At 31.7% G+C, this 72089-nt stretch overlaps 2 protein-coding genes across 3 annotated transcripts; one reads left to right on the top strand and one right to left on the bottom strand.

The window, feature by feature from the left end:
• Window positions 1-14479: 14479 nt before the first annotated feature.
• LOC136990850 (uncharacterized) lies at window positions 14480-15945 on the bottom strand. Its single transcript, XM_067289306.1, has 2 exons — window positions 15727-15945; window positions 14480-15648 (listed from the first exon to the last, which is right to left on the bottom strand). The coding sequence occupies exons 1-2, from the start codon at window positions 15775-15777 to the stop codon at window positions 14656-14658; spliced, it is 1044 nt and encodes a 347-aa protein (XP_067145407.1). The 5' UTR covers window positions 15778-15945; the 3' UTR covers window positions 14480-14655.
• A 5088-nt stretch (window positions 15946-21033) lies between these two features.
• Hgsnat (Heparan-alpha-glucosaminide N-acetyltransferase) lies at window positions 21034-68473 on the top strand. Of its 2 annotated transcripts, none has more exons than XM_067262025.1 (17): window positions 21034-21185; window positions 43941-44137; window positions 51136-51251; window positions 51320-51432; window positions 56231-56300; window positions 56376-56424; window positions 56495-56589; window positions 56660-56767; window positions 57350-57498; window positions 57568-57683; window positions 57752-57873; window positions 57941-58073; window positions 59445-59543; window positions 59605-59679; window positions 59748-59818; window positions 67394-67506; window positions 67579-68473. In XM_067262025.1, the coding sequence occupies exons 1-17, from the start codon at window positions 21143-21145 to the stop codon at window positions 67752-67754; spliced, it is 1845 nt and encodes a 614-aa protein (XP_067118126.1). In that variant the 5' UTR covers window positions 21034-21142; the 3' UTR covers window positions 67755-68473. The 2 variants fall into 2 exon arrangements, with proteins under 2 accessions (XP_067118126.1, XP_067118131.1); XM_067262030.1 differs by lacking the exon at window positions 21034-21185 and adding an exon at window positions 39120-39320.
• Window positions 68474-72089: the final 3616 nt, after the last annotated feature.

Below are 72089 nucleotides of genomic sequence, written 5' to 3'. Positions count from 1 at the left end.
TAGCAACGCCTGATAGACATTGATATATAGCTACAGGAAGCTGATTTTTGTTATTTCTTCCATTAGTTCATGTGGACAGATCGTCTTTATTTCCTTTCTCAATCAGATTCTGTGGTCCAATGACAATGGATAAAATGATTTCGTTGAGATATACCAGTTGATTCTTTTCGTAGTTGTTCATCCGTCTAAATGTAATGTTATGTTGTCTTTTTTTTTTAATCCTAAAATAGAAAGGAGAAAGTAAGTGTAGGAGAGAAGAAGAAAGTAAACCTTTCGCAAATTCTACACTTTCTTATTAAATAAAGCGACTTGTAAATAATTTATCTGTTTATTTACTGGGTTTTTATATACAGATTTACAAAGTTTTATTGATAAACTAAACGAACAGACACACACAGGAGATTTTTTTTTGTTTTTTAATTATTTGTTTTACGAATCGCCGACAGATGGCACATTTCCGATTCGTCTTATCCGTTTTCTTTTGAGATTTTTTTTAAAATGTTAATTAATTAAAATGCTTGTTGCGAGCAATTAATTTGTTATGAAGTTGATTTAAACGTATAATATTATAAATTTTTAACACCTTTATTAATTCTATTTTAAATAAATTAATGTAAAACTTGTCGGATGATCAGGATGCATGAAGATCAACCTACACAGTTCTGAAGGGTCCTGATCAACATTGGTCAAGTAAATAAAACTATTAAACATTGATAGTTGATTGCGGAATCTCTCGCGTGGATTTTCTTCACGTTTGTAAAACCTAAATAGGGACCGATTTCCCACAGAAAGTATCCCGGAGGCACCCCTTGGCTTGTGTTGCCTTATACCATTAATCTTACAATCGAGTCCGGATTGGACTTTCAGAAATTTTTATTGATTAATCTAACCTAAGATTCGGCCTTCCGGTGGTGGTAAAACAGTCAATCTGCCATTCTGAAGATCCAGAATCGAATCCTGGCAGATAACCCCAGAAATTTCTCATGTTCAGTCCGTTCCGGATATCTTGAGCCCCTTTTCTCAGTATTTGACCGTTTTCCATTGTAAACCTGGCCGAACTTACAAAAGGTCCGGGCCTTTTTGGTACCCACAGGAAGAAAAGAAACAAAATCAATTTAGGGAGGTATTAGGCCTTGATCCATTACCGAATTGTCCTATTGTTAGCCTAGTCCAGTTCATGTTAAGCTTGTTATAAAGGTCTTTTGATACCCAGAGATTGGGCAAGAGTTTAAAAGTAAAAAAGTATATTTTGGGGTGTTAGTGATGGTTTTAGGCTTAAAAAAATCTAAGCATTTGTCTAAAGTCTCGCTGTTTTAAGAGCCTTACAATCGCACAAATATGTATCTATATATACCAATTTATTCCGTATTTGGAATCGAATACTAGCTAGGATCATTATGTAAAAAGGGCCTTGCAAGTCTGTACTTGCCTAGATCTTCTCACAATGTAAAACTTCTCTATAAGAAGCTTCAAATATAAATTTTAGTTGATGTGAAAATCTGAAATGCCGCCATTTTGTCATAATTCTGGTTTGGTTTGGTAAGATATTGCAAAGCAACACATGGATAATCTTTCAAGGGGTACTGTTTTTGTTATTTCTTATGACACTGAAAAAGCTTTGAGGTCCTACATCAGCTTGTTTGTTTGTATACGGCAACGCGACACGTGGGCGATTTGCCGAAGGGAGATGCCTCCCGGAGGACTTTCTATGGGAAACTGGTCCCTACTTAAATGTTAGAAACGAGAAGACAACCCGGAAGACAACTCCACGTGGCCAGAGGCGCCAACTCACTTAAAATAATTATAGATTAATATTTAAGATATTTACATTTATTATTTAAAAATTTTACCGGATTTACTTATAATTAGTTAACTTAATAAAAATGTAAATAATACAGCAGTAATATAAAAATTCATATAAATCTGCATGAATTTAATATCTTAAACTATGGGTAAAGGATAAAAATGACACTTCAGTATTGAATCTTATTATTATACTTTTTTTTTCTTTTCGTTTTCACGAAAGTTTTGTAACTTCGTATAATTTGCTGGAAGACATGTTAATCTTTAAGTAACTGGGAAATGCTATAGTTTTTGCCATGCTAAGCTGCGACGTGTGTTCCGTTTCTGTCTGTCCGTAACGTAATTGCATTATTTTCTCCACATTGTTGATTTTTGCATTCTATCTCCTCCGCACGGACTAATGTTGATTGATGTCGCGATCCGCACAGAATCAACGAGGAAAAGCTACAAGAAAACCACGAAAATAATTACGTAAAAAGCTTTTTTCTGCTACATTTTTTTTAACGAAAGCAACGAAACAAAAAAATATATATATATAAGTAAGAGAGATTGAAAAAAAGGAGCAAATCAGTAAGAGTTTTCGCGTCACGTGTGTCCCATTCGTCTTGCTTCGTTTAGCTCAAGGTAGTGTGTGCAGTGGTTTTGCATTGCTCGGTCGTTCTCTTAAAAGTAATCTGAGAAAGCAGTGGTCGTTCTTCAAAGAAAAAAGATAAAAAAAAAAAAACAGTAGAAAAAACTATCTAGCGGCAAACAGTATTCAGTTTTTGTAACATCAGATCTACAGAAACTAAAGAAAATAGAAAAAAACCCAAACCAAAGGGGGAACATAAAAAATATATATATTTATATATAAAGAAGAAAAAACGAATTTGCCACGACGTAGCAGGGGTAGAAGAAAATTATCATTTTTCTTTGTCTGCTTTGGAGATGCTGAGTAAATCCTCTATCCCTTTCGCTGTACAATCTGATGAGGGTGAAAAATGGATGGGATAGAATAAAGAGAGAAATGAAAGCAGAACAGTTTGGAGTGAATCCTCCAATGGTGCCTTGCCCGATTGGTACTGAATGACGTGACGTCACGCACAGCCATCCAATAGTTGCTTCAAGCGATCATCTTGAAGTAGGCATCATACCCAACGAGATCCCGTCGTTTTAAGTTCTTTTTGTTTATATACTTTTACCTGTTATATAATTTGTTTTATGGCGTGGAAAGTTATTGAATTGTTTAAAATTTTCCTGTTTTAAAATGGATCTTTGCCATCCGTTATTGTCATTAGCTTCTGGTGTGCTAAAAGGGCGATATCTCACGTAACGATATTAATTGCTATTAATTAAGTAACAATTAAATCGAAATCAATTTTTCTAAGAAAACCGACTGCATAAATGTCTGCGCTGATGATGACGTTTAAAAACCTTACGTAAATCGTATTGCAACAAAAGAAAATGGCGCGAATGTTTTTGTTGGCGTTAAACAATTCTAGAAAAATTCATTTATTTGTACATTTTTCGTCGTAAATAAGGTAAAATGGCTTATTTTAAATTATGAATAAATTTTAAAGCAATTATGATAAAAATTCTATGTGATAGAATAGGGGTTTCTTTTTTTTTCTTTCATTTTCCAGTAAACGCAGCTGTTACTTGCTTTGATTACGTAAGTCACTGCTGCTCTTCATGTATTTATACAGCAGAGTGCTGCGCTGGGGATACGATTGATGGGCATGATAATTCTGAGAATAGACGAGTTATCGATTGAAGTTACCGTACTGTGATCAACAGTTCGCTTATCTGCTCGCTGGTGCCACTATCTCAAATACAAGCCAGTCACGTGATTGTACTCTTACTCTCTCTTTTGTTTACAATTCTATCTAAATCTCGAGAGATTTTATTGAGGATTTTTTTAAAATAGTTAATTTAACGCTTTACGAGCCAAATATAATAAAATGTAATTAACAAATTTCGTAATTAATTAAAATTTATCCTTTTCTGAAACAGTGAGTGAAATTAACGCCAGATGGGGCGACGAGCAAACGTAATCAACTAATTGCTACGTCCCGTGACGTTTTATGGTTGTCATAGTTACGAAAGATATTGCGGCCTGACGTCTAGATCGATAGTAGCGACACCTCGATTTTTACTAAATTTGTTTTGGATGAGATATTTATTTATTTATTTTTTAATTATTACATTATTTTATTTTTTTGAAAAAACTTTTGTGTGTTTTTTTATAAATTTCTTTTCGAAGTTAAATAAAAATCTATTTAAATTTCTTTCCTTTATTGTTATATATTTTAATGGAAATTGCTCTTGGTTATCTGGATGTCTGTATTGATCATAAGTCATAACTTGTCTTTCTCTTATTCTGACAGCTCTGTTCTTGTTTCAATAAAAAAGGGTCTGTGTTTTATTTGTAACCCTTTTCTCTTTTTCCAATTGTTCATTTCTTAAAAAGAAATCAAAATTTTATACTTTAAGAATTTTTATAAATATACTTACCTACGAAACGTATTACGAATGGAAAAATAAACTTTTAATGCTGAAAATGTAAAATTTAAAATATAATTTAATAGATTAATAATTAAAAAGCAATAAAATATAAATAAATTTTACAGAATAAGTAAGAAAAATTTCGCGAAAATTAGCCAAAATTTACAAAACTAACCTTTCGCCATCTATCGGCGAAAAATATCATTAAATGTTTTTAATAAATAAAAAAAATTATTAAAATAATCACCATAAACAAATTTAATCATTTTATTCTCTAAAATGTAAGAAAAATTTTTTAAAGTTAAAAAGTTATATTTAATAATTTAAACTTTCACAAAGAAAGCTGAATTATTTGATCAACTTGCAAATGACTTCCTTCATAGAAGAGAATTTAATAAAATAACTGATATAGAAAGAGAATAAAATAATTTATAATGAGAAAATTTTCAGTAATCCACCAAGTTTTAAAATGCTGAATTGTGCCATATTTTAAAAGTCTCGCCAGCCTTTTTTTTTTTTTTTTTTTTAACTCTTTCCGCCCTGTCGGCACTAAGAGGGCCTCTTTTAGTAGGCCCATTATGGGTTCGGCCAGGCCCACAATGGGGCGACCGGGTGGTGAGGGACGGGGCCCGACATATCCGAACGGACCACCCCCCCGAAAAATTCCTGGGGATTATTCGACCCGTTCGGATTCGATCCCGGGTCCCCCAGAGCGGTAGGCTGCCACCTTTACCGCTCGGCCATCCGGCCGTCAGTCTCGCCACCCTGTGGGCACTAAGGTCTCTTTTAGCAAGCCCATTATGGGTTCATCTAGGTCCACAATGCGGCAGCCAGGTGGTGGGGGATGGGGTCCGATGTATCCGGACAAACCACCTCCCGAAAAATTTCTGGGGTTTTTTCGATCCGTCTGGATTCAATCCTGAGTTCCCAGAGTGGTCGATTGTATCATTGTGCCGTATTTTTAATTCGTCTCTAAGACGGTCTCTTTTCTAAAATATGGGGAAGATGTAGGATTTTACTTATATATAAGAAGGAAACACAGAAGACATTGGAAAAAATAATATACCACAGGAAGACATCATTTAATAATACGTTTAATCTAATCCATAGAAATCAACACGGTTATAAAAAGAATTCGGACACTAATACGCCATATTGAAATTTTTTAATAATGTCGTTAACAAATTGCGAATCGTGTATGAGTATTTGTGTCTAGATTTGGCAAAGGAATTTAAAGTCTGAAGGAGTTTATAAATTTAAATTTACTTTAGAAAGAGGGGGTTCTTCAAGGTTTCATCTTGGGTCTCTTATTATTCAATTATTATGTCAATGATTGAAAATTGAATAACGAAAGAATTATTATGTATGCGATGATTTAATATTTATTTCGGTTGCAGAAAATATTGTAAAACTTAATGAAATTTTTAATCTGACATTGAACGGAGCTCATTATTACGTATTTAAACACGAATTAACTTTAAATACTACGAAAACGCGTAGTAACGGGAACGTAAACCGTAGTAAGAGGGTAACAAGCAGTAGCGTAGCGTAGTGGGGGCGGCAGGGGCGGCCCGCCCCGGGCGGCACGTTTAGGGGGCGGCAAAATTTCACAATAAATAATAATAATACAATACACAATAATGATGATTGTAAAGAACTTTTCTTGCCGAAAAGTTCTTTAGAATTACTGTATATTTTAGTCTTTCAAATTGAGATACCTAAATAAGGGGCCGGCGAATTTTCGTCTGCCCCGGGCGGCTGACACCCACGCTACGCCACTGGTAACAACATATTAATTTTAAAAATATTATTACTTATTTAGGTCCAATCTTTGACGAAAAGTTAAATTGGGAACTTCAAATAAATAAAAATTGTTTGAAAAAAATAATTTATGGAATCGAAGCATGGAATTCTGCTCCGAAGCTTAACAAGGATTATTTTTAAACTATATTAAACAGATTTTTAAGGACAGGGCATAACTTATCTTTTGACGCCAATGTGAAAAAAGTATTACATAAGAAGACATAAATAATATTCAATTATATGTTATATTATTATATTGTTCTATAAGACAATCATACTACTACTTCCACTTTTAAATTTTTTCCCCACGAATAATCTATACATAGAAACTATATAGATTTTTATGTATAGATTATCAGTGGAACAAAAGAAGTACATTATTTCGATCGATACTGTTGTGGCATGCTTTAAACATAATAAAACAAGCAAATAATTTACATTAAAACTGAATGAAATACAGTGTATTATATATCAGACTTACAACTTCAATAACTTAATTGATTTAATTTTATTTATTTACTTATAATGTATGAATATAGTTTTTTGGTCTTTTGTTTGTAATTTTTATGTGTTCACAGTTTGCATTACTTTCTTTTTCTTGTGTTTTGTGATGTCTTGGGAGGTCACAAAAATAGTGCTAAAGCACTACAGCTATTCTCTTGTCGAGATGTATTTAAAAAACTAAAATAATGTAATATTTACTTAAATATCTTAACAATAAATAAAAAGTTTGTTGTTATTATTATAATTAATGAATACCTGGAAGTTTTTTGGGAAAAAATAATAAAAAATGATAAAAAATAGTCTGTACAGTACTGTTTATTATTATAAACTGGAAATTACCTTTAAAATTTTAAATTTCTTGATTAACTTTTAATGCTTAAATATTTTTATTTAAAATTTTGTTAAAAATTTGAAAGAACCAATTAAGTTTTTTTAAAATCAATATTGAAATAATTTTTAAAAAAAGTCTTAACCAATTAAGGAATTTTTTGAGCGCGTGATATATGCTGATTGGTTAAGCAAAAATTTAAATTTTAAATATTTTCTATTTAAATTAATTTTGGTGCATTATTAAAAGCTAAAAATACTTTACATTTTAAAATGAAAATTGTGTTAAATTGTCTCGAAATGGTTTTAAGTCGATCTACAGACACCTAAAATGCACTTATTACCCCATTTTAATTATTCTAATTATTGGGAGGGTATAAAAGGAGAAGTTTTTTTATTGCAATTTTTTAAAAAGATTCAGCAATAAGAAATTTTTATGGCAATAGTATATTCTTAATGCCGATTTATGTAATATAAAAAAAAAAAAAACGAAGCAGTATGTTTCCAATAACTCCATTCGTTGGAGCACGCATGCGTTTCAGGATGGTGGAAGTATCTACAACTCGTGTTGACGCCGATGCCGAGCCGTTGACAAATCGTTCCAGTCAGCCGACAGTAGAAGCACGTTCACATGAACCAGGTTGACAGATAATCGATTGTTTGTATGCCCTGGAGGTAACGTAAGCGACTCTCTCTCTCTCTCTCTCTCTTTCTCTGCTTCTGCTTCTATTCCTAATTTTAGATATGGTGGTTCCGCCATAAATGGCCACGAGGAAAAAACATTCATTTCTAAGTTTTTGTAAATTCTTATGGACGTTTTGAAAAGAAAACATTTCAGAAAATTCTATGAAGACAATGTGAGTTTAGTGAAGATGAATATGGGTATTGAAATATAAAAATAATATTTCCATCGTAATCTCTTTGTATAATATGTGTTAAAAAAATAAATAAAATGTTAAAACTATGTTTTAATTTTTAATAAAATACTAAAATATCTAGGAAATCACGCGACGTTTTAAATTATTATTTAAAATTTTACGATTATATGGCAGCATGATTAGTATTGCCATCTGTTGGTGAATGTGAAAAATATAATTATTTAAAATAAATGTATAATTTTTAACGATAATGACCATATTTATAACTTTTAATAATTAAACTTTAATTTTATTAACACTGTATTAGTTGATATATTGTTTTAATATAACTTGGCAATTTAAATATATAAAACACCATTATTTTTTAAAAAACTCGTTTTACACTTCATTAAAACTTAATTTTATGAAAATTTTAAATGATTATCCAATAATTAATTAAACCATTAATCAATTTTATTTTTGATTATAATTAACAAGGTACTTTATATTTAACAAAATGCTTTGCCATTTAGTATTAAAATAACGAACTAATGAGCTTATTATTAATCTAAAGTTCCAGACGATTATTATTTACATAAAGGTTCGACAGCCGTCCTCCTTGAATCAAGATCAAAATCCAAGATGACCGTTAGCTGAGGCATAGTTACCAAAGAGCTAGAATATACAACATAGAGTGAATGTAGCGACGACATGCAGTAGCGTAGCGATGGGGGCAAGGGGGTGTATCATGCCCCGGGTGCCACTCGCAGAGGGGCGCCCAAATGGTCTCCAAGACAAACTATATGTGTTCCTGGAAAGGGAGGGGGGCCAATAAAGTGTTGCGCCAGTTATGTTCGCCAAGCCGCTGACGCTATATTTAAAGAAAATTGAATACACGTCCGCCATTTTCCTTTTAGTCAAGAGGGCGTGACATTTGTGCTGTGTGAAGGCAACGAGCTAGAATATTCTAACTCGTCAAGTAAAAGTGTGCAAAAGAAAAGAAGAAATTTAAAGGATGAAGGGGTGAGGAGATAGAGGAGTGTCATATGTCATATCTCGAGAGAGGTCAGACTTAATGAAGATGTTATTCGTTTACAGTTTTTCTTTTTACAAAACTCATCATTACCTTGAAAATTAAGCTTTTTGCCTTAATTCGATAATAATTAAAAATACAAACAGTTATTTTTTAAATAAAATCCTCAACAGCCGGAAAAGTTACGCAACTCGTTTCTGAATTTTTTCACAAGTTGCTAGGTTTAAAATGAAGTAATGTTTTAAGTTTTTTTTAAAAAATAAAATTATGTTAATAATTCTTACCGGTAAAATATTTAATGAAGTTAGTTCTAGATATTTGTGTAAATGACATAACGAACAAGAAATTATTTATTGTGACATCGTCACAATTTTGGGCTGCAATTTTTAATCATACTTATACTGTATTTTAAATTAAACAAATTAAATGTTCTTCACCTCAAATTATTAGTAGTGGCTTGTCCCTATACATCGTGCTTTTCCTTTAACGATAGAGTCGTGCCGATCATTTGTTAACTGCTTTCAGGGAAAGATTTGAATTGCGGTAATGTAACTTCTAGTTTTCATCAGACATTCTTTTATAGTTAATCAGGGCCTCCTGCCCCTAAAGTTTCCATAACTATTCTCAGATTTCATCTATTTAATTTAGTTCTCGAGATTAAAGAAAGACGGACAGATGGACGACAGTTGGACTTTATAGGTACACTATATTTTCAAATTGCAGCCCAAAAAATAGAAAAATGACATTTTTAATTGATAGAAATGGATAAAAAAATCAAAAGTTAGAAATGATTTTTTAAAATAAAACTGTTTCAGTATTAGAACAAAAGTTAAATAAATATAGTATATACTTCACTATCCAGTTTATTAGCAATATTTACATAAAATTATCTAAAATAATATTATAATTATGAATTTAATGTATTTATTTATTTATTCAGTGATACTGGGAAGAACCCATGATGCGGGGAATACAAAAATCAATACATAACATTTACACGCTACAAACTAAACTAATATACAAACACAATTCATAAGTTATTACAGAGAAAATTAAAATATACATAAAAAAACAAATATATTATACAAAGCGATATCAAAAATATATATTTAAACAATATATAGGGGAGACCGGGGCAAGTTCGGCATACGGGGCAAGTTTGTCAATCGCATTTTTTTAGAAACAAAATAAAGGGAGACTCTCTTTAGAGGTTAGGCAGTTGAGTTTTATTGGTGGCTTGTTGAGTGGGCTGTTTGTATTTTTCTCCAACAAGCGCAAGTTGAATTAAAAATATATATATATATAAAAGAAAAACAAAATTGTGGGGAGAACTATCCGAACAAAAAAGAACATTATATAAAAGAAATTAATCACACCCACCTATAAAAAAAATTAAGTTGACACGTCAGAAAGTGGATAGACTCCCAAAAATTCTTTGCCACGAACACACTTTTAAAGGAAGAAAGCAAATGCCACCTTTGGGCAAAATCGAATATTCCAATATGCAAAATGAAACAAAATGTACACCACACTTCGTACAAAGGCTCTAACAATAAGGTCCAAAAAATTATCAAACGGAATAATGGTATACCGAAAATACTTTCACGAATTTTTTCTAAGTTAGTACACCTAGCTATCACATGAAAAGCATCCAATAGTTGATCACCTTGGCAATATATGTCAAATTTCTCTGCAATGATTCTATAAAAAAAAAAAAAAAAGAATTAAGTTGTCACGTCAGAAAGTGGATAGACTCCCCATGAATTTAATGTAAGTAGGACAACTTTCTTGCTGATTTAGTATTATGGTTTAAGGCAAATATCTTCTTTCTCCACCTTGCAAAATAGTGCAGTTTGCGAATGATGTAAAAAATGTACAACTTTTGCTGTTTTAGCAACTCTGTACATGACATTTTCACATCCCACGAATGTCTGTCCAAAAATTCCAAGAAATTCACCGATTATACATTCATGTACTGTTCATCTTCTTAAAAACCGACGATCTGAAGCCGAATACAACAATCGTATATTACAAAAAACTCAAAAATAAAATTTGAAATAACTAAAAACACTATAAAAGCACTTAAAAATGCATACGCGCTAACGCAACTCTTGCTACTTTTGCCTACCCAAAATAAACATAGATCTTGGCCTATCGGACAATCGGAACGCCGCCCTATCGGGAGCAGTTGTCTCTATAACGAAAATGAAGGGTGAATAACATTTAGCAACTCCCAAACCAGATTTTCTAGTAACCATGGCTGAAGTAACTGCTCGCACAATGTGAAATTATATACAAAAATTATCAAATAATTTATATTTATTCCTGCAGTTTTATAGGTTTTTTTTTTAAATCTAAAGTTTAGTGTTAATCTTCATTCAACAATAAATTTTGTCTGAATAACTTTGCATTAGTTTGAGTTTTTGAAGTTCGTTTCTCGTACAGCCTTTCGTCATCTCGTAACTTTTGTTACAAAAGTTACGAGGTGACGAAAAAAAAAGACCTATAAAACTGCAGGAATAAATATAAATTATTCGATAATTTTTGTATATAATTGCACATTGTGCGAGCAGTTACTTCAGCCATGGTTACTAGATAAGCTGGTTTGGGAGCTGCATTGATAAAATTTTTTAAAACTTCTTTCCTTTGAATACTCATACACAACGAGTTAGGATATTCTAGTTCCTTGCCATCACACAACACAAATGGCACGCAACCTTGACTAAAAGGAAAATGGTGGACGTGTATTCACTTTTCTTTAAACGTGGTGCCGCTACAGCCACTCTATGTAGTATATTCTAGCTCGTTGATTTTTACTGTACGATTAATGTAATATAAGTTAATGTTGTTAAGTTTTTTCTTATTATATTGACAACGTTTAAAAAATTTGATTTGTGATATTAATTTTCTTACTTCAGATCTATTTAATAATCCCGATTGGTTTATTATTATCAAGATTATTGATATAAACATAATTCCGAATGACAACAATAAAATTAATGACAGATAACACTAATATTATTTTATCATTTGAATCGAATTGCACCTAAAAAATAAATTGGTAATCGCAAATTCTAATATCATCCGTCTTATTTTGATTAAATGATAATTTTCAACTATATATTAGCTTATTAATTATTGAAATTTTATCATTCAGCTTACGTTATTAAAATGCTTTATTATAAATAACATGCGTAATACTGTATCAAAATCTCGTTCAAAACGGATCCAGAGAACTTTTTAATTAATGTTTTGATGCATTTTCGCATAATTTACCTATTATATGTGGAAACCAACTGGAAATTGCTCAACGGTGGCCGGATGAATAAAACTACTGAACACTGGTTAAAAACATAAAATTTTATAAAAGCGTTCAAACCACTCCGGTAAAGAAAGTTACTCGCTAATTCGAGCCTGACTAACGAACTGTCTACATGGAGTTTTCGGGTTTTCTTTACATGTCTAGCACCTACATAGGTGTCAGTTTCCCGCAGAACGGGAGGCAGATCACTCCAAGATTCATGAAATTTCATGAATGTTGGGGCGATCTTGCCCTACTCCATGAATCCAATCCAAATGTATGGTTACGAAACAGAAATTAGTGCCGTCTTTGATTTATCGAATTATAATTTTTAAAATCGAAGAAATAATATGCTAGAAAAGGTCTGCAGGGATGGTGTTATTGCCGCCGAAATAACCGAATAATTTCAAGATATTATATTTAAAAAAGGATGCCAAATTCAATCTCACCTAAAAATTTTCCTGAAGAAAGAAAAATTTTACTGGAAAACTCTCATCACTCATATCTCTCATCTCCAAGACCGTTAATTGGAGAATAGATAAACGGCTTTTCCTGACCCTCTAAGGGGTAAAATCATGTGTCCGATTATTTGTACGTATTTCGATTATTTAATACTTGTGTTACAAAAACGTTATAGCAACAAAAATGTATTAGACCAGTACGCAAACCTTTAACGTATTTTTAAGAAGGGTTAATTAGAAACATACTACCTGAAACCGTCGCCTAGCCGCCTTATACCTTCAACCGGTCATGAACCAAATACAGGTTATTTAGCTATATTTTTCGTTATTACTTTTGCTTTGTGTTTATTGAAGAATGCTTTGTTTATCCGTTGGCAAACGGTATTATGGACTATCTATCAGTTTCTTTGACCAAGATGCTAAACGATTACAGGATACGAAAACACAACAATAGAATTCGTTTTGGTTAAACTAAAACTGATTGACACGCGAGAACACACCTTAAAATTCAATTGTTAGCTTGCAGGCTACTACTATTATTTGGTAATGGTCATTTGGACCAAGTAACCTATATGATGTCTGGGTGCGTTCCTGTAATAATTCTAGGTGTTTTATTTTGTGGGTGAGTTTTGAGTATTTGCTCATTCTTTTCAATGGAGTTCCAGGGTGTTTCTTCTGACACTCGTGACGTCGCCTAGAGAGACAGGCGAATGAAAAACATAGATACCTTTCTCGGGGGAAAATTCGAGCGGTCCCGAATGAGCAACTCGGAGCAAGCGAGCGGAGAAGGGATTTGAGAGAGACGAACATCCGGAAGTGATTTACTCCGTTACTAAATTAATATTAAAACAGCAAAAATTTATTTAATATAGGAGAATAATTAATAACACCAAACACATTCATCATCATCAATATACAATTCCTAATACATTTATAAGTAAAATGATTAACGCACCTCGCGGTTATCTACTGTATCTGAAATGTCAGGCATGAAGTGCCAAATATACCTGGAGTTAGTGGATAATCGAGGTCTTGAGGAGATTTGAAACAAAATATGCAATTGGTTTGCTTATTCAACTATATTAAAGCGCACCCTGCGATGTAATGTATCAGTTATCGGTAGGAAGTTTGGAATTAAACTTTTTATTGACAAATTCCAAATTGTATCTTGTAGATTAATCTAAATACAGTAGACCCCCTATAACATGGTTTCCTATAACACGGCGAAAAAATTGCGATCGCGTTCGTATAACACGCTAAAAGAGACTCGTATAACACGGTAAAACGTCATCGCCGACTCGTGGCGAGACAGGATTGGTCGATTCTGGACCAATAGTGGACGAGCAACCGAACTACTTGCCGCTGTCCAGCGCCAGGCCTGTATACGGAGAGTTTAGGCGGAAAAGTATTGATAAATTTTTATACAGTTCTTGTGAAAAAAACATTTACAGTATTATTCAACGGCCATAAAAATTATATTTCTATTAATGATGTCTCCAAAGTTCAGCGAATTCTTCGCAGAAAGAATAACTTATCAGAAAACGCATCCGCCGTTCGATGAGTCGTTCCGCGACGAAAACAAGCTTAGGCAATGGCGTCTTCGAACGGTGCACACTCGGTAAGTAATCTAACAATTTTTTGTTTATAGCATAATTTATATGGATTATTCCCAAAAAATTATACGTAATTTGGAAATGTTGAGTCAAATTATTCTAGAATCGATTAATTTTATGGAAGAAAACCTTTCAAACAGCCGTAGCCTCTAAACTGCACACGTGCCGAGCTGTGATTGAGTCATATATTTAAGGGCTCGTACAACACGGATTCATATAACACGGAACGTATCTACAGTGTTATAGTGTTATACGTATCTTACAGTGTCTGTATACAGTTCGTAATTTCTATTTAACTCCTAAACATCAATTTAATTATAGATTAATTTATTTATGAATTGTTTTGAAGATGGAAAATAATTTAAACAAAACCATATTTACTCTTTCTCTCCAAGAAAGCGTTATGTATATTCCATATTGAAGATAACTTGTATTGTACAGTGGATTATCATTTATATATTTTAATCATTTAACTCTTATTCCTTTTACTCGATTTCTTTTCAAATAATATATTTAGGAAAGTTTCGTGAGGCGTATTCAATTCTTCAGGAATCTTTATCAGAAAGGTTTTAGATCCTATTTTTGTCACGGAAGATTCATTTTTCTCTCCAACTTTTCTATATTCTCTTAAAAAGGTTTTAACTAAAGAAGATAAAGATTGTTGCTGATCATCGTTATTTGCAAAGGATCGTTTATCATCTCGAATTAATCTGTTCGTTATAATAGTTCTCGCTACCGATTCCATTTCTTTCAATACATCATTATCCAATTTATCGTCGACTTTCTTATTTTGGTTAATTCTAGAAATCAAAACATTTTTCATTCCTTTATGAGTTTCTTCAATAATATTTCTGTCTGATTGTATTTTTTTACATTTTTGAAATATATCAGAAAATATTTTATCCGTAATTTGATTAAAAGTATTTTCTAAAGTTACATTTCCATCGAAGTATTTGTATAAAGCATTGTGCCCTTCAGATAGAGAATCTTCAGAATCTATCGTCGATGTATCTCTGGGAACGTAACGTTGTTCTCGTTGATTCCATTCGTACAAAAAGTGTTTTCGAAGAATATTCAGATCATCTTTTGCCGATCGTATAATTTTAGGAATTTCCGAAGCGTCTGAAAAAGGGGCCTTTTGCAAATTTGTGTTTTCGTTGGATTTTTTTTCTTTGGTCTTCTTCGAAACATGGTTATTCCCTTCTTGGAAATGTTTGAAATCTTCAGAAATGATCAATGTTTCGTATGTATTCGGTGAGATGGGAATTTTCATTATTGTAAAACGCTCCTGACTTTGGTCATTTATTGTTTTTTCGTGTTTATTTATTGTAGTTACTTCAGAATTTTCTTCTGACGAATCTTCGTCTTCCTCTTTTGGAATTTTATTTTGAAAAGTTTTATACGTTTTAGTTTTTTCGAATATTTCGTTTAAATCTTGTTCACTGCAACTATCGAGTTCATCCTAGACAAACATGAAAATAAATCCATAATAATAATAATTGTAATTCTTTATTCGTTTGATACTTAAGAAAGTTCTTACCACTTCATTCTTTACCCCGAAACACAAAAGTAATTTTAAAAGCTTCGACATAATTCTGTTTGAGTTAATAAATTTAGTAATTTGGTACAAAATAAATTAAAGCTGTTTATTCTAATTTATATAAAAAAAATGAATACTCATATGTAAAAATTATATTACCATTAATATGCACTCTTACCATTATACTTAATTTGTCCATTTGTATTATATAATACAGAATTAATTATACTTAATAATACATTGTGGGAATAATAATGATACCTAATAATTAAATAAAATGTATTATTTTAAATTTATAATTTGGTTTATTTAATATAAACTATTTGATAATAAATTATAAATTAGTGTATTCCGATTTAGCAGAAAATAATAATGACATAATAGATAATTTTACTCAAAAAATTACGTTAATATGGCATTGTTCCCATAGATATGACACTAGCCAATTGAATCGAGCTACAGACTTACATTATTTATTGGGCTGCAATTTGAAAAAATTGTAGACATAAATTCCCGCTGTTGTCCGTCTGCAGGAACACTTTTATGACGAAAAGATAAACTTAATTATTTGAAGACAAAGTCCTTCCCAAAAATAAGGAACCACCATTTATTGTGTTCAGGACATTACATTTTTGGCGACTGACCTTTCCTTTGAGGCTACTGGTCGCCAAACATTCCTTTAAAAAACACAAATGTAAAGTAATTAAAAATATAAACATTTTTTAAAAAGCAGTTACTGGTGATATACGGACGTCTTCTATTCTTCTTCCATCATACCTTCTTGGGGTCGTTTCGGCTTTTATCTACAACGAAATCGGCGCTGGTAAAATGTAGATGAGAAAAGCTACCCCCTGGTGACGATACTTTAAAAATTTTTCTGCAAATCTTCGTCCGATGGCGATAATTATGATTAATTATTTGAAGACAAAGTCCTTCCCAAAAATAAGGAACCACCATTTATTGTGTTCAGGACATTACATTTTTGGCGACTGACCTTTCCTTTGAGGCTACTGGTCGCCAAACATTCCTTTAAAAAAGGATAATTAATAACAAATAATTAATCATAATTATCGCCATCGGACGAAGATTTACAAGAAAAGATAAACTTTATTTTCTAGTTTTTATGAAGGGAAATGCATTTCGGACAAATTTGTCCCTTATCAGTCCTTAATGTGTAATAATAGTAAAACTAAAATAATATCTAATGGTGATCGCCGGAATAAATAAGTATTTAAAAACGTAGGGGTGAAACAAGTGATGGTGTAAAACTGAAAAGGTAAAACTTGCTAAAACAGAAAAATTGGCAAACAAAAGGGTAAAAACAATAGGAACTGACTAAAATAAAAGTTGTAAAATGCTTCACTACGTTTATCATACTATTATAGATAGGTTGATTGTCATACGACCAATCGTCCTTTCATAAGAAAATTGAAAATAAAATACAGTAGAACCTTGCTTAACGAGCCCCTCGCATAACGAGCAAAACAAATTATAACTGTTTGCCTCGCTTAACGAGCGATGTTTCGCATAACGAGTGATGAGGAGAGGGGAAGTCCCGAATTTTACGCATGCCGCCTGCTCCATCAGTCTGTATTTAGCACTCGTTCCGCTAGCATCTTAGTGTCGCTTGTGATCACATATTTTTCCGAACTTGTGTTCACATATTACTTATAAACATTAACAACCACAGTCCGTTATATAATAAACACGCCAAACGATATGTCAAATTCTTGGGTCATTAAATTTAATGACCGATTCCAAATTAAATTTTAGAAATGTCTGAATTAAAAATTAACTATTTATAATTATGTTGTCTTTGAATTATAATTATTAAGTTTAATACGAGATGGAAACATAACTGCCTACCTCTAGTCAAATTAATTAATTTCTAATATTTAATTATAGCCTTTACATAACCCAAGAATTTGGCATATCGTTTGAAGTGTTTATCAAACATATTAGCTGCGATTTTTTTTTGTTTTTGCAAATCGAATTCTCATTCCAGGATGGTTCATTCAGCGCTTGAAAAAAAATGATGATGATTCACGCTCCTTAACAGTGTATATTGTACAATTTTTTTGAATAAACGTTATACATAAAACATTTGAGCATTTTTTCGGCGTGGAACGCATTATCGTATTTTACATTAATTTCTATGGAAAAAATTGTTTTGCTTAACGAGTGTTTCGCATTACGAGTGTTTCGCATTACGAGTAAGACTCCTAGAACGATTATGCTCGTTAAGCGAGGTTCCACTGTACTTTTTCCATCAAAAAAGTATTCTTATATGATAAGTTCTCTGTAGCAATTCTGTGCTTAATTCTAAAGAATTTATTGATTTTTATAACGTTTTACTTTCTCGGCTGTTACGTATACAGAAGGAGCAATTATTTATTATGATATCGTCACAATGCACTTTAGTAGTATCTTGCTCTGTACATCATACTTTTTTCGTTAGCAATGAACTCATGCCGGTTGTGTATCTAACTCCGTTCAGGAGAAAATTTTCGAATTGAAATAACATAACTTACGGCCGAAAGCGGAAGTTTTTGTATAGTTAATCCGAGCCTCCTGTCCCTAAGATTTCCGTATCTCGTCTTCACGTTCACCTATCTATCACTGTTCTCGAGATTGAGGAAGGACAGACTGACAACGGACACTCAACTCGTTCCTAGTTACGTGTGTAAGTGTTGTCTGGTGTATCGACGGCCTAACACCTAATGTTAAATTTAATGTTTATTTACAAAACGCTAATTCAATTAAACATAATTGTAGTTTGTCCCCTTATTACTAAACGATGTTTATAGATTTCTTAAAAACCGACTCGAAATTTATCTTGCTTATTTATACCTAGATTTTGTCTTTCTTTGTCATCTTGCTTATTCGTGATAAGCCATAAAACTATTTAGTGTAATGTACAAATATAGATTGGCGTGGTAAAAGTAGCCCTGGTCTATAGTTTATTGGAAATACAGCAATAAACGTAGAGGCCTAATGCTGATATCAGCTTCATAGAAGATGTTGAAAGTGGTTACCTTTCGCAAATTTACACAGTTACGCACGTCGGACAGGGGTCTTGCATGCGTAGCTGTGTCCCGCTAGACCAGTGGTTCTTAACCTTTTTAGTGGTCAGAACCCCCTTGAATCTGAAAATAAGCTCTTGCATCCCCTTAAAAATTGCGTGTATATTTTTTATCTAAGAAAAAACATTTATTGCATAAACAAATGCCATGTTTATTTACAATAGGCCTATATATTACTATATAATATAAAAAGCAATATTTAAATTTTAATGGCTAGGTTGTTGTTGTTTATTCATAATAATTCTATTAAAACGAGGCTCTTTTTTTGAGAGCCACGCGTAAGTCATCAGATGCATTTAAGCGGTTTCTGCCTTTTGTTTTGATGTGCAAAAGAGCTGAAAATCCTAGTTCACAATGGTAGGTGGTGGCAAATGGTAAAAGTGTCTCTAGTGCTGCTTTTGCCAGTTGTGGATAGGCTTCTAACTGTTTACACCAGAACTGTTCTAATCTAGTTTTTCAAATTCCATTTCCATACGCGCATTAGCTTTTTTTTTTTTTTTTTTTTTTTTTTTGAAATTTCTCTTGCATCCCTGGAAATGCTCTCTCGCATCCCTAAGGGTGCGCGCACTCCAGGTTAAGAACCACTGCGCTAGACCGACCTCAGCTATATTTTCTTACAGTAAAATATATTATTATTTAATTTAAATTTTATAAAAGAATGCGAATTACGAATATTAAAATATGTAACCGTTTTAATTTTTTTTTATCCAAAACGTTTTTAATTTATTGTGATGAACCGGAGCGCCAGAAAATTACAATAGTTACATCGTCCAGTTAGTGTGTTTAGAAAATTATTGACTGATTGGCATCAATAATATAGTTACAATTTTACACTAGAAATATTTTCTTATTTGTATTCTTTTCAATTGTGTTTTCTAAAATATATCTCTGATAATTCATATTTATTTGGCATCAATTGCAAAGTTCAGTTATCAAAACTATTTTAATATTATAGCGATGTTAAATTGCTTTTTAAACTGTTTTGTTACAGTACTATGCTCTTTTCCCCATTTATCCAACGAACCATGCAATTTAGAATGCCAGACCATAGCCTTCGATGTCACAATACATAAGTTACCTTAATATGTCGTAGAAACTTGATATGAACACCCGAAATAAATCTCATAACTATACAATTAATTGTTTAAATCATGCTTTAAAATGCTATTTCTATTTATAACATAACTATGATTATTATATACATATCAGAATGTTCGAAAACATAATCGATACGATTCGAATCCGTTCAGTTTGCTTCGAGCAACAAAATACGTTCAAATAAAAGAAATTGAGCAGACAATAGAGCGTTCATAAATTATATTCAAATTAAAATCTTTCTCAAATATAGATTTAAAAGTGTTATTACAGTAGAGCGTCGATAAGTGGAACGTCGGTAAGTGGAATGGCCGGAAAGTGGAACGATTTTCAGTCGGACTGTGTCGTGCTGAATCGAATGTTTTTGATACTAAATTTACTTCTAAAGTATAATTTTCATGTTTTTTATATTCTTTAATATATTTATTTTGTTTGTACAAAATGCAGAAATAATTTTTAACGATACGATAGCCTCGATGATTATTATAAAAATTTTCGTTAGGCTTAAAATCGACGAAAATTCAACACGAAGCGACACGCAACGGAGAAAAATTCAACAGGAAGCGATACGCAACGGAGAAAAATTTGAACATCGGACAGGTTAATGTATTTTTTCGTACAAAGTCGGAAACTGGAACAAATCATTAACTGGAAGGACCCCAGTCCCCAATTGGTTCCACTTTTTTTTTTTTTTTTTTTTTTTTTTTTTTTTTAACTCTTTCCGCCCTGTGGGCACTAAGAGGGCCTCTTTTAGTAGGCCCATTATGGGTTCGGCCAGGCCCACAATGGGGCGACCGGGTGGTGAGGGACGGGGCCCGACATATCCGAACGGACCACCCCCCGAAAAATTCCTGGGGATTATTCGACCCGTTCGGATTCGATCCCGGGTCCCCCAGAGCGGTAGGCTGCCACCTTTACCGCTCGGCCATCCGGCCGTCAATTGGTTCCACTTATCGACGCTCTACTGTAATACATAAATACCGATCTGAAACATTTTTAAATTATTCTAAATATTTATAAATAAATAAAATTTAAAAACAATAATATTTTGATATATTTAGTGTACTTAATCCGTGCTACAAATAACTCTAAATGAACGAACCATATTTGCACTAATAACTACAGCTGCGTCACCTGGCGTTGATAACCGGAACCACCTATCACAACAAGTTATGACGACTGCTGTATTGTTTTAACGTTTGTTCAATTTCTGTGAATGTTTTTAAATACTTCCAATAATGAAGAAAGTGTTTTTTATATATTTAACATGCTTGCTATTCGGTAAGTATTATATTTAACGTTGAAATAATTCAAATATTTGACTTTAAAATGTTTCCTTTATTAACTTGATAACATGGAGACTTGGCATTTATTTACTTATTAAAATATTTATTTTCTTTATTTATGTGTTACCGATGATAATTTATCGATGTTTTTTCGGATTTTTAATAAAAATTCCAACTAAAATAGGTTTTAATTGAATTATTTGTACCACTGCAGCATAAAATATGAACAAAAAGGTATTAAAGGCTGAAAATCAAATTTCTGATACAAAAATAGCTTAAAAAATTCTAGAAAAACAGACCGAAAATTCCTGAAAACTCATAAAATTTTATTGCTTTTAAGAAATTACAGAAATTTTAAAGTGTTATTTGAAGAGTTAATTTATTTTCCATACTTTTGCACTGTTAATTAACAGAGTTCATCATAAAGGATGTCTAAGCTATACATTGTTAAAAACACAGGATTTTATAGCAATATTATCTTTTAAAGCATGGGCTTCATCTTTAGATCTTTGTGTACTTGTTACTATATTATTATTTTATTGCTAAGTTAGTTAGAAGCAATAGAAGAGACACTGCTATGACTTATCTGTAACTTCACTGCTCTGTTCTGACAGATGTATTCATATGGGCACATCTTTTTTCGAATGATTTCTGTCATTTTCATTTTTATTTTAGGTTTTTTATTGGGGTGTACTATAGATTACCACCTATGGAATTTCAGGACTTTGATTATATATTTGAACTCGGGACCGAGACGAGTTCAACGGTATCCTATTTTTGGACCGGAGACGAAAAATAAAAAAGTTATCATACTTTTTTAATGCTCTCATGAAGATGGCACCATAGTTGCTAGTACTGCCATCTTGCGGTAAAGTCTGCAAACCATGATGTCGGACTACGGTCATCTCCAGGAGGGTTAAACACGCGATACGAGAGTGGAGAGAGCGACGCGACTTCTGATCATCGCGCGATTGCCATTTCGGTTAATGTTACTTATGGCATCAAACATGGTGGTCGTTCCCACTGTTCGTGCTCCCGACTGACCTCCTGGAGGGGAGCCGCCGGCAGGCCGCCATGTGCTAAACGTCACTAGTTATTGATTCACGGTAGTTCTTGAACAAAGTAAAAAAAAGGGGGGAAATGTCTACTAAAGGCAATTTTAACGGCAAGCGACGCGACCCGATTGCGATAGCGAGGTCGACTTAGCGGAGAGAGTGATGCGACTCTCTATCATTGCGCGATCGCTGGAAAAAAGTATGATAACTTTTTTATTTCTCGTCTCCAGTCCAAAAGTAGGGTATCGTTGAACTCGTCTCGGTCTCCTGAGTTCAGTTATATACCCAAAGACCCGAAATTCCATAGATGGTAATCTATAGTATCCCCTTTTATTGCCTTAACAGATCAGAATTAGTAATTTACTGTTGGGTTTGATTAATTGATCCTCCTCTTTAGATTAAAGTGACCAGATTTTAACATTGGTGAAGCAGGACAAAATTGACGGGGGGGGGAGTGGTGCTCTGTTGTTGCAGCTGTGCACCCCAAACCATTTTCTGTCAGTCTTTGACGTGAACACAAAGGGTTTTGTCGGCACAGCATTCTTTATTTTTGATGCTCAAGCACGCCTTGGCACTGATACGTGTGATATAAAATGATCTTTATGAATCTTAAACATAAGACATAAGTTTATGACACATAATTGACAAAAACTTAATCTTTCCAAAAACTCTGGACTTTTTTAGGTTAATGTTACCTATGGTTCCAAGATGACGGCTTGTCTCTGATTCCAGCAAATAGAAGGGAAACAGTGGGGACGCGCGTTCTAACCTAACCTAACCTATTCTAATAAATTACCATAAGTATTACCAACAAACTTATTAGAATAGGCTAGGTTAGGTTAGAACGTGCGTCCCCACTGTTTCCTTGCTGGAATCAGACGAGCCGCCATCTTGGAACCATAGGTAACATTAACCCTTTTTTTAAAACGCTGCAGGACGCAGGACAAATTGTTAAAAATCGGGACTGTCCTGCCAAAAGCGGGACGTCTGGTCACCTTACTTTAGATTGAAGTGTGTTCGGCTCTACTCCTTACTGAACTCATTTTATATTGTACATTTTTTCTAGTAAGAAACAATACTTTTATTTTAAACTCTTTTTTTAGATGATGCTGTTATTAAAATTTAACAAATGTAAATATTTTTTCTTATAATTAAATATGTTTTATTATTCTTAGCATTTCTTAGTTTTATTGTTTTCATTAATTTTCAATGATATTCCTACATATAGAGAGCTATACAGTAATTTCTTTGAATGAAGAAATTTTCATTACATTTTGTCATAGATATTGGCATAAAAACATTTATGATACATAAATTAAAATGTCAAAAATCACATATTATAAAAGAACAATAAATTATATTTGTCAAAATGAACTATTATTCTATGAGTATTATGCAACTTTAAGATTTTATTTTTTATTATTTCATTGTAGTAAAATCAACATATAAAATAATTAACATGTGATAAGTAAGTGAAAGTGAGTATGAAACATACCCAAAAATAATGGATTAATGCATGACTTGCAATAAGGTATACACTGCATGTCTACTGATTGGTTGCAGGACCCTAGGTTTTTCATCTGACTACCATATTTGGCATTGTAAATAATGCCAAATATGGTAGTCAGATAAGAACCTAGGGTACTATTTTATCCAAAGAGAAACAACGTTGCTCTGGTAGAAGGGAAATATTGTAAACTTTTGCTTCTTAATGCAGAATTTTGACTAGAATGCTGCTATTGTCTCTAAATTTCATTGAGAATGTTAATTGAAAGTCTCAACTGGTTATGGTATTATTAAACAGTTTTTAACATTTTAACACCTGTAATAAGATAGTGCTTTAATTACTATTTTTGGTGTATGTGTGTTAAAATGAGAAATTTTTATACAAAGACTGTAGTAGTGGCAAACTTGAAAAGAAAAATCTAAAGTACACAATACATTTTTAATTGGGCTGCAATTTGAAAAAATTGTAGACCTATAAATTTCCATTGTCGTCTGTTCGTCTGTCTTTCTTTAATCTCGAGAACAGAGTTAAATAAATGAAATCTGAGACCAGATAAGGAAAGCTTAGGGGCAAGAGACCCCGATTAACTATATAAGAACGTCTGCTGCAAACTGGATGTGATATTTATTTGTTATTTGTTATTTCAGTTTAAAAATTTTCCCCTGAAATATGTTAGATAGATGACTGGCCCAACTCTTGTTAAAGGAAAGGGGTATGATGTACAGAGGAAGCCACTACTAATTTGAGGTGGAGAGCATATATTTTAAATTAAATAAATTAAAAGCATGATTAAAAATTGTAGCCTAGCATTGTGACAATGCCACAATAAATACCGTATTTTACGGACTATAAGACGCATCTTAATTTTTAAGCAATTTAAAAAAAAAAAAAAATACCTATAAGACGCTACAGACTATAAGATGCACCTGAATTTTGGAGGCAATTTTTCGAAGAAAAAAGTGCGTCTTATAGTCCGTAAAATAACTTCTTGTTCTGGTATTTATTTAAATATTTACTCGTTAATTTTTTGCAAATTTTTAATTTATATTTGCATTTTAATGGTGATAAAAATAAATTATTTTATACACTATTATTTGTGATACTAAAATACAAGATTATTAACAATTATTGATATGTAGAGCTTAACTAAGAAAATAAGGTGAAATAACTTTGATGGCATGATTATGTAAATAGTAGCAATGTAAAATGATTCATAACTTCTTTGTGAGAATACACACAAGAGGCAACAAATGTATGAGCCATTATGACATAACAGTTAGCATGAAAAAAAGCGATATATCCAACACTTTGAACATACCATTTGTCTTCACTATTTTTGGTCACCCTTGGGTGTTCTATGCAAAAATATTAAATATTAAATGGCTCACAAATGATCTGCTGCATTATTTATTAGACTAGGCTATATTAAAGCTAATGTAATAGATATAAAGTAGTTTGGCTAGAAGTACCATTGTAACTATGTTCTTCACAAATTACTGGAGTAATTAATTAAATACAAAGAAAATCTTTTATCCAGTAACAGCACTTCAACAAAAATTCTGAACGTTTTTGGCCTTCACCAAGGCCGAAAACGTTCAGAATTTTTGTTGAAGTGCTGTTACTGGATAAAAGATTTTCTTTGTATTTAGAGGTACCATATAATGATGAATTTAATAATTAGAAATAAATTAATTTTTAATTTAAATTCAGAATATTTTGGAAGTAAACATTAACCTGAAGCAGGACTCAAACCCACACAACTCCTGCATACAGTACAACTGCATTACCAGTTACTCTACCAAATTGCTTTAAATATAATTATTATATTAGCTTTAAAATAGCCTGATAAATAATATGGCAGGTTATTTGGCATTACAAGTTAATTGGGTTTTTGTATACGTTACTGAATGGATCACATTACTCACATTCTGGATAAGTGGCATCAAACATCTGACACTTGCCAAGATGTAAACATGTGCAGTATTGTTCAAGTTTTACCTAATTTTGCCTAATTTTTGTCAAAAATAAAGGTTTTTTTTTGTTTTCTTCTAAGATAAGCTTTAAATTTTCTGTTAATTAAACTCCAATTAAAATAATTAATTGTTCGAACGAAGTGACGACTAATACTTGACTTCATGCATTCCTTGTCAACATTATAACTTTAGAATTAGTTGTCCAATTTTGATGAAATTTTCTAGGACGATTCATCATCACTCAAGGAGGAACTGATTAAAATTTCAACTCTCAAAAATGATCCATTTTTGTAGAACTGGAGATAGAGGTCAAAATGAAGATTGCATTTTTCTTCAGTATGGATCATTTTTGAGAGTTGAAATTTTAACCAGTTCATCCTTGAGTGATGGTGAGTTGTCCTAGAAAATTTCACCAAGATCGGACAACTCATTCTAGAGTTATAATGTTGACAAGGAATGCATGAAGTCAAGTGTTAGTCACTTCTTGCACGCATGTGTAGAAGCGTCATCTAGTGGTCGGAAAATATGACAAGCATTAAAATGGTAATTTTGAAAAGTAAATGTTATCGCTAACTAGATACACAACAAATATAAAAAATCTTTATAGAATAATAAGTTAAAAAAGTTTTCTTTTTAAAACGTGGAGCAGCAGTGATCAATATTGATGGCTTTATGATCCATTCTCTCCTTCATCTTCCTATTGTTAGTACGAAATTTTGATCTCTAAATGGAGAAGCTGCACAGAGATTCCAGATTGAGATGAAGTTGCTCAAATTCATCATCATTGATGAAATGTCAATGATTGGTGCAAGAGCGCTTTACATGATCGAGAGAAGATTGAGGGAGATAAACCCCGAGAAAGATGAGCCGTTTGGTGGATTTTTTATCTACTGTTTGGTGATTTTTGTCAGCTTCCGCCTGTTAAAGATACTCCTCTCTACTCTAGTGTTTTTTATAATGTAATGTCCCGACAAGGTGGGGACCTTGTTGAGACATTACATTAAATTTGCATTTGATTCTTTTGAGAAGTTTATTGAACTTAGTAATTCTCATAGACAAAATAGCACAGATAGTTCCTTCACTGATGTCTTACAACATCTAGCTTCAGGTGATTTCTCTGATATAGATCTGAACATTCTGACGACAAGAAATCGAGCCTATTTATCCAGAGATGAACTTGATCAGTTCCAAACAGCAGTAGAGCTATATCCAACAAACGAGCAAGTTAAACAAAGCAACGAAAACTACTTGCAGTCAACTGGATGCCCTCTTGCTTATATAGCATCTGAAAACACTCTAGATATTGCCCTGCCTTCGTCCAAAGATGACTCAGCTCTTGGTCTCTCCAAGTATTTGAATCTCTCAGTTAATGCCAGAATTATGTTGAGAGTCAACTTATGGATGCAAGGAGGTCTCGTCAATGGTTCACTAGGAACTATATGCAACATTATATATGCTCCTAATGCTTGCCCTCCAGCTCTTCCTCTGTTTATTTTAATGGAATTCAATAGCTATCAGGGACCTTTCATCTATGGTAATCTGTTTCCAATAATCCCCATAACACGCTCTTTGAACGATGGTAGTATATTGCGATCTGGTAGACAGTTTCCCCTTACCTTAGCATACTCGATGACTATACGTAAATCACAGGGATTAACTCTTCCAAAAATCAAAATAGATATAGGGAAAAAAGAGACAGCTATCGGTCTTACCTATGTTACATTGAGTCAAGTGAAAAAAATGACTGACTCAGTATTTTTAAAGAGTTACAATAAAGATCGCTACGAGTCAATCTGTAAGTCCAAGGCCCATAGTGATAGACAGAATTTCATGAGACGTTGGCATAGCAATTAATGGCTTATTCTGACCTTATATTTGTACCTTTAAATGATCCAATAGAAATCAAATATATTGTTGAGAACGAATGATTCTTTGTTTCTTTTTTTCCGTATAATCTAGAAAATAAAGGTGCGAGCAGCTTTGTTCCGACTACACGCTGATACAGCGTTACTTGACTAGTTTATTAACCTGAAGAAAACTACTTTCAATTTGTCAAAGATTCAAATCTCACTTTGGATGTACATATTTACATTTATTACAGTTTAAAGAATTGTTAATTGGTGTTTTTGAGGGTATGCCCTTTATATAACTCTTTTTCCCCCTGTGGGCATTAAGAGGGCCCTTTTTTCTTAGCAAGCCCATTATGTATTTGGCCAGGACCACAATGGGTGGTGTGGGACAACTGGGCGGTGAGGGTCAGATTCCAACATATCCAGACAGACCATCTCTAGGAAAATTCCTGGAGATATTTTTGACCCATCTGGATTTTATTCGGGGTACTCAGAATGGTGGGCTGGCACCCTAACCACTTGGCCATCTGACCATCTCCAAGAATATTTCCTGTTGGCATTTTAGTCTGTAGTATTGTGATTGAGGAAAATAATGTTTCTCAAATTTCTTTAAACATACCATACAAAAGCTCTAGCTTTTGTATGGTATGTTTTAAAGAGATGGAAGCTTTGGATCTTCACATTAGTGATTTCCAAACTTTTTTGAGCCACTGCCCCTTAGTTCCATAAACTTATATCCAATGCCCCCTAACCATTATCCTTGTGTGAGAAAGGCTCGGAAATATTCCTAGAAAAACTTGTCTGCAAATCTCATAGTTTATGTCTTTACCATAAGCCATTATCCACTCTGAAAAGCCATTAAATGCAATGTTTCTTCTTACACATTTTAACAAAAGAAAGGTTGTCAATGAACCCAATACTTTGGTTACTGTTCAGTACTCTATCTTCAGTGCTCCCTGCCACCCATGTGTGTTTTTTTTTATCCTCTAGATTTACTCACTGCCCAGGGCAGTAGCACCTGCCTGGGAACCACTGATCTAGAAAGTCTAGTCTGATATTAAAACTGGATTTTGCTTATTTGCAAACAATGGGCCAGCAATACTAGCTTTATATTGTAAGTTACAAGTTATTTTAGTCTATATAAACTAATAGAGACAAAAGACTGCTTCATTCTTAGAAAATAAATAAATAAAAACTGTGTATTGGAGCAACTAAGCATTTAAATCCCAATCATTTCCCAGTCTACATACTCATCTATTAGGGAGCATCCAACAGAGTGCTAATATAAAATTGATTATTTTTCTGTGTTTTCTCTGAAGATGAGTGTATAGACTTGAAATTGTTTCATATTTTCATTGTTTAACTTTGTTCCAATATTGCAATTTTTAGTTGGATTTTCATTATTTTTTACTGTTTTAATGATAAATTAACAGAATAATTTAAAGATAACCATTTTAAATTAATTAGCTACACATCCTGGATATTTTGACTTGCGCTTTATCATAGATATGCTGCTGCGTATTATATTTAAACATAAATTTCCATCACCAAAATGTCCCATTCTATGAAAAATAAATGGAAATTCATTCATATGTAAGAGAATGTTAAAATGAACTTTTATATTGTTGATGATATTAAAATTTTCTTAATTTGGCACTAAAAATTAGTCTTGAAACAATAAAATTCTTTGCTGAAACATAGCTGTAATTGCACCACTGTCTTTATATAAATATCTAATTATATGAACATTCTCTAATTTTATTAATAAACATCTATTTTATTAGTTTACTTTGTTAATTTTTCTTTTAAAATATATAATAAATAATTAGAGTATTAATTTAATTTATTGACCTATATTCTATAATCATAAGGGAAATTAAGCATTGCACTTATCATTACTTATCATTGGATAAATAGTCATATGACTAGGTTTGAAATACTTTTAACTTTATACAGTTTTGATCATAGATAAGAAAGTATGTTTCTTTGTAAAACTTGTTTTCCTAGTTAATATAACTGTTAACTTTGATTATTTATCTATAAATCTACCAAATTGGATTACATACAATAATATATATATGTGTGTACATTGTATGATGCCATTTTGTAAGTCATGGATTGATAATCAAGATAATTTTCATGATGGTATGTACAGTTTTGAATTAATTTTGGATTTCTATTATCAGAAGATGAATTATATGGCCTGTATTATGTACAGTATAAAGCCCAGTGCAAACTAGTCAATGTGGTTGCTTTCAATGTGGTGTCAGAGGCAATTTTTATGGCCTTATAACTGTTTTCTTTTGACAATCAGGTGATGTTGACCCTCGTGAATCACTCATGATGTAGTTCTAAAGAACCAATGAACATTTCATCTACCCCTCTATGAACTATTGCTTGGTAGTTTGTTTACAAAATGATGAAAATTAATGATCATAATTGAGTTGCTTAGAGCTTTGTGTACAGCCTCTTGTGTGTTTTTTTATTGGCAATAAATTAATAAGCAATATATATGTTTTATAGTTTCAATCATTTCATTAAATTATTTTGATATAATCTCATATGTATGATAATCAGTCAAGAAACTTTCCAACTCAAAATGGCAGCTTATAGCTAAATTAAGTGCCATAAATATTTCACTGCACAAGAGCATCTCTGATCTGATCATTGCCCAAAAAATCTAACTTCTTACATCTAAGAGTCATCAAAGTGACCATGCACCTCTGATCAGTTTGCTTGATATTGCCTGGTTTGCACCTGGCTTAACATCAATTTTTGCTTGCTTCCATTGATGAGCAACAGTTCTTTCTGAATTTTAACTCTGATCTTGAAGAGAGTGGATTATCAGAAGCATATATCATACATAATTGCATAATTCATTGATAAGATTTGCAGTGAAACCAATAAACAGTTTTGCAGGAGATTTAATTATACAAATTAGAAATATAAGAAATTAATATGTTTATGAAAAAAATAAGAAAATACAAGAAGTTAGCTTCCATTCTGAGAGAAACAACAATTTATACAAGGTAGGAAGTGCAAAATAATTTGTATAAAAAATATGAATGCAAAAATATCAATAATATAGCTTTGGTAGGCCAATGAAAATGTAAATTGAGTGTTGCCATGCCACTTTGCCATTCTCTCTCTCTTTCTCTCTCCTAATCTTGGCATGCTTACTTCATGATAATACAGAAGCTCCAAAATACCAAAATTTCCATGTCACCATATTTGAAAGATATCCAATGATGGCTTCATTATTCTAAAGTTAGTACTTTAGAGTAATGAAGCTATTATATACACCAGTGTATATTAATATGGGAATTTTTTCATTTTTAGACTCCATTTAAAGCAGTTTTTTGATTTTGTTTTTTATAATCAGAAGAACTTGGATTGTTTTTGACATGTATTTCAAATATAATAATTATACTAAATATTTTGAACAGTAAGTTTATTTAGATATTTATTGATTATAAATACTATCAAATTATTCTGTTGTCATTTATAACAGATAAATTTACAGTTGTCCAAAATATTACAGTAAAACTTCATTATTTCAAAACTCAAGGACCAAAACAACATGTTTTCAAATTATTCAAACTTTTTTTGAATTCAAAGTTTTTTGTAATTCTTGAATAAAATTATGATGTTATCTTACATAGTTTTGTCTGTTTGTTTACAAATGCATTAATATTACGAGTTATTACTTAGTAATTTAAGCTATTTTGAAAAAACTGTCAGTTGGCATCGTAACATCCTGTGCGATCAAAACTAAGTCGGAAAAAAGTGGTGTTACACAAAATTGGGGTTCTATCAAGTACCAAGCCTGGACTTGGGTCATGGAGAGTAATTTCTGTGACTTAATGGAAGACAAAGAATTACAAAAAAAATCAAAATGACACTTATGTAAGCAAAAATTCATGACAATATTTATTAAGTCAAACCATAATATATATAAACAACAAGAATAATTATAAACAAGAAGTTAGTAATAAATGTATATTTTAAATATTCAAACAGGTCAAAATCAATTATGTACAAGGAAAGAAAAGAGCAATCAATAAAAAAAAATTATTTTTTCCAACTCTGGATGTACAATTAATTAAATCTCCACCAGTATCAACTAAATTTGAAAACAAAAAATACACCTCTTATGAGTTTAGTGCTTTACCAAAAATAATGCCAGACAATTTGGTCCAAAGTAGATAACTTCACACCCTCAAGATCACTTCAGGAGCTACACACCTCGCCTTTGAATGGTTGTGTTGTCTTTTATCTGGCTTACAAGTGTAATGCTGCACTATCCTATTTACATATTTGAGTGTTAAGGGATCAATCATGTATTCAAGTAAATGTTTTAATTTTGAATTTAGTTTATTGTTGGGGTCTTGGGAGTTTTCCATCCTTAAAAATGTAATAAAATGTCCCCGAAAAACAAAATAATAACTAAAAATAATGCTTAAAACATAAAATAATGATTGGACTTCGACTCTTTACAGCATTTACTTAATGAAAACAATGAAAATGTAACCAAATTACATTCAATGCAAGACCTGAAAATAAGGTACAAAAGAAGCTTAAGTGCTTCAATAGGAATTACTCGTCTTGAGCAGTGATTTTTCAACTCTTGTACTGTGAGAGGATCGTAGGTATGCTACGAAAATTTTTGAAGGTTATTAAATAAATTATTTTCGAAAGAAGCCCAAAACAATAAGTGTACATGTAAAAATAAAACCTCTGAAAAACTCGTATAATCAATTTAAAATTGTTATAATAAATAAACATATATATAATGTAGTAAAAATTATATTCATAAGCAAAATGATATGTGCATACACCGGGTTATTTCATTTAAAATGAAATTTTCTTTAAATCAAAAATGTATCTATAATTGTATATATGCAGTAATGACATTTATTCTGGACACTGTTAGTAGATTTGTTCAATTTTCATTATATTCACGAATTTCATACAGTATTTAATATTATAATGAAAGGATGATGCATTAGAATGTTTTCTGTTGAATTTGACACTATAAATTTGGAAAACTTTAATGAAATTATTTAGTAAAACAACAGTATTATAAAAATGCTTTAACCATAAGACTTTATTCAAAATACATACTGTGAAGTAAAATAGTTTATTTTTAATATTTTGTTGGATACCCCTTTCCCTTATATCACTGCTTCAATTCATTTAATCCACCAGATGTCTGAGATCTTGCATGATCACCTTTAACCAAGTTTGGATGATGGCTTCTCTCAACTCTGTTTTATTACTGGGATTGTGGCCTGACACCATCACTTTTGGCCTAGAAACACATTTTTTATTGGATTTCAGTCAGGACTATTTCCTGGACAAGGCAAGATAGTAATATTTTGGTCCCTGAACCACTAGTCAACTTCTGGCTGTATGAGATGGTGTTCCATCCTGCTGAAAGATGTGTCACTTTCAAAGAAATTCCCATTAATGGGCAGCAGTTTAGCTTTCAACACTGCTTCCTGGTATTTTTTGCATCAGTTTTGCCATGAAGACATCAAATACCATGTCTGGCCATGCAAGTTCACACCATTATGCTCACAGGATGCTTAATTAATGGTTGTCATAGTGCACTTGGGCAAAACATCTTCACTGGTTCAGTGACAAACGAACTTCCAGAGATGATACAAAGTTTTATCTTATCACTCTAAATAATCTTGCCCCAGTTTTCTCATGTCCACTTCTTGTGTGCCAGAACCCAATTGGTACATTTCAACCTCTGTTTTTTATTGGGTATGTCTTCTTTCTTGATCTTTGCTCATAGACCATTGTCACCCAGCTTTTCCTAATGTTTCAGTCGGAATTGCAAACATCAGTTCCTAATGTTTGCAATTTGAATGCCAGATACCTCCAGGAGTTTGTTGATGTGACAGTCTTGCAGAGAGAAACAACAGATTCTGCTCATATCATGCTCAGTTATTTTTGGTTCTTGATTCTGCCTGTTCTTTGGAGCTGTTTTTGTTAATCCCATCTCAGCAAAGCATTTGCAGATTCTTCTCACAGCTGACTTTGTAGCTCCACCATGCGATTTAATTGCTATTTCTTTACATGTGTAGCATTGTTTTCTTTGCCAGAGACCAATCAGCAGGTTTTGTTTTGTTAGGAGCTATAATTTCAGTTTTATCATATTCAAATAACTTCAAAATTTAGAAATCTCTCTTGGCAAAATAATACCTGCTAAAAATGACAAAACTGTCATATGTGGTTGCTCAAACTCTCCTGATTGAATACTGAAACATACCTATATGTTACCCTGTGATTTGTTAAAATAAACATGACATTCAATATTACTCTTGCTACTGATCAAAAGGTTAATTCAGAAATTCTTGTATAAAAAAATTATAAGTCTTCTAACTTGTTGAACTTGTTACATATTGCATTAAGATGTATAAATATATGGTTACAATGATTGTTTAAATATCAAAAAAGCATTTTTCTGACAATACAAAAATAATGTCTTGAATGAATGCCAATTATTAAATGCCACTGCTGTAATCTAATATATTTAGTTCAAATTATTTTAACTTAGAAATAGTGGGATATTGGGTAGGTTTCTAAAGGCAATTATCATGCCACTTTTAAATGCAAATAAAGATTTAACATTAATACTTTTCTTATGTAAATGAAAATTAAATAACTATTGTTGTAACCTGCTGTTATTTTAAGGAACAACAATAGTGTTTTATTTAATTCACAAAAAATATAGACAAAAAGAATTAGGTTAAGTGGCAAGTAATATGGTGATAGAATGTTTATAAACACAGCTTTGAATCACGTTAATTTTTCAGCAAAAATTTGTGCCGCAGAAATTTAATTATAGGTTCAAGTGTGTTGTGAGATAAAAAAGGTTGAAAAACACTGGTCTAGAGCAAGGCGTCTTCAACTTTTTTTATTCACAACCCCATTTATGATTGTGATTTTTTCGCGACCCAAAAAAAATATAAAATAAAGTTATATAAATATTTTGTGATGATTTATTGATTAGGTAACAATATATATATATATATACGTATGAAAAAATATAATTTTAGAATTTGTTTAAAAACATACAAAAATATAAAATTAAAAATTGCACAAAAAGTTGTAAAATTGTATTTATTATAGTTACAAAAATTATATACCAGACATGGGCAAATGTGGCTCCGAGAGCTGCATGCGGCTCTTTTTGAGTTACATGTGTCTCTTGCTGAAAGTGTTAATTTCTGTTTTTTATTATTGTTTTTACAATTTTATTTTTATAATTTTGTGAAAATATGTTTGTTAAAAAAATTCAATATTTGTTTTATATTATATTTATATTATATAATACAATTGCGCGCCTTACCATACTATCCACCACGACAGTGCAGAACTGCAGCTCCCATGCATTTTGCAAAACCTACATTTCGGCTCCCACTGAACTCTTGCTTGTCCACCCCTGTTATGTACCTATTTTTCATCAAAACTGCATTTTTTGCAATAACATAAATAAAAGAGAATATTGGGCAAAATATATCGTTGCTGGTATATATTCGAGCCTGAGCATTTTGGCCGTCTTAGTTCGTTCAAATATATTTGGGTGCAATTGTTAAATGGTTAAGTATACAAAAATTAAAGGAAAATTGTTTTTTAATATGATGGATGTGCTTGCTTTTTACTGCATAACAAACTAAATCTTGGTGCAATGTTTGACACAAAGCACAACTCATGAAACCTATGACACAAAGTGTGCCATTTTCAAACTCTCACAAATTGTTTTCAATATTTTTGCATTAAAATCTCATGACCCCAAGATTTCGCTAAGCAACCCCAAATGGGGTCACAACCCATAGTTTAAGAAGCCCTGGTCTAGAGGATCAATGGCTAGTTCTATGAAGAATTCACTGTCAAGATTACAAAAATTATCGGATGAGATGAAAACAATCTCAAGTAATGGCTAAAGCTATGTACACATTCTATCCTGAATATGCACATGTATTTATTGAACTTTTGAATTGTTGAAACAATAGACTTTTGTGAAAAATGTCTGAAATAATTAAATGCCAAGCAGATTTCTTCCATAAAAATAAAAAAATTTTCTCATCATTGGTGATGTACTCTACAATGTCTGAATGATTTTGAATGGAGATCCAATAAATCAACAATGCATAATTGGTAAAATTGAAATTGAAACTGCCACTTGGACATGGAAACTTTCCTTATAAACACGTAATATGATGGAAGATTTTGAATTAAATAACACTTTTGCGGGTCACTGGATCAGATAATGACTTCAGATTTTATTGTAAATATGTTTTGAATTATCCAAACTAAAATATGTGCAAAATTCTGTTCTCTTGTTCAAGGATTATAGACTTGACTTTGAATTATCCGATATTGAAATAACCTAGGTTTTACTGCAATTATAATCTTAGTCATTATTCAAACATTACTGTACACTTCCTCGTGACAGACACGAGAGCCTGCACGAGTTATCAAATGTTGAATGGTTTTTTTTATATATTTGTGATATGCACCATAGCAAATTATCTCCTCAATGATACAATATTGTAAATGTTAAAATAAGATTACATTATCACTTCAATTTTATTTAGTGAGATAACATTTGTTTCAAGAGTGTTTGATGCCTTACTCTCCCCATTAAAATTTCCAGATGCACTTATATGATTTCATGAAAGTCGACTCAACCTCTAGATTCTTGTCAAGGAGTAGAGAATATCCTTGTAATAATTTATGTGAAATTATTGCTTGAAATAAAATAAATTTAGATTCAAAACTTATGTAATGATAGTTTGTTTTGCTGGAATGTTTGTAGTATTGCCATTTTCTTGCATTATATTTGACCCAGATTGCTAGACAGTGCCATCTACATATATAAAAACGAATGTATGTCTGTGTGTGTGTGTGTTTGTCCTTCATGCATTACCACACCATTTATCCGATTGCCATGAAACTTTGGGAAGTTGTTTAATACATTCCCGCGAAGGTTTGTGGCATATGTGAAGATCACCATTTCCCCCTTTCGAAAATATATTTATATATGGATTAAGGCTTTCATGTCCAACAGATGGCGCTAACTTCTGACGACTTAAGTTTGCTTTTCTGTGAGAATGGACTAAAGATCATTTTCTATCTATCTATATAAATAAAATATAATGTTTGTTTGTTCCTACCGATTCCTTTGAAATTTTGACACAACGTTGCATTCGAATATGCACGTGTTTTTATATAATATACATGTCGAAATTCTCCCTACGGGGGGAGATGGACGGGATTAAGGCTTACCATGAAGAACTCGGCTTCTATTTATACTATTTTACATGCGGTTTTTTGCGTTTTTAATTGCGTTTTAATAGGTGACGTCAACAGAATATACACTAAAAAGGGATTTTTCGATATTCCCAGCGGGGAAAGGGATAGGATTAAGGCGTACCGTGAAGAACTCGGCTTCTATTTATACTATTTTACATGCGGTTTTTTGCGTTTTTAATTGCGTTTTAATAGGTGACGTCAACAGAATATACACTAAAAAGGGATTTTTCGATATTCCCAGCGGGGAAAGGGATAGGATTAAGGCGTACCGTGAAGAACTCGGCTTCTATTTATACTATTTTACATGCGGTTTTTTGCGTTTTTAATTGCGTTTTAATAGGTGACGTCAACAGAATATACACTAAAAAGGGATTTTTCGATATTCCCAGCGGGGAAAGGGATAGGATTAAGGCGTACCGTGAAGAACTCGGCTTCTATTTATACTATTTTACATGCGGTTTTTTGCGTTTTTAATTGCGTTTTAATAGGTGACGTCAACAGAATATACACTAAAAAGGGATTTTTCGATATTCCCAGCGGGGAAAGGGATAGGATTAAGGCTTACCGTGAAGAACTCGGCTTCTATTTATACTATTTTACATGCGGTTTTTTGCGTTTTTAATTGCGTTTTAATAGGTGACGTCAACAGAATATACACTAAAAAGGGATTTTTCGATATTCCCAGCGGGGAAAGGGATAGGATTAAGGCGTACCGTGAAGAACTCGGCTTCTATTTATACTATTTTACATGTGGTTTTTTGCGTTTTTAATTGCGTTTTAATAGGTGACGTCAACAGAATATACACTAAAAAGGGATTTTTCGATATTCCCAGCGGGGAAAGGGATAGGATTAAGGCGTACCGTGAAGAACTCGGCTTCTATTTATACTATTTTACATGTGGTTTTTTGCGTTTTTAATTGCGTTTTAATAGGTGACGTCAACAGAATATACACTAAAAAGGGATTTTTTGAAATACCCCCTACGGGGGAAGTGTTACACATTTATAATAGATACATTTTGAGCCACAACAAAGCATGGCCGGGTCAGCTAGTTTTACATACAAATTGCTTTTTTTTTTGTTTTGCTGTTATGTACAGTTTAGCTTACTATCTATAAAATTAGATTGTATACCAATAACATGCCAGTATGGGAATTGCAATAGTTTTATAGATCAAATTACCAATTTTTGAAGCGTTAAAACATTATGGGTGTACTATAGATTACTCCCTATGGAATTTCAGGACTTTGATTATATATTTGAACTCGGGACCGAGACGAGTTCAACGGTACCCTATTTTTTGACCGGAGACGAAAAATAAAAAAGTTATCACACTTTTTAAGTTACCATACTTTTTTAATGCTCTCATGCAGACGGCACCGTAGTTGCTAGTATTGCCATCTTGCGGTAAAGTCTGCAAACCGTGACGTCGGACTACGGTCATCTTCCGGAGGGTAAACACGCGATACGAGAGCGGAGAGAGCGACGCGACTTCCGATCATCGCGCGATCGCAAACATGGCGGCCGTTCCCACTGTTCGTGCTCCCGACTGACCTCTCGTACGGGAGCCACCACACGCCGCCATGTGCTAAACTAGTGATCGATTCACGGTAGTTCTTGAACAAAGTAAAAAAAGGGGGGAAACGTCTACTAAAGGCAATTTTAACGGCAAGCACGCGACTCCCGATCGCGATAGCGAGGCCGACTTAGCGGAGAGCGACGCGACTCCCTATCATCGCGCGATCGCCGGAAAAAAGTGTGATAACTTTTTTATTTTTCGTCTCCGGTCCAAAAATAGGGTACCGTTGAACTCGACTCGGTCCCCTGAGTTCAAATATATAATCAAAGTCCTGAAATTCCATAGGGAGTAATCTATAGTACACCCAAAATTATCATATAATTTATACTTAACAACCTTGTTCTTTAATGTAGTTGTACAGCAATTTGAATAGAAGGAAAGTTGTCTGTCCACATTTTTATTTGTCATAAAATGAAAATTTCTGTTCCTGTTGTTATAAGAGGAGAAGCCATTTGAGTGATGGCTTCTACTAATTATTATTTCCTCTGTGAAACAGATTTAAAGTACACAAAATGTGAATCAAGTAAATATTTAAAGTGTTTAGCTTTGTACAAATAATTTGTAAAACATGTTTTTCTTTGTCTTTTATTAACAATTAATAGTTTTATTAAATCAAGAATAAATTCCAAAGTATATAAAATGGTTATCTGTGCACAGATAACGCCTTAAAACTTATCAATTATGCATGATAAATATTTAGGAGGGTGAACAAACACTGGTAAGTTCTGTGAATTAATAGGGAAGTGTGTCATGCTGTCAACTTGTCTTGTTGGTTTTTGTATCTGGATGCAGTCGAGTTGCATAATTTTTATCCTGTTTTTATAGTTTGGTGATCAGGTGAGTACAGAACTAAAATTTGTTATGTTATTAGATAATTAAATATTTTAATGATAATTAGTAGAAGACAGTTGTACAGATATGTATAATAAGATAAGCTTTTATGTTGTATCAGGATTGAACATAGACAGAAAATGCTAAAATAAGCTTTAAAAATCTAGAAGAATCATTAGAAGTTCACAGCTGTTACCTATTGCTTCATCCATAATTGATGAATTGATGTCATAACAGCTGTGATAGAGGTTAAATGTCCTTTCAAAAATGTTTTCTTAGTGAAATAATTCCCCAGTTGAATTGAAATTAGCATTTTACAGAATGTGGAAGTAAGTGAATGAATACATTACAGATGTTTACAAATTTTCAGAAAAATGAAAAGTTCCTTTAACTTGAATTATTAATAACATCATAACTGTGGGCATGTGAATTGAGAGCAGGGGCAAATACATCCCAAATTTGGGGCAAAAAAAAACAGGAACAAAAAGGAAAAGGTTATCAGTGATGGCTAATTAAAAATTTGCGCTTTGTTTTTTTCGATGTAAAATTTTGGGTAAATGAACACTCTTAAGCAATGTCTGCATATGCTCACGATCATAACATGACTTATAGTATAAGGACTAGCAATTTAATACCAAAACATTTTTGTGTATTGATTCTATGGATAAATCTATAAATTTAGATTGTTTTAGGTTGTCTACAACTTTTATTTTGAGAAAAATGCATTAGTAAATGAGTGCAATATATTTAATTACACACTGTAGTACATTTCCTTGCTTTTTTAAATATATTTTAGCTGGAAAATAGTCCCAAATTTTATTTGAATGCACAGAATGAATGAGAGTGACAAAGTTTGCTCACATACAAATACAGAATAATGGTAATTATGTTGCAATTTACTCTTTCTTAGTCATCAAACTGGCAAGTTTCATTTGACATTAAATGTAAAACACAGCCTGATTTTGGAGACATTAAATGCAAGAAAATACAGTATAATGAACAGAGCCGGATTTGCATTTTTGGGGCCCTAGGATGAGCAAGGCTTTGCGGCCCTAAAAACAACAATCTCTGAAATAATTAATTATTATGCCTTTGTGTCCTTTCTATCTTACTTTTAAATTTATTTTGTATACTAGTACTTTTGAAGCCCAGACCAGGTGAACTAAATAAAGAACATTATTTTTGATCTCTGCATCCATATTTTCCAGTATAATAAGTCCTGTTAATATATAAAAAGTACTAGTATACAAAATAAATTTAAATCTCTGAAATAAATTTTATTTGACTTATTCACATAAGAAATATTATAAACTGTATCTTAAAATACCTTATCTGATTTAAAAGTAATCCTAGATTATTGAATTGAGAGAAGGTCAGTGAGGCTTTATGAAATATGAAAACTAACATTTAAAAAAAAATTTTTGTTATTAAAATTCAATGTGGTATAAAAAATTACAATTTCTTTTACAAAAATTTTTTCTACATTTTTCTTTGGCAAATTCATTGATTAATAAATCAAAATCAATGGATTTCATTTTATCAACATTGCTGGATAATAAAGTGAAATTGTTTAAAGTATTCTGGGCCATGGTTGACCTTAGATCATTTTTGGTTAATTTTAATTTTGAAAAACTTCTCTCACCAGAACAGTTGATAATCATCAAGCATAAATAAATTCTTAAAACTGTTTCAATGTTTGGAAATGCAGTTTCCTTATTCTTTTCTCTTATCATCTTATACAAGAACAAATGAGTCAAAGGAGATTCTCGATCTCAACAATAATTAATTTTGTTGAAACTAATAGTTGCAAAACTTCACTATATAATGAATCATCATTATCTCCTTGGTGTTGCTTGATGATGTTTTGTGTACATGTCTTCAATTCTTCATTAGGAATGTCAATTTTGATTAATTTAAGACTCAGCTTGTTGTTTCAAATTCATATTAATGTTTTTCAGAATTTTCAGAAAAACGTTAAAAATAATGTTTTCCTTGGGACTTAACACTTTTTCACTTGATTGAGGTTCACCTGTAATTCTTTTTTTAGTTTGTTGTCTCTGTTTTGTATAATTAGTATCAGGCAATAATTATTTAGCTTCTGCTTCAATTGTGTCAAACTGATTATTCAAACTCATTAGGAACTCATCAAGAGATGAATACAAAGAACAATATGTGTCTAGTGTGATTTTTGAATCTTGCAAGGACTTAGAAACTGCATTAATTCTTTCTAGTGAAATGCATCTAATTTTTTTATTTTTTTGATCTCTTCTTCTTTTATCTGCCTTTTTTCTTACATTTTAGTGCCCCACTTTCATAGATTCTCTTCATTCTTGGTTTTAGTAAATAATTTAAATTATAAAAGTAATTAAAAAATGAATACTAATATTTTCAAACCTGAAATTTGTGATGAGTTTACTAAAATTCTCACTGTACATTTGTTTTAAAGTATTTCTTTGTTAATAACTGAAAATCTCAGCAACTTCATGAAAGCTTTAAAATTTGGAGCTTTTCAAAAATTAAAACTTTTATTTGGAACTCAAATAAAAGTATTAATTTTTCTCCAGAATGTAAACAAACAAGAAACAAATTCAAAAAACATTCAAAAATTTCAAATTAGATGTTTTACATTGGATGTCTTAATGGATTTTCAAATTTGCTCTGTCTTCTTTTAGATTTCTATATTGTCCTAGTAACAGAGACCTTATGGACATATAACATAAAATAAATAACCATTCAAACTTCAGCACAAAATCTTTAATATTAAGAACGTTTTCAAACGCATTAAGCGTCCATCATCAGTTACTTTCTTTAAATCGAATGCGAAATTTGAACAAATATTATGTAAATTAAATTTTAAATAATCGTTAATAAATGCGAAAAATACAAAAATTAACAATAGGCTTAAAGTAAACAAAATAAAATAATCTAGGATTATCGTAATTTTACAATTATGCCAATACATCACAAAATAAAATAAATAAAACAGGAAACAAAAAACTAACAATAGGCTTAAAATAAACAAAGATAATCCAGGATTATCTTAATTTTACAATTACACCAACCCGTCACAAAAAGACTTCAAGCGGTGGAAAGCCCCTCAGCATCCCTATAGTTGATGCAATGTGTGCTCTTCTGTGCCCTGTGGATTTCCCTTATGGACATAATTTTTCATGATTTAAAACTGATTATTTTCAGTGATATTTAAAAAAAAAATACATACCAGTAAATTGGATTTCCTGCCCTGGCATCATGCTAAAGACAGTCACACGTATTCAATAAAATCATGTGATTTACAATTTTTAAAAGAAATGGTTCTTATTTTTTTTATTAAAAGTTTATAAAAGTTGAAAACAGATTGATAGTTTTGGAATCCCTAGAATTGTGGGGCTCTAGGACGCTGTCTAGTCGGTCTGTAGGTAAATCCGGCACTGATAATGAACTATGTAATGTGATGATATTTCAAAGTTATCAATTACTATGGCACAAAACAATGTACTTCAAAATGATTATCTCTCTGTTCATGTTGTTACATAGATGTGGGAATAGCTTTATATGCTACAGCTTAGGACACAACAGGTCTGAGTCCATTAGAGTGTGCCACAAGAAATCTTAGTGAGGACTGTGTGGGGACCCCGGCTTGTGTAGTAAAAACAGCTGTTTTAGATGATTTCCTACTTCAAATGTATTCAAAAGAACAAGGTAGTAGTACTGCAGAGTATAAATACTGTAAATATACTGGTACTTATCTCAGCATTTTTATTTTGATCAAATTTTGTTGGTAATTCTATGCATTTATGTACTTTTAGCATGAACGTGCACCAAGATTTTTAAGTTTAAATTGATAGTGTGTCTTAGAATCAAAGAAATATGGTTCGAGTTATTGCCATCATCTAATTGTCTGAAAGTGAAGAAAATATCATAACATTATAATTTAATGACAGTTTAAACACAGCCAAGCGTTGAAATGGTAACACATCGTGTGTTAGTAAGTCAAAGAAATTAAGAAAACATGGTTTCAGAAGATTAAAAAGTTTAACACAGTTCATTTTATGAATCTCAACTGGGAACTGCATCTTACTTGAATGAGGCTTCTGGAGTATTTAATTAAAGAATATATAAGTGCCAGTGACTTGACATGCACTTTGCATCTGATAACCTGTCCTCTTTAGTACAAACATACATATAGTAACAAGGAAAAGAGTCACAAACTTCACTGTAAGTCTATAAATTTAGATATTATTTATAATATCCTAGACTCTGCACTATGAAACATGCTTCATAAATCTTTACTAGTCAAGAACCTTTATTCTAGTAAATATTCTTCTTGACTCTGCTCATTTGTTACTCATTCATTCATGTTTTGTAATTGATCTCTTATTGGTCATGTGGTAAGGTAATCATATTTGCTTTGGAGCATTGTTTCCATCCCTTGCTTGTGGGTATGATGTAGATTTGACATCTTCATAATGAGAAAAATTGACACTAACCACAGAAAGGATGTATGCCGAAGCCTCACAAAAAATTCAATGATTCTTTCATTTCTAGAATGACATTTATTTCTTATTCTATTGAAAATTTATAGACTAAAATATTTGACTTCACAATAATTTTTGCTATTCTTTTCAGTGAGTTGCATAGATTCACCTTTTAAAGATCCGAATTACTTTGTATACTTCCATTCACTGGATGATAACTTAATGAAAATGGGTGAGAAACAAAGGAGGACGTGTGAAAATCTGGAAATGAACGAATGCTGCTTTACTGTCAGAAACGAATATGAGAAAGACATCAAAGTTTTGATGCAAAGTAAAGAATGCTATGAGGTCTGTTAATTTAGGTTTTTGTTTTTAATTTGTAAGGTAGAATGGTTCTATGTATTAGGAACTAAAAAAAAACTTGTTTAATAACAAATTCCACATTAAATATTGGATAAGACAACAATATATGACTTATCTAGAGATGAATTTTGCTTGACAAACATTTGATTGCTTAATTAACAAATTTATTTGAAATTAATGAGTATATTTTTATTGTAATGGTAACTATAAAATTTTAGCTCTGAATGAGGTGGTTTGGACCATATCGGAGCTGTAGAGCATGCCTGTAGGAGTAAAAAGTCAAATGTAAGTGATGGTTTATGTGTCACTCTTCATGCGATATAGCCCCAGAAAATCAGCCTGTCTGGGAAGACCCTCAAAAATAGAAAAAAAATTTAAAAGTGAAAAAAGTCCAGAACTATTTTTCAATAAAAATCACATGCAGACCATCAGTTCCTTTGACTGTTGTTACTCCAAACATGGTCTACAGCTGTGATAAGGTCCCAACTGCCTTATTCAGAGCTGCAATTTTACTATACTGTGTTTCTTATACACTCAGTTCTGTTTTCATATGAATTTTGAATATGGTCTGGAAAAAATTCAGTTCTCTTTTTACATGATTTTGTTTGATGTAATGCATTTCAATAAATTTGCTTTTTTAAAAATCTCAACTTGATTTTAATTCTATGATAAAATATTCATAATTCGTTTTGTAGAAATTTGCTTCTTTTTTTAAATTCTTAGAATTTGCATTTAAGGTTGCTCCTACAAAACAGCCAAATTATAAAATTTATTTGAATCTGTATAGTGACAATTTTTTATTCCAACTTTATCCCACAACTGGAGCAGTCAGGAAAATTTAATTCTAAGTTTGACTATTTGTATAATTTTAGTTTGATTCCCATGCAGAATATTTTTTGTGAGATATTTTGGTGTTGAATAAAAATTTGTATGACATCAGCAAAATTCAATAAATTTATATTAAACTAACAAGGGAACTGTCGGAGTGTCTTCTAATAAATTTTAATAAAATTTAGTTAATAATTACGTTAAAAGTATACAAACTCTGTGACAAATTTCTAGAATTCACTAAAAGTGTTAATCAGAGTTATTAGCAATCAAATGTCATACTATTTTATAGTACTTTAACACAAATATGCAAATTTTTAGAAGTGAGAGGGTCGCGGAGGAAGACGGCGATATTACATTTAGAATAAATTCTGGAATTTTTGAAAATGGGAGAAGAATTAATAAAATTTAATTTACTTCTTAAAAGTATACGGAAAATTATTTTTCCTTTCTGTTCTGACTTATGGATCTCAAATATAACTAAAAAATTTCTCAAAACATTTATAAAAATGAACTTAAAAAATCTTAAAGTTAATAAAAAGGTAAAAACGAAATTAATTCGCAGAGAAAAATATCATTTATTTACTTTGACAACGCTCCTAAATGCATTTTGCCTTTACCAGGCCTCCTCAGTAGGTTTAACAATATGTTTACAAAGCTCATTCCTCGACAGTGACTCAATGGAGAAAGCCACTTAAATGATTTACAAAGACTTCCCAGCATTCCGCTGTTAACACTCCCGTATTCAAATTTACATTGTTACTTTGCATAATAATGGCAAAGTGTTCTTTTACTTTTCGTTTAACATTATTTTTCTCTCTGAATACAGCGGAATGCTGGGAAGTCTTTGTAAATCATTTAAGTGGCTTTCTCCATTGAGTTACTGTCGAGGAATGAGCTTTGTAAACGTAATGTTAAACCTACTGAGGAGGCCTGGTAAAGGCGAAATGCATTTAGGAGCGTTGTCAAAGTAAATAAATGATATTTTTCTCTGCGAATTAATTTTGTTTTTACCTTTTTATTAACTTTAAGATTTTTTTAAGTTCATTTTTATAAATGTTTTGAGAAATTTTTTAGTTATATTTGAGATCCATAAGTCAGAACAGAAAGGAAAAATAGTTTTCCGTATACTTTTAAGAAGTAAATTAAAAAATAGAATCTGACTCCATTGTTTTGATAATTATAATAAAATTTAGTTTAATTACATTAAAAGTATACAAACTCTATATTAAATTTGTAATGTTTACTAAAAGTGTTAACACAAATATGCCAATTTTTAGTAGTGAAACAGTTGTGGAGGAAGACAGCACTATTACATTTATGAATGAATTCTAGTTTTCGAAAATGGGAGAATTAAATGTAAATATTCAAAACATTATAGCAGAATTTTAAACGTTTATGTGATAATGTTTGGCCTACAGAAAATATTTGTAGGCCTAATATTTCAGATGTTGATAAACAGGTAGCCAAACTGCTTTTTAATGCATTTAGCGTTATTTTAAGTAGTTATGTAAGTAGAGATGACGAAGAGTTTTGTCAGATGGAAAATAATAATTTGATTATAGATAGGCATATTTTGGATAAAATAATCATGTCTGCTTCTAGAGAAAGAAATTGATAACGCAGACACTGACTGTGAATCAGGATATTCAGATGATAATGAAAAATCTGATAAGAATATAATCTCAACAAAACGAAAAGAAGAAATTCTTAACTTGCATAAGAAACACCCAAAATGGAAATTATACACATTACAGCGGAAAGGAGCTAAAGAATTAAAACGTTTTAGTGATTTATATAAATGGGAAATGTCAGAGGGCCAGACCAGTTATAAATATGTTAAGGACTTGATAGTATCGTAAGAAAATTGTACTTTTGTTTTTAATGTAAAAACATCAGACCCTCCATAGAAAGGCTGACGTTGATATCGTTTTAATCATGTGAATTTTCTACTTATTATTTGTCTTTTTGTGAAGTTTTTCTTCATGTGATTTTAACTGTTACTTCTGTGGCTGGTGGAAATGGATAAAACATAGACTTGAAAATGTATATATTTTCTTCATTGTCTTAACTTCAAAATAAATGGGAAAAACAATTTAAATCTCGAAAGCATAGAATTGAAACGTTAAAAATCATTAAAGAACATACTAAACAAATGTTTGACGAAGCTTGAGGCAGCTATGAAATTGTTAAAGGAAATCAATTAAAAATATGGCCATTACAGAAATTTCTTCAACTGAATAGTTCAATTAAGTTTACAGCTAGTGATCCTTGGGTTGCAAAATTTAAAAAAGAATATAGATTAATATCTCGAAAGATTACAAAACTTGTAAATAAAACAGAAATAGTGAACGAAAAGGATATTTTAGTAAAAGCTGCGCAATTTCAAACAACAGTTGTGAATAAGATGGCAATAAATTTTTTATTGCCATCTTATTCGCATAACTTCATATTCAATACGGATCAGTGTGGTTTTTCATATGAAATGATTTCACCAAGAACACTTTCATATAAAGGAGAAAAAAACACTATTGGATTTGCACATTCTCCAAGTAATAAAGTTATGCATTCCTACACTGTTCAATATTTAATTAATGCTAATGGACAAGTTGTAGGTAATGTATTTATTTGCTTACAAGAGGGTCATGGAACCTTTGGATGTAGAGTTCAAACATCGCTGTTCAATGCCCCAAACATAACTGTTACAGCTAGCTCATCTGGCAAATTATCTACAGCAATTATTACAAACTATGTAAAAGATGTATTATCTCCTAATATAACAGAAAACTCTTTATTAATAATTGACTCGTGGAGTGGACAAACAAATATTAATATTTATAATACAGTATTTCAAACATCTACAAATCAAAATTCATGCGAAATATTAATTATTCCACCAAAGTGTACGTCTATATGCCAACTTTTAGATGTTGGATTTCATAGACAATTAAAACTTTTAGCTAAAGAAATTTTAAATGCTATACAATTATTCTGTAATGATTCTTCGATGAAATTGGTTTGGACAACTAGAAATGGAATTATAAAATTACATTCGATTCTTCATCATCAATTATCTGCGCCAATATTTAATAATTTGATTAAACATGCATGGTTCGCTTCTGGACTCATAAATGAAAAGTGTCAATTCTTAAATGTTAAAACAAGTTTGTTTTCTTTTTTAAACACTGACAGTTTAAATTGTGTTGAGAGTAATTGCCAAAATCTTTGATTTGTTAAATGTGCACGATGCCAACAGATTCTTTGTTTATTTTGCTTTGTTGAAAAATATCATGTAAATAGTTGTCCATCTAATAATTTGTGAATATAATAACTTTTAAATATATCTATTAAAATGTATTTATTTATTACGTTTCGATTGTTTTCTTTATATTTATTCTATCAATACTTTTATATTAAATTTCATTGTTAAACTAGTATATATATCTAATCTTTTATAATATTTATTTGAGTTTCCTTATTGAGTTATTGAGTTTCCTATTTGAGTTATTCCTTCTTCTACTCTGTAAATGTAATACAGTGATACCTCTGTTTTCGTAGTGTTTAATACTAAAACAAAATTAAGAAATTAATATAAAATGAGTATAAAAAACTAATACAATGGTCTCCAAAACAGAATCGCCATCTAACTGTTTTTGATTGATCGAAATTAATAATAACTGTTCGGCCTCTTCAATTGTTTGTGGTCTCTGTTTTGTTAGCACATTTACGCCTTTCGCTACATTAGCCTCCTTTTTGCTTCCTTTTTTCGCCACAACGAAACTTATCGTGGATGCCGACTTCCCGTACAGTGCATGCGACTGGTTTCAGTATCTTAATGCCGGTCACGTATTTTTTAATGATTTCTTTCAATTCAATCGTGTTCCTGGCCTTCTTCGAAGGGCTACTGGCTCTGGAAACTTTCTTTGGTCTTACAATGAAACTAAAAAGAATGGAAGCAATGGAATTGTTTGGCTAGTCACGTGGAGTAATGCTCATACAGCAAAAAACATCGCCAAGATGACTTGTGAGCAGAAAAATGCGTGGGTTGCTCTTTGTTTTCGCAAAATTAGCAACGAGATCACGTGGCACGCCGACGAAATCCAAGGCAAATTTTTTGCAAAAAATCGACGAAAACCAAAATCAACGAAAATCGAGGTATTACTGTATCTTCCTCCACAACCCTTTCACTACTAAAAATTTTCATATTTGTGTTAAACTACTATAAAATAATACGACATTTGATTGCTATTAATCCTGATTAACACTTTTAGTAAACATTACAAATTTAATATAGAGTTTGTATACTTTTAATGTAATTAAACTAAATTTTATTAATTCTTCTCCCATTTTTGAAAATTCTATAAAGTACTATAAAATAGTACGACATTTGATTGCTAATAACTCTGATTAACACTTTTAGTGAATATTAGAAATTTATCATATAGTTTGTATACTTTTAACATAACTATTAACTAAATTTTATTAAAATTTATTAGAAGACACTCCAACAGTTCCCTTGTCAGTTACAATTGCCCCTCTGATTTTACCAAATGCTAGTAGTTGGTTGCAGATTGGCTCCCAACCAATAGGCTGGTCACATGGAGTTTTCTATAGTTTCTGCGAGTGTATAGCAGTGTTACGCAACTGGTGTGCCATCACAAGGTGAAAGATGTGACGTGAACTTTTACATATTCTATTAATTTCAAGTTTTATTTATATATTTTTATCACAGTTGCTGTATTTCTTATGCTTGTATTTCATTCTCTGCTGCAGCACTAATGAAATAAGATGATGTTAAAGCAATAAACACATATGTTGTCCCAGTACTCATTTATTCTTTTAGAGTTATACATTGGACTCACACAGATCTTGAGAAACTCCAAATGAAAACAAGAAAAACACTTACTAAGCATAAACAAATCATCCTAAATCTGCCGTAGAAAGATTAACTCTTCCACGTAAAGATGGCGGACGTGGCCTGATCGACATACTGTAGTTACACTACTAGACCTCCACTACAAACAAATACAGACACTGCGAGAGTTTTTCTTCAAAAAACAAGAAACGTCACAGTTACATAAACAGTAACTCTAGGAGACTCAAATAATACACTATTAAATTTACATTCACAACGTATGGACATGACACAACATATAAATAGCATAGACACCATTAAGCAATCATGGGTACAAAAGGCACTCCAAGACAGACATCCCTATGACCTGGCCCAGGATTTTGTTGACAAAACTGTGTCAAACAGCTGGTTAGTTCAGGGATGCTTCTTTGGAGAGATGGAAGTATTCATGATTGCCATACAGGATCAGGTCATAAATACTAAAAATTACAGAAAACACATACTCAAAGATACAACACTCACAAATGACACATGCAAAAAATGTCATATCATGCCAGAAACCATACACACATCACTTCTGGTTGCAAACTCTTGGCACAGACAGATAATTTACATAGACATTATCAAGAAGCAAATACATCAAGAGTTTGCAAAGAAACACAAAATATTAGACATCCATGAACCATACTACAAATACATTCAACAGACAGTATTGGAAAACAACATGGACAAAATATACTACGACAGAGCCATAATCACAGATAAACAAATTTACCATAACAGACCAGATCACACTCATTGACAAACAATAAAATCACATACATTATAGATATGTGTGTTCCAAACACTCACAATGTACAAAACACGTGCACTGAAAAAGTTTGTGATTAAATAAAGTATTCTTAGCGATATAAGGTGTTAATGCTTTATTAAGTGATATATTTGTCTTGTCCGTTTCATTATTTGATTTGAATTATCTATAGACTTCTATGGAATGATTAAAAAAAAAAGTTTATTTGCAAGGAATAGACTTGGCAACATCAGAAGTTGACATGTGGCAAGTCATTTATTTTGTTTCTTGTGATGTGTAAAAAGACAGTAACAATTGCAGCTAGCTCATGGCATCAAGTCTACTCTTTGTAAGTAAATTTTTAATTTGATCAACTGGTAAGATGTCTAATGTAGCTAATAAGTTAGAGTATACAGAATCATCTAAAATGTTTACAAAAACTAAATGATCTTTTTTATAAATTGTATTTTATTTAATTAACTGTGTATAAATATAATTAATTAAAACCAGTGCAATCTGTTGGAGCAAATGCACATTCCTCCAGGATCTGAAGACAACATAACCATTAATGTTGAATTTGGATGGCATTATGAAATAGAAATAGTTATGGGAAACATTACAAAAAAGTAAGTAACAGTACAATTCTAATTTTGTATTGTGTTTAAAAATTTTAATATTTTTGTTTATTTTTAAGATGCGATCATCAAGAGTTTCAAGAAGGTGGAATGTACGCATTAAATTTCACTGGAAATGGGACACTCTGCTCAGATATAAAGACTACAAACAAACTGGACAACATATATTTACGTGAGTTATGATAATTTTAAATTGTGCTCCAAATATTTTTGCTACCTGCTAATCAAAAAATAGTAATCATAAATTAATATTGTAAAATGTTTTGTATTAAATATAACAAATACAAAACTTTACACTTCCATAAAGATTATTTTACTGAGAAACAAAACTTATACAACTACTATTGTAATACATGGCTCTTGAAAACATTGTTTTTTATGTTTTTGTTTTCGACCTAAAAGCATCCAAATGCTTCTCATTCACTTCTTACTCTGGACACTTTATGCTGACAGTTCTTACAAACTGATTTCATCTCTCCATAAAATCTTTTGCAATCTGTAGAATCATTCTGTTTGTTTTATGTATATGATGTTTAATGCAGTTTAGTGATGGCTTCTTTTTAAGCAGAAATATCTAGAATACTCATGATTTTCTGACTGTTAAAAATTCTTCACAAATTAGCAGTTGACAACACTGCATCAATAAACATTATTTATGCATATAAAATACACTAAATAACTATCTGTTTAAAACTTGAAAAGAGCAATGAAATGAAAAGAAGCCAAAATTAATAATGCATGTTGTTCAACATTGTGCAGATTTGGCATTTGATATGTCAAATATCAGCCTCAAAAAGCCCAAAATGTTGCATTTATTAATTTATCAAAATTTAACAAAGGAGAGCTACACGAAGAATACAAAATATCGTTAATAAGGCTGTTTAATCATTTATAAATCTATATATATATATATATATAAATGAAGATGTTTGTTTGTTTGCTATACACTCCTAGTTTGTTGATACACTCCTAGGCATTCAACCAATTGCTACAAAACTCAGTAGCTACATTCAAATACTTCTAACTTAGATCATGTTGTACATTCCATCCCAAAATATCAATTGCATTTCTATAAAGTAATTTTTTTTTAAATTTGATTTTTTGAGTTACATGTAGTGCCATCTGTTGGCAAAAAAGTTAACAAAATAATTAACTAAATATAATTATTACAAAAAGGATATAATTTTAAAAAATATATATTATATTCACTGAATTACTGCGACAATGATATAGCATGAAATAGATGCACTGTTATGCCATTACTGCAACAGGTAACACATAGCACTTGCCTGTGTGTAATGTAGTAGTGTTTTGCTCCTATATGCTCTTATTTTTCCTATTAGCAATAGAATTATGCCAGTTATGTATCTAACTCTGTTTCAGGGGGAACTTTTGTATTGAAATAACGTGACTTGTGGTACAAATCAGAAGTTTCTATATAGGTAATCTAGTCCTTTTCTCTTACAATTTCCATGTCTGGTCTCGACTTTCATCTATTTAACTCCATTCTTGAGATTAAGGAAGGTCAGAGATGAACAGACAATGGAATTTATAGCTCTAGTTTTTCAAATTGCAGCTCAATAAGAATACTCCAGTAACCGAGTAGATAAACAAGGGTTTGCACATGACCAACGGACTGGCCAAGTGGAGTTTTCTGGGTTTTCTTTGCATTAGTAACACTTCAATTGGGGCTAACTACATTAACATCTTTCCGGGATGCATCCTCCTCGGCAGATTGCTCACATGTTGCGTTGCCGTAACCAAATAAACCAAACTAATTCTAATGAGTGATTATTTATTATGACATTGTCATAATGCCGGGCTGCAACTTTTCATCACAATATTTTCAATTCTTTTAGTGGTGGTCTTGCCCCTGTACATCATACTTGTTAGCAATAAAGTCATTTCAATCATATATCTAACTCCGTTCAGGAAAAAATTTTGAATCAAAGTAATATTACTTCTGTTCTAACCAGAAATTTGTATATAGTTAATCTGGGCCTCCTGCTCTAAACTTTCCACATCTAGTCTCAACTTTCATCTACCTAACTCCTTTCTCAAGATTAAGGAAGGGCAGATAGATAGGGGATGACAGTGGGAATTTATAGGTCTAAATTTTTTCAATTGTTTTGTTTGTTTGTTTTGTTAAGTTATGGCAATGCAACATTTGGGCGATCTGCTTAGGGGGGATGCCTTCCGGGAGGTCTTTTTAAAGGTAACTGACCCCTATTCAGGCATTAATGTGGAGAAAACCTGGAAAACTCTATGTGGCTAGCCTGTCCTGGCGAGGTGCAAATCCATGACTGAACTCCCAGTGTTCAGGGAATGGAATTGCTTGGCCACTGGTGGGCCCAATTTTTTCAAATTGAGCTCAATAATTTCTTCCATAAATGCAATATTTATGACAACATACTTCTTTACATAGTTTATACAATCTGTTGTGAAAATTTTAAAAATTTATTATCACATAAAAGCAATTATTCTAGCATTTTTACAAGTTTTTTTTTATTTAAATAAGTCATATGAAGTCTTTTGGACATTAAGGTTAGCAGCTTCAATCACATGCGGGGCCATCACAACATGGATCACTTTTCAGGTATTAAAACTAGACTGGTATTAATGAGTAGTTGTTGACTACTTTTGGTCAAATTAACTTCAACTCCCTTCTGCAACAGTTCCTTCTTTCTTTTGGACCAGCAGTATGGTGGCATTTGAATAGGAATATTACATAATACAAGGTTATCTGCGTGCACAAAATATGTTTTAATTGATTTTCAAGGGTGCCAAGTTTAAATATTTGCTCCATTTTTTCCTGAAATTTCATTCATTGGCAGATTACCCTTTGATATTCAGTTGTAAATGGTACAGTTTCTTAGAGTTAATATTAGAAAATATTAATATATCTTAAATTTTTCAGATATCATTTCAATTTCTGTCTACTCGACCATTCAATTTGTGCCATTTCCTACCATCCAAGTATCAGGATAAATGTGACATTGGTAGGCTGAAATAACCAAACTCTTTATATGGTTTCATTTTAATGTTTGCCATATTATAGTATTTGATTTACATAACTACAAAGGTTATCTTATGTAAGAGTTTGTCACATCAAGTGCCCAATCTAACACATTTAAAAAATTCTTTATTCCTCTCCTGTACACAATTTAAAAAACTTTTTAAATGTGTTAGATTGGTCACATGGTGTGAGAAACTTTTTCGTAAGATAATTTTTGTAAATATAAATCAAACACTATAATATAATATAATAGAAAGGTTAGAAGTACAAAATAACCTTAACGTTTGTTTTTATTTTTTGCATGGGTAATGCCGAGCTTACCTGCTAGTAAAATATATTTCAGAATGACTGATAGCCATCGTGTTCCATTAAAAAAAATTTTTTTTGCAATACTTCTCTTCTTTTGTGAAACAAGATGGTTCAGATTGTAATTATTCAAGCTTATAGAATGGCTACGAGTATAATTGTCTTTAAAATGTTGGAATGGGTCTACTAATCATCCAAAATAGTTTGTAACGTCAGAATTTTCTCATTTTGGATAGAAAAATCCACATGTTAATTGAAAGAAGGTTTCAGTTTGTCTGACTTAGTTTGAGTAAATGGCTGGGGCTAAAAATATGGTTTCAAGTATCAAATTAAAACTTACTCTGTAGATGATGATGCCACTGAAGAGAAATTTGAGAAAGGTGGAATAGTTCAGGCATAGTGAAATAACAAAGATACAATGTTAAGTCTGTGGGACAAACATGTTGGGTACTTATGAGCAAAATAGCAATTTATTTATTTATTTTTAACATTAATAAATATAAGAATCACTTTTAATTTATTTAATTAAACATTTTGCATTATTATTTTTATGTTAAATCTATGAAAAAATTGTTTATAACAATGTTGACTGTTATAAAGAAGTTAATGGGAAGAAACTTAAAATTTAGGAAATGCAAAGAAGGCAACTAGCTGCATGTGCCCAGCATTGTTTGGGCTTTAGAGGTGGTTGGGGTTGGTGAGGTTGGGTTGGGGGAGGGTGATAAAAACAATGGTCTTAGGTCAATAAATTTACTTTTTCGTTATTGAGTATTTACAATAATAAAACTGCGAAATACAAAAAAAATTGTTCTGGTAAAGTTAAGTGGGGGGTGCTTTAGAGATGGATGGGGTGGAGACCCTCACAATATTTTTTTCTAGGGTATTAAAGAATACTCATGTCAAATTTTGTGAGTGTATGTTGAATGGTATAGAGCCCTTCATTTAACAAACATATGTAATATGTGGTGGAAGTCCAGTCCAACCACCCCTCGACTTCAGTTAACATTAAAGGTCAGAGTTGGTAGTCATGCTCATCAGGAATGTTGACAGTAAAAAAGATTGGTTAATGGAATGAGATTAATTTTACATGGTATGTTAAACAACACAATTAATATTGGTTCTGACAGGTAAACAACATGGAACCATTTATGTGCTTTCTCAGATACCATTAACTCCAAGCAATAGCACTTTTCCTTTTAAATTAAATAGCTTAAATTTCCCATCATCCTGACATTTACCATGACAATGAACAAAGTCAAGGACAAACACTTGATAAAGTTGATATTTATTTACCAGAATTAATTTTTAGTCATGGTATGTTTTACATGGCCCTTTCCCATTCCAGATAGGCAAAAGGTTCTATATTGTTCAACATATTTGCACCAAATTTTGCATAAATGTTCTTTGAAACCATAGAAAAAATACTGTGGGGTCCCACTGTCAAACACCCATAAAGCCTGTTAGCTTTAACCTGTGCATTTGTGTATGTTATTCTTAATAACTAAAATGTACATGTTGTTTTTATCACTCTGTCTCCAACTCCCTCAATAGCCCAAGAAATGACAGACACACGTAACTAGTTTTGTTAAGAGATAATTAATGTATGAAACATGCACATAAAGTATTAATTTTTTTTTTCTTTATATAGCTCTTCTGTATGCATTTCTAGTTTATCTCTCTATTGCCATATTGTGGATTGTTGGAAAATATCTTTATAAGTAATTTTTACAATCAGTTAATTGCTTTGAGTATCTTTCTAAATTTCATTATTAATTTTTAAAATTTATTTTCAGGAGATATTTTCATAAACTCTTAAAGAGGGATTCTATTGAAGTTTCGTCGGTAAGATTTAAAAAATTTTATAAATATATTTTATGAGTGACAATGGTTACTAATTGTTTTATGGTTTTAGGAAGAACTTAATGCCGGTTTATCAAACTCAGTAACTCAGGTTTCTCAAGAGGGAACCAAGAAACGAAGATTGAGATCATTAGATACTTTCAGAGGGTAAGAATATTTTATGATGATGTGGAATTATACTTACTATTAAAATGTATCTTTCAAAATTTTCTGACAGACTATCGATTGTAATCATGATATTTGTGAATTATGGGGGTGGAGGATATCAGTTTTTCAGTCATGCAGTGTGGAATGGATTAACGGTAGCAGATCTAGTGTTTCCATGGTAAGTTTAGTATCATTATAAAAATTTCAGATTATCTTTCAAAGCTATAAATTTAGTATTTAAAAAGATAATTTTAATGTAGTAATATCACAGTGTGTTAATTCTTAATTAACATTCAGCAATTTCACAATACACTTGTTGATCAAATTGTCCAGATTAACAAACAGTAATGTCTTCCTATAGTTCAAGCTCTTTACTTGTTGGATTGTGTTGATTAGTTATTTTTGGTGTTTATAATTCTCTTGAATATCAAATGATTTGTTTAAATATAGAATTTCATGTAATTAAATGTCAGCATTGAGTTTTAAAACAAAAACCACATTTAACATTGATGATTATTACATCTTTATGTACATAAGAAAATTGTTTTGTGTTCCTACAAAGAAATTGCATTGATTGCAATGGACTGGCTATAAAATAGCAGCAGTCATTGGCTATCAATAAATTCAAGTGATGTTAAGAGAGAGAAACATCATGCTAGTCTTGGCAGAATAAACAGAAAAAATATTACCTTCTTTTGATTGTTGAGAAGCACAAAATACATGCTTTTTATATTTGCCATTCATTTTCTCTACCTCATAGGTTTATTTGGATTATGGGTGTTTCCATGGCATTTTCTCTGCGTTCTCTACTTAGAAAATCAACACCCCGACTCCGAATATTTCGCAAGATTGTGAAACGTACTCTGATTTTATTCTTATTAGGATTGATGTTAAACACTTTCAGATGTGGTAAGTATTTTTAATCAGCAAAGTTGATTAATAAATTTGATTTTATTAAAATTTTCCTTTGGTCCAAAGAAAAAACTGATTTGAAAGAATTAAGAATACTTGGAGTATTACAAAGATTTAGTATTTCATATTTTGTGGTTGCTACTGTTCACATGTTTTTTGCCAAACCACAGGATATATGTGCGGTAAGTTTTCCTATAAAGTTTAGTTTCTGATGTTTATTTGTTAACAAATATTAAAATGTATCTGGTAGCATACAAAGTGGGCAGCTGTTAGAGACATTGTCTGTTATTGGATGGAATGGTTGATAATGTTATCACTTTTGGCAGCTCACATTCTATTAACATTTCTTTTACCTGTACCAACCTGTGGACAGTAAGTATCATTTAGTTTGAAATTAAAAACTTTGAGAGAAAGTAAATACATAATTATGTTTGTAAAGAGGTTATCTTGGACCCAATGGTCTGTACGATCATGGGAAATATGAAAAGTGTAAGTACGCTGGAGGAGCTGCTGGTTATATTGACATTACACTTCTTTCTAAAGAACACTTGTATCAACACCCAACATTAAGAGTAAGTTGATATTATTTCTTCTTTTAACTTTGGTATAGTAAATTCTGTATGTCATCTTTGTTATGAATTCAGAGTATCTTGACAAGGCAATTTTTAACATTCCTGTCAGCATTAGTATACAGATACACACACAGTATTTTCACATGGATTGTATGCTATACTGCAGCCAGGGGCAGATCTACATAGGGACTAATAGGGCTTAAGCACTGGGCCCCCAAGTATGAAGGGCTCACAAAAATTGAATTATCATCATAAATTTTTAATACTTTTTCATTCATTTCATAAATATATTTCAACTCTGATTTTGATGTTATTAAAAATGAATTTTAAACCCCAATTTGAAGATTCTTAATCTAACAAAAAATGGGCCCCATTGGACTTCAATAAGCCCTAGGCCCCAAAATACCTAGATCTCCTTGTAGCATTGTATACTTTGGTGTATACTTTGCTATAACTGAAGTAAATTTTTATACCATTTAGGTCCACATCTCTGACATTTTTGATGACTTAGGACAAAGCTGTTTACTACAAAACATTTAAATAGATTAAATTGCAGATAAATTATTCTTGTATAATCTGTACTCAATTTTAAACTGCTTTTTTGTGGATAAAAATAAGTAGATTAATAACTTAGAAAATCCTGAAAGGTTGATCTGCAGCAGGACAGGCTTGCTATTAATCACATCAACTGAAGATAATCCAGTGGCTTAGATATTATTTCTCCATTTTTTCCCACTATGCTGTAAGAATTTATCAGTAGTTTTAATCATAATATGTCTTCCACATAACTCAAGTTACATTGCTGTAGACATATGAACACTACCACAAGCACCAAGAATCAAATATTACAGGAGCAACAAAAAGCAATTAATATTGCATATAATAGGATTTTCCTGTGTGAAGATGCATTATAAGTTGTAATTAACAGGAAAAAAAGATTGTCATTTATGATTCAGCAATGTGGACTGCCCAATTATATACAAGCTTGTTACAAGTAACAGTACAGCCATTTCTATTGATTGAATCATTTTTGCAGAACTATGATACAACTCATTTAACCTGTACTGGCACTGATATATATTGACACATGAAAACCTCATATTTACTGATTTGCATTCATATGTTCTCTGAAGCTTTCCTTAATCTATGTTTCATAAACATAAGCAGTACTACTCATGCACTAGATGATGAGGATTAGATCTAGAGTCTGGATCATTTGGGCCATCTATTAGATGCTCTGTCCTCAAACTGTATGGCATATGATTGCATAAGATGACTAGCTGTATCATGCATTTATTGTTTTGTCTAAAAAACTAGTTGGTCAATTATTTAACTCTTCATTCACAATACAATTAAATTTTTCATTCGTAGAAACTTTATGATCCAAACAATGAATTTGGAATTGTCTATGATCCAGAAGGTCTACTGGGATGCCTGACTTCCATATTTCTGGTCTTTTTGGGATTGCAGGTAAATAACTTTACTTTTCAGTTTTATTCAACAAACATTTAATAATTTCATTAAATTTCAGGCAGGAAAAATTTTACTAACTTATAAAGAATGGAAGCCAAGAGTGATGCGGTGGATGCTCTGGGGCATTTTAACGGTAAGTGTGTTGGAATTTGATATTTGAGAAGCAACACATGACTAAAAATCTAAATTTTCTAATGTCAGGGCACTGTTGCCGCAATTCTGTGCAAATGCTCGAAGAATGAGGGATGGATACCTGTCAACAAAAATCTATGGTAAGTAAAACTTATATAACTTTTAATATATCAACAAAGATCACATTTCAGAACATATTTGTAAGCAGACAGAAGCTGGATTATTATCTTGAGACTATAAGAGCAGATACACATTTTCAAGTGGGAAAGTGGAGGATTGTCCTGGTACAAAGTACAGCAGGGAATCTGTTTAGCTTAAGCCACAACAGCAAAGGTGAACCCCATTTTATTAAAATGCAGAAGTGTAAATATGCAAAATATATCTACCAGCAAATAAGACATAGAACAAAAAGTTTGAAAACTACTGGGGTAAAGACATCTCATCTTTTAGTAAAAACAAAAAAATTCTTTCACCCTTTACATAAAATAAAATTTTTGTGATTTCTTAAAATAAAAATGTAATAGTTAAATTGTAATAGTCACACATGCTGTACTTAAGAAAATCAATAATAATATTGATCATTTCCCATCCATACACTAAGCTGTTTTTGTGAGACTTTTACATTTTCAAAAACAGTATCAGCAGAGGAATGGTATAAAAATTATTTGCTATGTTTCTAAGATTGACATGATTTGAAATCTTTTCAAGTTTAAAACTAATATTTGACAGCTCTCTTTCTAATTCTATGTTCTGTATTTTTAATGCTACATCATTAAATACTTAATTGATGTTGGTGCACCATGTAGGCTACTTGTGACAACTGTGCATGTAAGACATTCTATTTTGTTTATCAAGTGGTAGTCTCTTTAATCCGATTAACGGTAGACTGTCTCACACCTAAACAGGTTTAATAACTCTTTTATTGGCTTTTTACATATGCATTTCGGATCAGTGTTATCTTCTTGATAAATGGATATGTAAACAGAACTTGAAGAGTGCTGTATGGGTGTTGGGGAGTATATGAAGAACTTAAAGCACTGAGGAGGGATCAGGAATGATAACACTGATCTGAAATGCATATGTAAAAAGCCAATAAAAGAGTTATTAAACCTGTTTAGCTGTGAGACAGTCTACCGTTAATCGGATTAAAGAGACTACCACTTGATAAACATAAAATACAGCTACTAAAGAAAATTTAATAAAACATTCTATTTTGGTTGAAGAAATACAGAATATATCATGTATTTTCCAATTTCTTACCATTTCAATGATGCAGAGCTGACAATAGACCACAAACTTCATTTTAATTTGCTATCAGATGAATAATATAATGAGTTTAATTAGTTTTAGCCTTAAAGTATAATGCTAACGATTAAGGCTTGTCTTGTAATCTCATCATATATAGTCATTCTGATAAGAAACTACAAAATCCATACATATTGTATTTCTGTACGTTCTGCATCATCTAAAGATGGGACAAAATTGGTATGATATTCTGCAAAATGCTTTAAAAACTTTTATAGTATTAGAAATATTTTTTTTCTTATTTTGAGTAATGATTACTACAGAGCTGGTACACATCAGAGCATTGTAGATTGTATTAAAACCAACATGTTTTAATACAATCTATTATTATAATTTCTGCTTCCAAAGATAATTTAGCCATTAAAACCTCTGTCACACTTTCAAGTAATCTTATCTAAATCCAGCAAAGAGTTGTTTAACTTTCCTGGTGCCATCTGTTATGATTTTAAAATATAAAAAGTCCTTTTAACTAAAATATTATAAAATGGCAAAAAGCTTAATTTTGAGGGTAGAGATGGTTTTATAAAACATTGTAAATACATAATGAGTAAAATAGTCATTATTAGTATCTCCAGTAGGGTCAGACTGCAGTGCTCATTTAACAGTGAGTTAATTTAGCTATAATGAGATGAATTGTTAAGGTCAGATTTCATGTTCTTTAAATCTGCACAAACAGCTGTAGTCAATACCATCATTTTTGATACAACATTGGTTCAGTTTCCTCCTTTAGAATTATGTCATGCAGTGGCGTAGCGTGGGTGTCAGTCACCCGGGACAGAGGAAAGTTTTGCCGTCCCCTTATTTAGGTATTATTATTATTTATTGTGAAATTTTGCCGCTCCCTTAAAGTGCCGCCCGGGGCAAGCCGCACCTGCCACCCCCACTATGCTACGCCACTGATGTCATGCAACTGTCAGAGTCTAACAATCATTCAGAAAAAGATAATTTTCAACTGTTTATTTGCAAAATGACTACAGTTGACAAAAATCAATAAATGTCTACATGTTTCTTTTTTGGCAAAATCTTATTCCTTTTTCAAATATATATATTGTTTAATTAAATGTTGTTACATCTATGATGATCAATCATAAAATTTTACAGTTTACTTCTAGTAACAGATATAAATTTAGAACTTATAACATACTCCCATGTGCACATGATCCAAAGAAAGTTGGGCCTACTAATTTTCATCAGAGATCAAATCAATGGTGACTGAATGAATTTAGTTTGGCAATGCAAGTTAGTTAATAATGCTATATCAGACAAGTTCTAACCCAAGTAAGAACTTCAGATAAGGAGGCGTTAAAATATTTCTTTTAATTTCTTTATCTGAAGTTCTTACTTGAGTTAATACAACTGTTGGTGTGACATCCAATCTAAGTATTCAGTATACCTAATCACACAAGTTTTCTGCAACAAACTGGACTGTAAGTTATGATCTCCAAAAGTTTGTGAAAAATCACTAGTCAAAGTGATACACATGTTCAATTTCACATGAATATCTTGTTATGAGAAAGAGACTCATACTGCAAATTGTTCATGTTCCCAGTGTGAATGATTTTGATATTCTGATAAAATAATTAACAAGCATTAATAAAAAATTTAACAATGAACTTTTACTGTTGAACATTTGACAAAAAAAAACTCATTTCTGCTGTTTTGTAAGCAATAATATGACCAGAGATTGATGAAATATTCAACAGTTCTTTTGAACTGAGTAGCAAATGATTTTGCAAGCCACAAAGCCTGCAGTGCAAACTAGTTGATACCAAATATGTCTCCTGCTGTCATTTTCAAGAAACTTTATTTACATTTTTCCTATTGTCACTCAAGATATTTTTGATAGTTTACTTCTAGTAACAGATATAAATTATCAATCTACATCTTGTTGTGAAGTGCAAACTAGCTATCAGTGGATGAAGGTGTAACATGTCATCTCATATACCACCATCAAACATCTCAGAAATTAAATGACACTGTTTTGTGGATCAAACTTCGTAATAGAAACTTATTTTTGTAACATACTACCTTTGTCCACTCGTTCTCAAAACTAAATGAAAACCTATGTAATTATTTATATATATATATATATATATATAATATATATACAGTGGTGCCTCATATAACGTACTTAATCCGTTCCAGGTGCACGTCCGTTAAGTGAAACGTCCGTTATACGAAACGCATTTTCCCATAGAAATACATGTTAAAATGTCTAATTCGTTCCGCAGCATAAAACAACCTTACTGTATCATTAAAAAAATGAACATGGGGTGCGTTCTTTTATTCCTCCGCATAACTCTGCGCAAGCGACATCCGTTTAAAAATTCCTGCGGAATGTGCTCCTAAATTCCGGTGGGAGCGTGTGCCGTGGAACGGCAAAAACAGCCGCTTGTAGCAGTAGTTTACGGTGGAAAGCAACATGGCGTCCTCCATGGCTCATATAGTTTCGTTTCCGAGTCCATTATATGGTTTTATGAATGAAAATTTAGAAATTGTGAAAGCGCGAGTTAGCGCGCACAATGATGCAAGTGTTTTTACGAATTTTTTTTCGACGCTATTTTGAATGCTCTTTCAACAAATAATCCATTTTATGGTTAAATTTTACAATTGGGACCTTTCTTTTGCCTTTAAAAGCTCATATTTTAGAATTATAGATTCCTCCATTGTGATACTATTGATAGTGCGGGCGCCGTTATCTTTCTTTCTTTCACCGTTGTTTCTAAATGCCTACAAACAGCAGCGCACTCCCATAGTAGTGGAGACGCAGAGCGACCGCTATTAAAGAACGCGCCCATGGGACAGTCACCAATTATACCGAAAAGTCCGTTGTCCGCAGCGTCCGTTATTCGAGGCGTACGTTATACGAGGCACCACTGTATATGAACTTTTACAAGAAGCATTAGACTTGAATATTCGTAGAATGCTTAAACTTTAGAATTGATATAAATTATTGTCATTTATAACTTAATATTTAATCTATTGACTTGCAAGATATCATTAAGGGTTTTTGCCTACTTGTTCATATATCAGTTAGAATATTTGAAAACAGTGGACTTGTAGATAAGCAGCTTTGTTTTCCCCCTTCGACTGCCACTGGTTTTTTTATGAATAATCTATATCTAAGACTATTCATAGCAAAATTTTGTGAAGATCCATCAATTCCCCATTCTGCTATTTCTATTTTGTATTTTTAAGCTAACTATTGTATGTAGAATAGATAAATGGTATCCATCTTTAATCATTTCCATAAATATAAAAATAAGCAAAAGAATAGTCTTACTGCATGCTTGCACAGTAATTGTTTTGGAGCCTGCTTTCTAATTGCCTTTGAACTTGTCCCATCATTGAATGAATTCTGAGTTCTCTGATGTTTTTGTCAATTAGACGAAAAAAGAAGTTTTGTAACATAAAATCTACTTAGAGGTATTAATTATCCTCAGAGTTTAAAATTGCATGGCCTAGAATGGGTGTGAAACTGGCAGCCCCCATTGTGATTTTTCATGGCCCATGCCACAATGCTCTGAAATTAAATAAAACAGCTTGAAGATCAAGATTAACTGATAAACATCTATCTGCCATAATTTAGATTGTTCTCATCTTTGAATCCAGATACAATATTAGAAAACTAGAAGTAGGAAGATAGCACTGGCAAGTTTCTGGTGAAATGTTTAAATAAAAGCAATACTATAGCTATTATATATTGTTGAATTTAATTCACTGAACCACGTAATGTGTTTTAATTGCCCTATCTATATTCCTGCATTCTCACTTCAAATTATAATTTTAAGAAAATTTGTTAATGTGATGTGGCCTGCATGAATCTTACCAGTCGCATTAATGGCCCGTTGTTTAAATAAGTTTGACACATCTGGCCTAGGACATGCAAGCAATACATTTTAAGTACAGTTACAGTTAAAGTTTTTGTCTTAAAAATAAGCAAATAATTAGTCAAATCCACTTAAGAAAACACCCTGGACCAAAGTAACAATGTCACCCAGGTGGGTTGTCCATGGTATTTGAGTAATTTCACCTGTTTGTGTATTCGGAGCTCTATATAACTTACGTCATTAATTTTATTGAATCATCAGTAAATATAGTATTTTTCATAGTATAGCTGAAAAGATGAGATCATCATCATGAAAATTTCTGAATGTTCTCTAATAGGACAATTATTTTCTATCAAATTTCTGTGCATATATATTGTGCAATCATGGAAGTGAACTAACTATAAAGAAAAATGAATGTATTGTACTATAGTATTTGTTGAAATATATTTCTCTGCTGAGTGCAGGTTATTGCATATCAATCACACTACACTACCTAATGTTTGTGGTGTAGAGAGTAACCTACCATAAGATTAAAGATAACCATTATAAATCATCCTCAAGCAACTGCTGCTCTAAAAAAGCCACTGCCATGGGATTCATTTAAACAGACACTCTACTGTCCACTGTATGTAAAATATAGTGAAGAAAATCAGGAATGTAGAAGCATGCTCCATTGTCTGATGCTCTGTTAAGTAGATTGTATATAGACAAAACCATAAACAATATTAGCTTATTTACAGCAAAGAATTATTGTAAACTAGCAGGTAGGCCCAGCATTGCTTGGGCAAAAGCAACGATAGCGAAGATTAAGATTATTACGTTATAGTCACAGAAGAAAAAGAGTAATTTCATCAACAAACTAAATATTTCTAAAGAAAAGTCGAATTTGAAAATCGAATATTCTAATATTGTTCGATTTTCACGACGTGTTCTGATTATATCATTCAATTTTCATCGAATGTTCTAAAGAAGAAAAGTCAAGAAAAACCGAACTAATCTGTTTAAATTTGAAAATCGAGTATGTTCTAACATATTACTCTTTTTCGTTTTTTTCCTCCAGCACCCATAAATCTTGCACGTCGCTTTCTCTTGTCCTCCATTGTTATTTAACACTTCCATTGTTACTTAACACTTTGGTACTTGAAATTTGGTACACAGGGTACCAAATTTAACTTTCAACTCCTAACCGTTTTAGCGAAAATTAAGATTATTATGTTGTAGTCAACCTTACCCGTTTTCACAGAATGCAAGAATTGGGACCCCTGTTTCCAGACTAACTAGAGAATTTTTAGATGGGTCTAAAAATATGTTCGATTTACCGCAAAAACGAAAAAACTGCATCTGCATCTTGCACGTCACTTTCTCTTAACTCTTCCATTGTTGATATTTCCATTGTTGACGGAAGTGTTAAGCCTTAATCCTGTCCCTCTCCCCCGTGGGGAGGAATTTCGAAAAATCCCTTCCTAGTGTGTGTTCTCATGTCGTACCATAACTGTGTACCAAATTTCAACTTTTAACTCCTCACCGTTTGGGCTCTGCACTGATTATTATTATTATTATTATTATCAACTCGTCTCGATTATATATATATATATAGATTACAATAATTCCACAAGAGTATTATGGAATAAATGATTTCATAATACTCTGTGTAATTGCTATTGAAACTAGAGGTACTGTACATTTGGAGGCAGAGCCTCTAGAGCAGTGTTTCTCAAACTTTTTTGTCTGGTGGCGCACTGAAATTATTAAATAAAATTCACGGCACCCCTATTATTATTATTATTATTATTATTATTATTATTATTTGCTTTTTTATGGTTAGTAAAGATATGAAGGATGAAAAAACTTTTATTTTTTTTCAAAGTACGTAAGTTTATTTCCAAACAACACAAAAATATTCAAAACAAAAGTTATTATTATAAAGGTATCTGATAAAATGAGCTCTGAATTTTTGATGATTTACTAGTGCTAATTGATTCCTTAGCTTTGCTACCAGTAACCACTTCTTGATCATTAGAATCTTCACATTTTCTTTTTTTAATGAAAAAAATTATTCATGATATTGAACGACATAATTAACTTCAATATTTTATTATAAAATTTAATTACAAGTTAATAATTTATTTGTTCTTGTTGTAAAGAAGAAAAATATTTGTATATGATGCTTTCTTGTTATTGTCTGAACATATAACAATAATAAAAACAACTACTTATTGCATTCAACGCATTTATATTGCACTTCTACTCGCTGCAGGAACAGAAGAACAGACAACTAGTAACTAGTTCGTTTTTTTTTTTAATAGTATTTACGTATCGCCAATTACCGAGTCATTGAGACAAGTGGCGATGTAACAAGATTAGTAGAAAAAAACCAATATTCATTCTTTATAATTGTTTTAATTATTTATTTAATTAAAATTACTTAAAATAATGAAATTAAAGTATTAAATTTAATTATTTAAAAATTTCGCAGCACCCGCTTTGAGAACCACTGCTCTAGAGTAATGATTTAATGAAAATAAACTACCAAATTTTTCATTTGCACTCAAATCTAATTAATCCATTTTCTCTTTTCAGGTCTGTTTCTTTCATAATGGCAACAGGCAGCATGAGTTTCATTCTTTTAAGTATGTGCTACATTATCTGTGATGTTTTGAACTGGTGGAATGGATCACCATTTTTCTTTCCCGGTAAGCTTCTTTTCCAGCTTCCCTTTTTGTGCAATGTTCATTTTTGGCACATGATTTTTCTCTCTTTTTCAGGAATGAATTCCATTTTATTATATGTTGGTCATTCCATGACTGGAAAGATGTTTCCCTGGGCCTGGGCAGTGGAAAACACTCACGGCTACTGTCTTATGATCAATCTGTGGGCCACGTCACTCTGGGTCCTTATTTCCATATGGTTATACCATAAAAAATTTTTCTTGGCCATATAGTTTTTCTTTCCAGAGGATTCTTTTTGTAAGATATCCACTGTTTAACCTCTGTCTGCATCCAAAGTCTAAATACAGTAGTTTAATTATCAGGTTTAACAAGTGGGCACACCAACAATACTCTAGCTTGCTATCAGTTGATCTATAAACTGTTCTCAACAGTTTGTACTAATTATTAGTACAGGCAAACGAACTGTAAAATCAACATACAATCATTCTGCACTCAACATTAATGAAGCGTGCAATGCCATAATGTTGTAAATGCAATGCTTTTCTGCTGAAAAAATATTGTGGCAATAGTGGCACTGTATTTTGAAGTTGAATTTAAGCACAAACCTTATGACATTGCACGCTCACACATATAAACATATCTGACATTCCAATAGAAAAAATGCATATATTTTAAATACCGTGCCCACGTGATGTTTTAAATCACTTTGTCCACGACACTAATTACTCATTTAAAAGTATTCCTACATTTTTTATATGGATGACATATTTTTGTATTGTTTAACTTTGTACTGTAACAAAAGCATTACAGCAAGTTTGACAAAATGATTTTTATTGCATTTTGATCATTAATATATACAGATGTTACAACATGACTTATTTTTCTACAATAAAAATGAGTAATGTTACAGGAATGAGATGAAAGTTTCTCTATGTAAATATTTGCATTTTGAATGGTTTACTTAAAATAAAATATATAAGTTTATATTAAATAGTGGAATGTGTGTATTTAGTTTAAGTATTATTTGTCAATGTTGAAAAGTTGGATAGAAGAGATGTGCTTTTCTATATTTTTCACAAATTATGGTATAACTATTATTTTGGGAGGCCCCAAAAGTCCAATTGTTGCTCAAGTAATTGCAGTACATTCCTAAATCTCTCATTATGTGAAAAACATTCTCCAAGTGTTCTTTTACAAGTTTGAAAAGGTAACCATATCAGATCTGGTACTAAGCAGTTACCATCATTTTGAGACCTTAAAGCACAGATGGGCAACCTGCAACCCTTGGGCCACGGGTTGCCCACCTCGCTAAAAATACGAATAAATATATCAATTTCCCAGCATAAGGAAGTATGCGGCAAAAATTAAAACATTATTTTTTATATGAATAGTTTTTCCCACAATGAATTTAGTAAAAATTAAAACAAGAAACTGGCTAACAGACACATCAAAACTAATTTAAAACTAGCAGTGACTAATATTTAACCGAATTTTTCCAATATATTAATCTAGCTTCTGTAACTGGTGTAAACATAAGTATACCTATGATAATTTATAATTATATATGAATAAATAATTGTGATTTACCGACCTTTTCTCCTCTTTTTCCCTTGAATGCGGCCCTTAAATGGAGGACACACTAACAAAATAACCAACAATACTCTAGCTTGCTATAAACTGTTCTCAACAGATTCTACTAATAATTAGTACAGGCAAACCATGACATTGTCTCCAAGAAAAATAAAAAGGTTACCCATCCCTACCTTAAAGCATTAACTTCTAATAAGATACATATAATGCTTGGTAAAACACAACTAATTTTTCAACAAAATTAATAAACAATTTAAGACTATACAATAAAAAGTTTTCTGTTATCCTTTCTCACACCTCAGGACAATAACAGTCTTATGGTGGAGTCAATTTATTATGTGCCATTGCCAGAAGTTTTTTAATGCTCTGCATAGTGAGGCAGACAAGCGACCTCTAATAAAAGGCCGACTGCTGTAAGACTCTTACACCTCGAGAAAATAACAAAGGACAAGATTTTTTTTATTGTATAGTTTTAAATTGCCAGGACAATAATTGTAAAATTAATAAGCAATTTTATTAAAATTTCTACAATTTTACTGTATAACTTAATTATTTTTCCCAGTTTTCCTCTATTTTTTTGACATTCATACAATATTAGTGCATGTAATAAATGCTTTGATGTGAAATGTAGCTTTTCTCAAAAAATGCTTAGTATGTGGCTTAGAGGAAATTATATTTGCAATTAACATTTATATTTGGTTTCATTGATAAAAACATCAAGCAGCTTTCTTTCTCTATATAAATTTTGTTACATTTTTAAAATTTAAAAATATGTATGTATAAAATGTACACTGTATATAATCAGCATAAGATTTTATGCAAAATGTATGGTACATACAATTTGCTTATGTTTTGCAATTAAGAATTTTTATTGGTGTCATCTGAAGCAATGTTAAAGTAACAATGCTCTCAAATACTTCTATCAGGTTTTATTTGTCATATGCCTTAATATCCCTTTGGTATAATTACACCATATGATGAGTGGTTAAATTACAAAAAACAAAAATAGCAGAAGACAAAGTGAAGCCATAATGATGATGTACTTTATGCATAACTGCATACTTCATCATGTCTCTCGAGACTGCAAATATCTACAATGAAGGCATTCATTCTGTTTCAACAGAAAGTTGGATATTCTGTGTAATGTGTCACCAATGAATACAATTCTTATGTATCAGTAAAGATGACAACGAGGACAAGGTTTACCATATCTGCACATTATGTCTCCAAGAAAAATAAATTGCCATAGTATTAAAATTTTTTATAATAAACCTGAAATATTGTTTCATTGATAGTTTAATCTTTATAATTATAAAAAGCAAACATTATCAAATTCAGTTTGAACCATTCTATATCACTCCATCTCTAGAGCAAGATGGAATTCATTTGACAATTTTCTTAAATATTGAGTATTCAATGAGAGTTTCTCCCAGATTTAAAAAGTTAATTGTAAAAATTAAAAATTAGACAATGTCTTGCCCCATCTCCTGCATATATTTTAGAGCTACATAAAGTCACCATTTCTTATTTATATTCAAAAAGAAATTCTTAGATTTAATAGCAAAAATTTAATGTGCATTATGAATATGAATATGATGGCAAATGCAATGGTAGCTTCACGTGGATTTTCTTGCACTTAACATTATTATTACAATAACAACATTTCAAACAAGATCATTTTGATCCTTTCAGAATGGACCAGATTAATTTTAATAAGTTAATAAATCAAATGAAAATACCTGGAGACAGCAGTGCCTGCAGACTATCAAAAAGGGGCACAAGCTATAAAAAAAGGGCACTGTACATATGCAAGAAGCTCCATGATTCAATGTTGGATCAGCGCTCCCACAAGGTGGAACTGTTTGTACTCAGGGCTAACTTGGCCTTGACCAAAACCACATTCCTTGTTTTCAACATATGATGAAGTTGCATGGGTTAATGGACAAATGATTCCTTAGTTTCATTAATATTTGCAGAATAGGCTTAAGTCACAAATTTTCTGTTGTCTGGGACCCCCTTCGAAAAGGAAAAGGGCATCCAAGATGAAAAGGGAGGGCACATGTCCCAATGTACAGGCACCCATCTAGAGATGTGTGGGTTGCAAACTGAGGAAATCAAAAAAAAAAAAAAAAAAAAAATGATTCAAAAGCAAAGACTTTGGTATACTTGTATACTTGCCATGACTAGTAAACTTGTTTTAATTTTTATAGTGAGCTAACCTGAAAATGAAAATGCATGTTAAGTTTCTACAAAGCATTGTATACATATATAATTTGTATATAACGTAATACACTAACTGCATAATAGTCTGTTAATTAATCATAGCCACACTTTATTTTTTTGAATTTAATGAAAACTATAAAGAATTTTAAATGTAATTTAAAGTAACTTATTGTTAGTATTGAACAATTGCAAATACTTATTATAGCATGACCCATGGAAGAGAGTCTAGGTATGGAAGAAATTGCAAGAATATGGAAATTAAAAGCAGAAGGCTGTAGTGTCAAGAAAATTGGCAAAAATGCAGTGGGCTAAAGGTCACATGCTGTCGAATGACCAATAGCTCTGAGTCCTTTTCAGTGATAAAAAGAAATTCAATTTGTATGGCCTAATTACTGGCATGAAATTAGGAAAGAAAAGTGCAGTTTTTCAGCAGTAGAGAGTGCACAATATTTTTTTCTCCACTGTCAATGGACATTATCCTCTTGAATTATTGTTCTTATTAAAGGTGCTAGTTTTGAGATTGAATAGCAAAACTATTGACATTTTAATCTAAAATGCTCCTGAAAGTCCTTTGATCGGTATCTTGGCATGGTGTACTCCTCATTTTTTTGACTGTCTTGCTGTGCTCGCCACTAGATATATCCATTTCAGCTTCAACTGCAGACATTGCACATTCTAACAACAAATCGTCATCTTCAGACTCTGAACGGTGGCTTTAGCTATAATTTCACGACTGCAGTCGTGAAATTATAGCTAAAGCCACCGTCACTAATCTGGAAGCTGCCATTACTGTG

The sequence above is a fragment of the Centruroides vittatus genome, unplaced genomic scaffold (genome assembly GCF_030686945.1).
Source record: "Centruroides vittatus isolate TY-2023 unplaced genomic scaffold, ASM3068694v2 contig_1032, whole genome shotgun sequence".
In the NCBI taxonomy this organism is placed as follows: domain Eukaryota; kingdom Metazoa; phylum Arthropoda; class Arachnida; order Scorpiones; family Buthidae; genus Centruroides; species Centruroides vittatus.
Note: the sequence above shows the minus strand (reverse complement) of the source record. Positions and strands in the feature narration are given on the sequence as shown.

Bases quoted from the DNA above. Each gene is read 5' to 3' on its own strand.
- LOC136990850 (XM_067289306.1), bottom strand. From the start codon at position 15,777: ATGTCGAAGCTTTTAAAATTACTTTTGTGTTTCGGGGTAAAGAATGAA. The intron at 15,649-15,726 runs GTAAGAACTTTC...ATGTTTGTCTAG, and splicing joins TCGGGGTAAAGAATGAAGTG to GATGAACTCGATAGTTGCAG.
- Hgsnat (XM_067262025.1), top strand. From the start codon at position 21,143: ATGAAGAAAGTGTTTTTTATATATTTAACATGCTTGCTATTCG. The intron at 56,425-56,494 runs GTAAGATTTAAA...TTATGGTTTTAG, and splicing joins ATTCTATTGAAGTTTCGTCG to GAAGAACTTAATGCCGGTTT. The intron at 57,499-57,567 runs GTAAGTATTTTT...TTTGGTCCAAAG, and splicing joins GTTAAACACTTTCAGATGTG to AAAAAACTGATTTGAAAGAA.